The sequence below is a fragment of the Dipodomys merriami genome, unplaced genomic scaffold, assembly GCF_024711535.1.
Source record: "Dipodomys merriami isolate MVZ:Mamm:240054 unplaced genomic scaffold, mDipMer1.0.p SCAF_1, whole genome shotgun sequence".
NCBI classification, from domain to species: domain Eukaryota; kingdom Metazoa; phylum Chordata; class Mammalia; order Rodentia; family Heteromyidae; genus Dipodomys; species Dipodomys merriami.
This window is the reverse complement of record NW_027202270.1, coordinates 57,449,839-57,521,927: the sequence shown is the minus strand read 5'-3', so window position 1 is coordinate 57,521,927 and position 72,089 is coordinate 57,449,839. Positions and strand designations below refer to the sequence as shown.

The window sequence follows — 72,089 nt, the reverse complement described above, 5'->3', positions numbered from 1 at the left end:
ATGAGCAAAGTTCTCTTTCCTGGCCATATGTGGTCGGGATCAGGAAAACCCTGAGGAATAAAGTCACTAACAGCAATCTTTTTGAGCATAATGACTTTATTACACTTAAGGGTGGCTAGAGGGAATCAATCAATAAACAAAAATATCCTCTGTATATCACTTCTTTGCAAAATCTTTGCTAGAAGACAGAATAAACGGAGCTTTTAATAAATCATCCTCTTTTGATTAATAAGGAGATAAAATAAGGTATAAGAGGGCCATCTGGAAGGACATACAAACTGATAAGGAAGTATTGTACTGCCTCCCTCTTCAGCTCCCCACCTGTAAAAAAATCATTGCTCTAATTGACATGTCTATAAGACTTAGGTCATAGTTCAATTTACTAGTGGGAAATTCTGTCATTCTTTAAAAATAAATTCTTTGGGCTAGGGACATGGCTCAAGTCGTAGAGCATATGACTAGCAAACACCAACTCCTAAGTTCAAACTGCAGTACCACCAAAAATAAAATAGAACAGACATATTTATGCTGAAAAAGCATTTATTATCATTCATCTGATATTAAATGTTAACTAAACATCTATTACTTTATCTGACAATTACACCCAACTAACTATACTTTTTTATATTTTTTATTGTAAAAATGTTTTACAGAGGGGTTACAGTTTCATGAGCACATTTCCTATTGAGCATTGTTGCCTCCTCCTTTGTTTTCCCCCTACCATCCCTTCCCTCCTACCTCCACAACTAACCACCACTCCTGCCCAAGGTTGTAAAGTTTGTTTTCAACATAGTGTTTTGTACATCTCATTGTTACAATGGGTCAACCTGTATCCTTATTTAAGCATTTTGGGTTTTTTTTCCCTTTCCCTCCCCAAATTAGAGAAGTGAATATACAAGATGCAGGGCACCAACATCAAATACAGTGAAAACAGGAGTTATACTGTGGGGGAGGAACATACAAATCAACAAAAAAAAATCACATGGTACATTATAAACACGTTTGGAAAGCAGTATGGAGGTTCCTCAAAAGACTCCACATAGAGCTCCCCTATGACCCAGCAATACTATTTTTGGGCATTTACCCAAACAATCATGAACAAGGCCATACTAAGGTACCAGCACAACTATGTGCTGCACCATAGATAAGATATGGAAGCAACCCAGATGCCCCTCAGTAGATGAATGGATCAAGAAAATGTGATTGGTATATATATATATATATATATATATATATATATATATATATATATATATATATATATGTATATGTATATATATGGAATTCTATGCCTCCATCAGAAAGAATGATATTGCCCCATTTGTTAGGAAATGGAAAGACTTAAAAATAATTATATTAAGTGATGTAAGCCAGGCCCAAAGAAACATAGGTCCCATGGTTTCCCTTATTTGCAATGACTAGTACATGTGTAGGACAAGTAGAAAAGGTCAAAAGCTATGTACATATGACCATATAAGATTATGTTAAGAGAAATGAACCCTAAGATAGGGACACAAATATCTTTTTTCCTTCTTGCTATTGTTGCTAACTACACTTTTTTTCATCTTCTTTTTTTCTCCCTTTCTCCTTCCTTTTTCACCCCAGTATCTTTGTATTCCATCATAGCACCATTTAGAAGCCCAAAGATTGGAGCTAAAAAACATTTGAAACCACCACATTTCACTTCAAGAATAAACATAAACTCCAAATCATCTTTAAGCAGATCTTGACCTTTGGGCTGATCATAGAGGATTCCTTATTTGATTGATTTTGTTGGTCGTAGGGCTTGAACTCTGGGCCTGGGAGCTGTCCCTCAGCTCTTTAGCTCAAGGGTAGCGCTCTACCACTTGAGCCACAGCGCCACTTCTGGTTTTCTGGTGGTTTATTGGAGATAAGAGTTTCACAGACTTTCCTGCCTGGGCTGGCTTTGAACCGCAATCCTCAGACCTCATCCTCCTGGGTACCTAGGATTACAGGCGTGAGCCACCAGTGCCCAGCTTTATTAGGTTGTTTTTAAACATATCCGTTGTGTTCCATTTAATTGATGTTCCTAATTTTCCATACAGCTCCTTGGTCAAGAACTCTGAGGGGAGAAGAGGGGCCTGCTTTAATTCCCATAAGTTTAATTGATGCCTTATTCTTCAAATTGTCACAAATACCTGCTAATGGCTCAGCCACTCTGAAGAAGGGTTTGACAGTTTCTCGCAAAGTCACATGTGCACTTACATGATATGGCAGCTCACTTCTAGACAGTTCATTGTCATGGAAACCCATGTCCCACTAACACCTGTGTACAAATATCCATAGCACCTCTATTCTATCCATCATTGCCAGAAACTGCAAACAGCCCAAATATTTTTTGCCAGGCAATGAATGCACAGAGTTACTCTACCTATAAAAGGGAATAGAAACTGGGCAATAAGAAACAAAGTACTTTTTTCCCTCACTATCTACTTGGATTGATTCCAGGACTCTCCAGATAAAATGTCTGTGGGTGCTCAAGTCTTAAATAATGTCTATACTTACACAAGCGCTACACTGTACAGCTGTGGGAAACATTTATTAAATCACGATGATGAGTGGAAAGCATCTGTATGTCACAGATCTTTTGCGAAGGCCTAAAATTAACCTTTAATGAATATGGCCTCTTGTAATCCAAAAATCCAGTTCTAGGGTGGGACAAAGCAGACAGACACATGAAGGAAAAACAGTCTCTGAAAAAGACACCAAGGAATTGGGACATAAGCATTCATTTTTCTTTAGCAAGTTAGAATTCACAGAGACACAAAGATGAAGGCAGATTCAACATAGATTTTCACTGAAGCAACTATTCAGTCCTAGCAGGCTCTGCCAGCTGTCGGCTGTGAGAAATCCACAGCCGTGGCTCACTGGTTGCAAAGCTGGGAAAGGAGTCAGAACCGAAGCTTCATTGCCATAGGAACACTAACTTGTGCCTTTTCCTTTTCCTCATAAAACTGTACATGAGAACTGCTAATAAGTTTCACATTTCTTGGCTCTACAAGAGAAAAATCTTAAGATGTGCGTAACTTGGCAATATTCTTCAAGTTTGGAAGCTTGATCGAGTTCTCAGAGTATTCCTACAGGATGTACTCTTCTGATTCATAAAAGAGAGAAAGAGACAGAGAGACAGAGGCAAGATTATGAAAGAAAACCCACATAGATTCTAAACTTCATTTAAAAAATGCTCAGTTTGTTAATCATGATGAAAAAGAGAGCTACACTTCTACAGGTATCTATTGGATTTCTTTGTCATGCTTCATCCTTCGCATGTTGAATCATATCATGCCTAGTGATCCAGCTTTTCTTATATCTAGGTATTACAATAATCTGCTTTTATAGAGATGGCCAGTTGCATTGTTTTTGATGAAACCAATATATGTTATCTCATAACTTGCTAAAGATATTGTGCAAGGCATGAAGATTTTAAAAAAAGATAGAGGAATATTTGTCTTCAAAGACAGATTTCTTGTTCTTAAAGAAAACAAGAGGAGATCTGCAGAGGAGACAGTCTAGTCAGGAAAACATCCAACTCAAAATCAAGGAGGCAAATACATCCTGGAAACAGCCAGTCAAAATCTTATGCAGGATCAATTAACCCTATCAGGAAGGAGAGGCTGAAGGGAAGGAGGAAAGCTTCCCTGAGGCTGTGTCTGAGCTCTGTAGTGACCAAGCAAGAATCAATTGGATAGTAAGGGAAAGATTGTTCTTACCAGACATGAGAATTTATCATGATCATGACAAACAAGAAGCAATTCACAGATGTTTTCAACTAAAACAATGATCAGACACAGCCTTGATTACATGCAGATGTACGTAAAATAAATTCTAACTAAAATGGGTTTCTTAACAGATTCTCAGCAAGTGTCATCTTTCTTCTCTGTGTTGTAATACACAGAATATTGATTCTACAAACAGATATGGCTGAATCTATTTGAAGACATATCATCAGCAAAATAGTAAAATTGCAGTAATTTCACTAATTATCATTTATAAAAATACTACTTTACAGCCCTATGTATCAATTTTTTGTATTCTTTATTATTTCATTGAACGTGATTGTCACCAGGCATCAGAGGCTCAAGCCTCTAGCCTAGAAATTAGGAAAATTTAAGGAGATTTAGGGACATACTGGACTGTGAGCATGGCTTTCCCACAAACTCTGGGGAAGATTCGATGACTATGACCCGATGGCAAACAATAAAATAAAATATGCTAGAAATCACTAACAGCATATTTGATTAAAAACATAATAAAATGCTCTAATGTAAATAGCAATTAGTTAAAAAAATAAAAATTGATGTGCCTCATGATATCAAATGACACATATAGAGAATGGAAAAGTCATTATTCCAACAATTCTTTTTTTTCATTATTGTGAAAATATTGTACAGAGGGGTTACAATTACATGGGCAAGATAATGAGTACATTTCTTATCAAGCATTGTAGCTTCCTCCTTTATTTCCCCTTCCCATCCCTTCCCATCCTCCCCCCGCCCCCCCACCCAATCCTCCCCGCCCCCCCCACGTCCCCCCCCCCGCACCAAAGTTGTAAAGTTCATTTTCGACATAACGACTTGTACATCTCATTGTATTCCAACAATTCTTACTAGTTAATAAAAGCAAGTTGTTGTAAAGGGTTTAATTCCTAGCAAATTCCACATACACAGGCTTGAAGCAAGCTTTAAATACCTTTAACCAAAGAGGAAAAATATGCTTGTGAGTTGGAGATTCAATTATCTAATTATTACTAAATTTGCTAGAAAGAATTAGTCCCATTTTTACAATGATGAAGCCAAAATGGCAAAAGTTAGACGTGATTCCAGGATTTTCATTATATTATCTATTCAACAATCTCTAGCATATCTCTCCTCATGAATTAATATATTGCTTAAGAGTGCTCCCACTCCTGCAAGTATTAATGCTCCCTTAAGTTGAGTGCTATATTAAGTTAATATGAATTTGCAAAATTAGAGCTATTCAAAGAGTGTATACTAGTTTACTCACATTATGTGGCATCATTGAACAGTTCTAATATCCAATTTGGAGTAATTAGTTTTAATATTAAAACTATTTTCATAAATTTACATATAACTTTTCTACATGAAAACATAAAAATTCTATTTTTATAAGGTTTGCTTCTTTGGTTATAAAATGACTTCCAAATAGAAGTCAATATATTCATGCCAGTGCTTTTTTTAACCATCTGAATAAAGCAACATGGAAACTGAAGGATTTAGAGGTGCAGCCATTTAAAATACTTCTCTGTGCACAGGGTACACAATGCGATGCAACCATTCCCTTAGTGCCTCAGCCCACTGAAGAGAATTATGTGAAGTGCTTTGTGTGTCCTTTCTTTTTTGCACTCAGAAAGGAAAGATGTTCCAACATCAATTTTGAATCAGAATTACTACACACATTCTGTAGTTGCAAACGTGTTTTTTTAAGGAATTTCCAATCATACCACGGGAAGAACAAATCTATTCAAGAGGATCAAAAGTAATAATAACTCTTGCAAACAGGATTAAGAAAATATCTGTCAGTTTGTTCCTTCTGGCTAAAATAATACATAAAATAATTACAAGTTGTTATTAGGGTAAAATAATTTGGGATTTTTCAAAGAAAACAAACAATATTTAGTCGATAAATTAGACAAACTGCACAACTATCACTATGCAGAATGTATATTGGTAAGTTAGTTGCCAATAGATAGGCATTAAAATGTAACAAAACAAATGGTAAATTCATTCTCCATATATTTTGAATTCTAATGATGGGATTTGTAGTCTGGAAAGACTGAGAAGAAATGAGGCAGTAATTCACTTTCCTGATGAATTCCTTCCCTTTTACGTAGGCCAACATGACAAATTAAAATTGCTCAGCTTGATTTAGTCTATTTTACTGTTGACTTTCTTGTAGTAAATTCAGTTTGGGCTTTCTTCTCCCTTAAATGCATTCTTTCTAAGCTCACAGCGTTCTTTGCACATGACTTTATCATACTTTACCCCCACCCCCTCTCTTTAGTAGTTTATTTACCCATCTATCCCCCACTAAGCTGTACCTTCCTTAAAAGCAGAAATAAGCAAATCTTTCTTGACACTGTATCCCCATGGCCTAGGACTGTGCCTGGAGCATAGTATTTGCACAATAAATATTTGGTAAGGTAACAAAACAAACAACTCAAGGGGAAATAAAGTTCAAAGTAATATGAATTAATATTAACAACATTCCCTTTCCCTTTGTCTATATCCTTTCTCTCCATCTCTACCATGGTTCCCATTTTCTCCCCTTCCTTTTCTCTTTTTCTCCCTCACAAAATGTTGTATGTAATAACCATTACTCAAATGGTGAAGAAAAACAGAGCTAGTACATAGCTCACAGCATAGCATATTCTCCATAAATAATTTTTGAATAAAGGGAAAGGAGGAAGCCAAGGGTGGAGAAAGGAAAGGTCAGAAAATCTTTAGAGATACTATGTTTTTAATGTTTATTGCGTTGCTTTCCCCTGCTGCCCTCAATGCAATTCATTATCAAATTGGAGCAAAACATGTCTATTCACAGGACAATCATTATTAGTTTTTCGTTTGGATGGTAGGCAACCATTTCTATTGACATAAACAAAAACGTGCTTGACAATGTTGTATATCTTAAGTTTTTCCTTTATAACTAATTCTCTCACAATTTTCTGCAGATTAACCATTATTATAATGAAAAGACAGAAAGTTCGCATTGAGAAACATTAACAGTGTTGCTCTAGATTGCAGCCCATTTCTCTGACTAAGAATTAAATAATTGTGTTCATTGTCTATCCAGCTCTCAGTTTGTAGGGAAGTCAGTCCCAACATATGATGCATAAAGCCCCCCTGAGTGTTGGCAAAGTCAAAGTCACACCTGCTTACCCATCTACTTCAGGTAGGGGCAAAACAAACAGCATGTGGAATCTGCATTATGGGTTCAGTTTAATTCAGTCACTGTCCGAATATTTGTTTAACTCAATCGATGTCTGAATATTTGTTTCCTGAATGTTTGTTAAATATTTGCATGGGAGTACCAGGCCAATTAATGCATAAAACTAGTCGGACTTCAGAGTGACTTTAAGTATAATTAGGAAAGTAAAAAAGCATGATTTTTGGCTCTTTATATAAAAATTCTTTTCCATGTGGACAAAATAACAAGAAAGAGAGAATTTGAGGTACAGAATATAAGTGAAATTCCATAGGTTGTTATAAAAAATTATGTAGGCTAAACTGGACACATTTATTGAACAACTACATTTCTGTAATTTGATAAACTCTTTTTTTGCAACTGAAGTTGTTGCTTCCATTAAAATATGTTTGCAATTGTATAAGAGATACAATATTGGCCAATTTATTTTTGATGCCCTTTTTCAGAGAAGTTCGGTCCATGCAGGCAAAATTTTGCTTCTGAGAATTTTCACAGAATGCTTTAATTTACTAATTAAATTTGCACCTTGCCAAGTTCAGCAAAATATTTCAGTGAGCGTATGCCAATAGTTACTGTTCTTGTCACTGAGAAGTGGGTTCAGCTAGTTGTGATAATGTGCAGTGTGAGATGGACAACAGATTGCTTATATTTTCTGCATAATTGGCTTTAGAAAAAAGTGTAAGGTCATATAAGGTTTGGCACCAGATGTTTAAAACAGGTTGATGACACATTTCTTTTTAAAATGACATGAAGGAATAAACTAACATATTGTAAAATCTTACTGCATCCTCATAATAAAGAACAAACATTTCAAAGATGAAAAATCTTTTTTTATTTTATTGTAAAGATACTATACAGAGGGGTTACAGTTATATAACTAAGGTAATGAGTGGAACATTGTTACCCACTCTTTTTCTCCCACTATTCCTTCCCTTCCCCCGCCCCCCACCCCCCGCGGAAGTTGCAAAGTTCAGTTCATTTCTGACAGTGTTTTGTGAGGATTGTTGTGGCAATGAATCATCCTTGGTCCTTGTTTCAACATTTTGTTAGTCCCCTTCCATTTCCCAAATTAGATAAATGTATGTACAAGACACAGGGTGCCAGAATCACAGACAATGATTTCCAGAGATAAACCAATAGTAAAAGAAAAAAAATAATAAAAGAAAAAGAAAAAAACTAGATACAGCCAGGCACCGGTGGCTCACTCCTGTAATCCTAGCTACTCAGGAGGCTGAGATGTGAGGATTGTGGTTCAAAGTCCGGGCAAGAAAGTCAGTGAGACTTTTATCTCCAATTAATCACCAGAAAACTGGAAATGGTGTTGTAGCTCAAGCGGTAGAGTGCTCACCTTGAGGTGAAGAGCGCAGAGACAGCGCCCAAGCCACACCCAGAGTTCAAGCCCCACGACAAAAAAAAAAAAAAAAAAACTAAAGGTTCAGTACATTGGCAACAACAAGATCAACAACAACAACAACAAAAAGACCTGTTATTTCCATGTCATGGAATTCATTTCAATTAGCATCATTTTGTATAGTCATACATTCATAGCTATTAAGCTATTATGATTCTCTGCCAAGACTTTCCTGGACATATATTAATTATGTTTCTTTGGGTCTGGTTTACTTCACTTAATATGATTTTTTCCAAGTCTTTCCATTTCCTTATGAAAGTAGTGATGTCATTCTTTCCAATAGAAGCATAAAATTCCATGTGTATAAATATACCACATTTTCTTGATCCATTCATCTATTGAGGGGCATCTGAGTTGGTTCCATATTTTAGCTATGGTAAATAAGGCTGCAATAAATACAGTTGTGTTGGTAGCTTTAGTGTGACCTTGCTTTTGATCATTGGATAAGTGCAGAGGAGTGGGATTGCTGGATCATAGGGGAGTTCTATGTTTAGTCTTTTGAGGACCCCCCATACTGCTTTCCAGTGTTCTTACATTCCCACCAACAATGTAGTAGGGTTCCCTTTTGGCCACATCCCCACCAGCATGTATTATTAATTGTTTTCTTGATAATGGCCAAACTAATACATTTTAAAACCTTACTACATCCTTTTACAATAAAATAAAAATATTTCAAAGATGAAAAGTTGACAAAATTATTTACCAAGGAAATATAAAAGAACTTACAAGTTTGTTTTACTTACTAAGCATATCTAGAACCAGACCACAGAGTAGGTGGTTACCTACTAGATCGGACAAGGCCAAGACTAAGTAGGTTGTACCTGCTCCATCCACAAAGTATCTCCTTTGTCCTCATGTACAAGCAGATTAAATTTTCATTTAGAGATTCACTCATTTGTGCTAACCATTATCCTGTGTTTATAAAGTGCAAATAAGTGGAATAAAACTTTAAGCTACTACACAGATCATAAAAATCATAAGCCAGGCCCGGCGCTGGTGGCTCACGCCTGTAATCCTAGCTATTCAGGAGGCTGAGATCTGAGGATCACAGTTCAAAGCCATCCAGGGCAGGAAACTCTATGAGACTCTTATCTCCAATAAACCACTAGAAAACCAGAAGTGGTTCTGTGGCTCAAGCGGTAGAGCGCTTGCCTTGAGCTGAAGAGCACATGGACAGCACCCAAGCCCAGAGTTCAAGCCTCAGGACCAACCAAAAAAAAAATCATAAGCTACATGATTGGAAGCAACCCTTGAACCATCTCTTCCCACCTCTAATCTATAGACCTCTAATCTAACCACTGAAATATGAGGAGGCATGGAGCAAAGGTCATCTTCTTCATCATAGAGAGAACTCATAGTTCACTTAATTAATGTTGCCACTTGCATTGATCTACTGTAGAAAAAGACAGTTGTTGAAGATAAATAGAACCACTATGGTCCAACTATATCACTTAGACAAGACTTCATCTTCTCAGCTTTAGATTCTATTATAAGTCAAGGAAAAAACAAGGCTTGCCTTTAATGTTTCTTCAAGGTATGACCCTCAATGCACAAAGAGATCTATAAAATATTGTACATATGCACAATTGAATTTTTAGTAATTCATCAGAAAGAATGATATTGTATTCTTTATAAAGACATGGAAAGATCTGGAAAATCATACATGAAATAAGTAAGTCAGATCTAGAGATACAGAAGATGTTTTCCCCCATAGGTGGAAAATAGAATTTGCTTATAAACTTATACAGATCTATTAACTGAAATGTGATAGATTCAAGAGAGAGCTCAAAAATAGTGTAATTCCTTAGACAGGCAAAGTCAAAGCTCAACAAAGTAAATACCAGGAAACAGGTACGTGAAGTGAGTGAAGTGGGGTCAAGGGGACAGGATTAGAAGAAAGAAGAGAAGAGGAGGAAATGCAGGCAAGAAAGGTGAGAGAAGGGGGAAGGTGGGGGATGGGTGAGAATGCTGAAAGGGATGGCATTGATCAAGACGCATTATATTCATAAACTTCTATGTTAAATGGCAGCTCCCTTCTAAAACGATTCAAAGATAATAAAATACCTGAAAAAAAGAGAAAAGGAAGTGTGATTTTTTTGCCCTTTTATTTTTCTTTTTAAAAAAAGAATTTCTCAATAAGTCTAAAACATCCAGCACCACACTTAACATGAGAAAGGTCATGTTTTCGTTCAGAGCCAAACCAAGTAATCAACTGTATTTGATGAAAATTTATGGTAACACTTTCAAGGTACTGAATACAAACTCAGTTTTATTACTGGCTGAGTTTCTAACAACAACCCAGTCACATGATTACAGAAAACTACTAATGCATATATTGTGTGAAGGCAGAGACCCTTAATTTTGTTCATAACCAAGAACACTGCCCAGCACATCACAGGTGGGCAAACATACTTTTTGCATGAATGGGTGAATGAAAATCCTTCTATCTCTATACAAGAATGGACAAAAGGCTTTTAAAGAAAAGAAAAAGAATATTATAGTGGAGGGGGAAGAAGAATAAAAAGGGTAGCAATCATTTTTGTATCCCTACTGTGCCAAGTGTTTTACAGCACCTTGATTTTATTCCCCAGGGTACCTTCTGAGATAGCTTTCATCACCCCTATTCTACAATGAGGACACTCAGGCACTTAGATATTAGCAACTTCTCTATGGGATTAATTCTCGTTGTATTCTTTTTCCTGTATCATGTCCTCTCAGACTGCAAAAATAAAAGCCTAAGCCTAAATGTAGGGATAGAGTTGGAGAATCGCATAACAACTGTTTAGTTAAAGCAACTGGAGTCCAGAGGAGTGTCTCACATATACAACAGTGAGCATTCATACTGTGTTCAAATTCATTGGTTTTAACTGCAATGTATTTAGCAGGCTACTAAGGTCATAGCCAGGAATAATCACACGAAACAGCAAACATCTGACTAGACAACTCTACTCTTTCCCCTATTAGAATCCTCAGATAACTTCAAGTGTTCATTTCCATAGTTGTAGTTTAAATAGCTTCTGCACTACAATGGTTGCAAATTTCTGGAAAAGTCAAACAGTTAATTGAGTAAATGAATTGTGTTAGATAAGAAGCTACCTAGTGGCTCTACATTGGCAACCCCTAGTGTATCGCGTGGTTTGAGAGAAATGTTGAATAAGTTTGTGTGAGATGCATTGAGTGGGTAGATTAGAGGTTTACCTGAGCAAGTTGGAGAAAGTCACACTGAGCCCAGGAGAGAAATAAGCTAAACAGAACTGAATTAAAGCTTATTAGATCGATCAAACAGTATGCTAATAGGTAATCAGCTTCCCAAGTCACACTATCTAATGTGATTGAAACAGACATAGCTGACATCTGCAAATGGATTTTAGACACTTGATGTACAGACACAGACATGTGTGGACAGATCCAAACCAAACCAAACTACATCGAGCAAATGTTTAAGCCATGTTAATGTGATCTGTCCCAGAACCACAGACCTCAGTACTTGCAAAAGCACAAGCCAGTATGGTACAACTACCCTGATAACAAAACAGAGAAATATTATGATGTATGTATATGTGTGTGTGTGTGTGTGTGTGTGTGCGCACGCGCATGAGCGTGTGTGTGTGTGTGTGTGTGTGTGTGTGTGTGTGTGTGTATGTCATTATTTGTGGTTTAATATTATCACCAGGTCAACTACTAAAGGAGAAGTGAATGAAATAATAATAATAATTAAGAGAGATCAATGAACTTGGAAAATTGGAAATTGAAAATCAGCAAATAGCAGAATACAGTGCTTCACACCTGTAATCCTAGCTACATTGGAGGCTGAGATTGTTGGCATATAAATCCCAGGCCAGCCAAAGCATAAGAAGCTGCTGAGATACCTTCTCAATGAAGAGCTGTACATGGTAAGATTATTATCCTGGCTGTCAGGAAGTATGACAAAGATGGATTGTGCCCAGGCACATCCCTGATCAGGAGGTAAGATCATCTCAAAAATAACCAACAAAGCCAAGTTCCAGTAACTCTGGCCTGTAAGTATAGAATCTCAGATACTCAAGAGTTAAGATCTAAGCATCTGCCTAACCAGAATAAGGACCAGAGTTCAAACTCAAGTTCCATCAAGACAGCAAATGACATTTGACATACTTAATCAAAGCCCAGTCATCCTCTTACAACCTAAAAGGAGTTCTCTGATGGCTCAAAGGTTTCACTCAATAAGAAATTTGTAGAGTAATTCCTTACTCTATATCCCTCTATCTATTAAATAATAGCTTGAAAATATTAAAATGCAAACAAAAAGACATGAATAAAAACTTACTATTGGCATAATAAGACCACAAAACTGCTGGACACCAGTGGCTCACACCTATAATCATACCTCCCTAGGAGGCTGAGCTCTGAGGATCACCGTTCAAAGCCAGCCCAGGCAAGAAAGTCCATGGGCCTCTTATCTCCAATAAACTACTCACAAAAAGCCAGAAGTGATTCTGTGGCTCAAATGGTAGAGTGCTCACCTTGAGCAAAAGACGATGAGGGACAGTGGCCAGGCCCAGCTCCAGGACCAGAAAAAAATGTAAAAAATATAAATAAATAAAAATGAATAATAAAAAAGACCACAAAACTTCTGTGACTAAATTTCAATACTGGTTTCCATTCTTTGTGCTAAAATGCACCAATGGACTATCAAACTATCTTTTCTAAATAGTTTTGCTGAATTATAATTTGTGAATTGCAATCATTATATCTGGACAACTCAGTTATTTTTACTAAATCTATAGAATTCTGCAACTAACACAACAGTCCACCTTTAAAACATTTCTGTTATCCTAAAAAGATGCTTTGTACTCCTATTGCCAAATTCTGCAATTCTGCTCCCATGTTATATATGTGACAAACAACACTATATATATATATATATATATATATATATATATATATAATGTATGTATCAGCTTTTAGCTCCTTTGTATGGCAGAATAATATTTCATTCCTTTTTTTCTATTTGTTAGTGATGGACATGTGTATTGTTTTTAGTTTTGGTTCTTATGAACAATTCTCTTAACCAACATTTGCAGTTAAGGTCACATATGTGGATATATGTTTGCATCCCCTGCTATAGAAACTAGGGCTATTCCATCAGATGAATTTCTGTTTAACTTTTTTAAAAAAGAATTTTTGAAACTATGAAAGTGTTTTCCAAAATAGCCCTATATCACATTACATTCACACCAGTGATATATGAAGGTTCAAGTTTCTCTACATCTCACTAACATTTAACATTGTCTTTTCAACTGCACCCACTCTAGTGGTTATATAATGGTATCTTAGTATAACCATAATTTGCATTACATTACTGATGAATAATGGTTTTAAGCATCTTTTCATTTACTTATTGAACTTCTGAATCTATTCTTTATGTAATCATGTCAACATGCTGCCATTTTATGTAGTTATACATTTTTTAGTTCTTTAGGCATTCTTTGTGTAGTCTACATGCACATACTTTTGAAATACAGGCTTTGAAAGTATTTTCTGTTTTCAGTTTCTAAAGCTATCTTGGTTTTGTTTTAAGGTATTGAGGCTTCACCCCAGTGTCTTGTACAGGCTAGGTAAGCATTCTACCACTTGAGGTACACCTCAGTCCTAGAGGTATGTTTTGATGAGAAAGGTAAGTATTTTATTTTTGAGTTCTAATTTAACAGTTTTTCTTGTATAAATTCTATTCTTTAGTCATGCCTTAGAAATATTTGCCTAAACAAAAGTCACACAGATTTTCTTCTGTGTGGTTATTTAGAAGACACATTGTGTTAGGATGCATTTATGTCTATAATTCACTGATTATATGTATAATGGTTTTTTGTTTATGTATATGCATATGCCATGGGTCCAGAACAACTTGTTAAAAAGTGCTTTCTCCACACAGTCACCCTGACACTTATGAAAAAATCAGTGATCATAAATATGAGTTTGATATCTAGAACATCTATTCAATGCATGTGTGAATGTGTGTAGAAACCTAACAATTTATACATGAGAAATGTTTGGGAAATTTTTTTAAAGGAAAAAAGGTGCTTAAGGACATTTTGTGTTGTATCTTGACATGTGTATTGATAGTTAAAAAATTGAAGATTCCTGAAAACAAACAAACAAAATAGTTGAAACACCACTCTTAGACACTTATCTAAAGTATTCTGTCAAGATACTATAAAGAACCTGCAAATCAATGTTCATTGTGGCACTATTCACCATAGTGAAGTTATAGAAACAATCTAGATGCCTACTATAGATGAATGGATCAAAAAATATGCGATATATGAATTTTAAGATTTTTTTCTATTTTGGTAATGAATATCTTTGGAATATTGATAGGGATTTTGCTAAATGTGCAGTTTGCTTTTGATAATATAATCCTTTTCACAATATTAATCCTGCCAATTCATGACCATGGGAGTTCTTTAAGTCTTCTAGTGTCTTACTTAAAGGTATTTAACGACTTAATACTGTGGGCCTGGACTGAAGACAATGTTTACCATCACACACACACATACACACACACACACACACCTTGAGGATATTTGTCAAAGTTGGTGGATATTTTTGGTTGTCACACTGAGAAAGGCAAAAGATAGTACTAAGTATCTTACATTACAAAGAGCAGTTCTCATATCAAAAAATTAGCTACTCCAAGCCGGGCGCTGGTGGCTCACGCCTGTAATCCTAGCTACTCAGGAGGCTGAGATCTGAGGATCGCGGTTCAAAGCCAGCCCGGGCAGGAGAGACCGTGAGACTCCTATCTCCAATAAACCACCAGAAAACCGGAAGTGGCGCTGTAGCTCAAGTGGTAGAGCGCTCGCCTTGAGCTGAAGAGATGAGGGACAGCGCCCAGGCCCAGAGTTCAAGCCCCACGGCCGACAAAAAAAAAAAAAAATTAGCTACTCCAAATATTCAGAGTGGCAAGCTTGGCAAAAAAAAAAAAAAAAAAAAAAAAACATTACTTAAGAAAGCCAAAAGAGACTGGGGATTACTCAGTAATAAGATGCTTGTCTAATATTTTGGAGACCTAGCTTCCATCAACTTGAGCTGTGGCTCAAGTAGTAGAGCACTAGCCTTCAACCAAAAAGCTTAGAAACAGCCCCCAGGCCCTCAGTTCAAGCCTCATGACTAACAAAATGAAAGAAGGAGGAGGAGGGGGAGAAGGAGGAGGAGGAGGAGGTGGGGGGAGGAGGAGGAGGAAGAAAGGAAGGAAGGGAGGAAGGGAGGGAGTGAGGGAGAGAGGGAGGGAGGGAAGGAAATGTTAGGTCCAAAGAATTGAGATGAAGGAATTGTTATCAGAACCCAGAGGCATAAGGTGAAGAAGGAGCATGAGACAGGATTTTAGAGGAATTGCTTTTATATAATTTGAAGGATTCTCTTTAAGAAAAAGAATATAAAAAATAAAACCAGAAAAAAAGAATATAAAATTATAAACATGAAACTAAGCATTAAGATAAATATTCACAATTTAAAATTCAAAAATGTTCTTAAAATAACAAATACCAGCCACCTAATGAAAACAACAAAAGTAATATACTAGTTTATCAACTAACTAAAAGACACAGTTTTGAAATACCTATTATCTGATTCTGTACATTCTGATGATTTCTTCACATGGTAACTTTACTAGTTCCTAGAAAGAAAGATAATTCAATATATTTCTAAAATAATGGCTTTAAATTTGTTTAACTTTTTTTTCCTGTCCAATCCTGGGATTTAAACTTAGGGTTTAGGCTTTGTTGTTGAGCTGAGTTTGTCTAAGGCTAATGCTCTACCACTTGTCTCAGGAACTTTACTGCCTGGACTAGCTTCAAATTGTGATCTTCAGATTTCAGGCTCCTGAGTAGCTAGGATTACAGGCATAAGCTACCAGCACCTAGCTCAATAATAGTTTTTAAAATAACATATCATGACTTGACTCTTAATAGTGTTGATGCCATTGTATTAGTAAAGGTCTGTCACCACTGTGGCAGAGTGCCTTCTATTTTTTTAAAAACCTTACAGAACAAAATTATTTTGCTAAAGGTTTTAGTCCATCATGAAAGAAAAACCATGGTGAAGTTAAGATGTCCAACTTACAGCAACCAAGAAGTGGTACACAGAAGTTAAGGGGCAAGGACAAGAAACAACTCCCAGAGGCATGTGCCCAGTGACCCATTTCTCCCCATCAGCCTGTAACTTTGACACTTCTACCATCTCTGCTGAAATGTTGCATTAATCAATAGATTGAGCCATTTATTAGACCTGAAAATACTCATAGATACTCCCAGAGATGTGTTTTGCAACCTCCTGCGCATTTTTCAATCCAATTAAGTTGACAGTCATCACTGTCGTGTAATTTTTCTCTGCTTTCTTCTCAGATTTGGGAAAGTTTCCATTCAATTGCTCATGGGTACGTGAGACAGTTAGAAGACATTTCAGGTTTTCTTGTGTATTGACTGATATACTTTGAAGGGACAGTGATCACTAACCAATTTATCCTAGCTCTTCTCCTCATAGAATCTTACTGTGAATTTCATATTCTAGTCATTAATATCAGTAACTCATGAGAAAACACTAAAGAAGTTATATCTTCCTCTGACTTTTCTGTATAATTCATGTCCATTTTTTTCTGTTAGGTAGATAATCATGGCTCAAGTGGTAGAACTCTTACCTAGCAAATGCAAAACTCTGAGTTTAATCTCTAGTGTTGGCAAAAAAAATAATTTTTTAAGATTAGTAAGCAATTCAAACTCTTCATGCTTCCTACTCATAACTGATCACTTCTTCTAAACTATAGCTTTTGGCATAATTGGGAAAAATTGTTTTATCTCAACCAGAATCATTTATACTGATTATTGATTGAATCATTCAAATTATCACTTTGTTTTGATATTTTATTACTTTTATCGTCTGTTTTTATCAGACGATAAAAGAAAGCCTTTCTTAGTTACATCCTAATCAGAAGTTTCGAGATTCTCGCATTTTATTAAATGTAAAAACTTGCTGATCAATATGTTATTTCTCAGCTTTAGAGAATTTTTTCACTTTAACAAAACCATATGATTATGTAAACATATTATTTGCTCCCCTTTCTAATTCTTGGGAAAGAGTCTGTACTATTTGTGGGGATCTGAAGTATAAATTTAAGTCATCATAGAAATCCTCCATTAAATAAAGTCACTGAAAAATCTTCATCAAACAAGCAAGCAATTAGAGAAATAAATATATCAACCTTGTTTATGGCTAGTGATTCCCACTGGCCAATCTAAAGTCAGAGGACACTGAATGAAGCCGTCAATGAATTGGCTTTCTAAATCATGGAGCAGATCTATAAAATAAAACACAGAATAAGAAGTCCAGTTAGTTATACTTGAATTACTATTGTCCTCTAAATTTCCTATTTTATAATATTTATACCTTATTTGGGGCTTCTGTATTTACATTCATGAAGAAGAGAAAAGAAAGGACAATTGGCACTTGCTTATAAAAATCATTTCCTCAAAAACAGTGCTAGCCTAAGTATGCCTGAGAACACAGGCATAATCTTGGTTCAGCAAAGCATATTCATCCTATAATACATTCACATATCATAATCATTTTGAAAGCTTCAACACATGTCTTCTAATAGTGGCACTCTATATAATGAGATATGCAAATTAGAATGTTATAGAGAGTCTTAATTGCATTATATCATTCAGAGTTGTAAATGTTCAGCTAGTTACAGCCTACGTAGGGCAATCAGGAAAAGAAAAGAAAAAAAAAGAAATATTCTATTGGCTATTTGACCCCAAAAATGGAATAAACTTGCATTTCTAACGGGCATATTAATATGCTCCTCAGACATCTATTGTAACAGTGGGTTAACATAGTTGGCCTCCAGAGATGTATCAGAATTTCCTTATAGATGCTTTATGAACCCTGGCTTTAGTGTTTGGGGGTCTCCAGGAACAAGTTTGTATATTGTTTTAAAGCTCATAATAAACCTCTTGAGAATGGAAAAAAGAAAAAATTAAATCAAAGGTGGTTTTTCAGGTAAAATGTATGAGAGGAACTTAGCATATCTCCTACAGAGAAAATACATTTCCTTTCATACATTTTCCATGCAACTCAATAATTTCCATAATGTTATTTTCAAACTTCAAATTCTGATATGATTTGACAAGATATGAAAATAGAACCTGAGAATCTTTCTTCCCATCTGAAAATAAGCAGCTTCTTTCTTGTATTACCAACTTCTGTACAAGCAAGGAATCTCTAACAGAGTGTTCCATAAGGCCACAGACATACATAAATCCACACTCATCTTTTCATCTCTGTTGTGCATTACTCATAGTCCAACAGCAACAAAGTACTAAAATAAATGATATCGCTTCCTTACTTAAAAAGTACTATCTATCCTCTCTATAGCTACCCTCGTTGTCTTTTTCCACTCCCACATCAATCTTCTCTTCATCTAAAAATCACTACTATTTTCTCAAATAAGCTCCTCTATTTACTTCTACTATCAAAGCTCCATCATGACCCCGTTCACCACTATTCCTAGCCATGATAACAATAAACCACTGCTCTGAAGCAATGTTCTTTCTGAGATGCCTTTTCCTTCTTCACTTATGCATTTTCTCAGCTGCTCTGTCTGGAATAATTTGCTTTCAGTTCCACCCAGATCTTTTAGTCAGATTGAAATCAATGAAAAATCACAGGAAAATCACAATTTTACTTAAGATAATCCAATTCTACATTAGATCTTTGGGAAAACATTTTTTTACATCTTTAATCTATAGTAAGACTTACAGAATTTTATCATTATGTCCCATTAAATGCATTTGAAATGATCTGATCAGCTTTGTAAGACAGACATGTGTCATCCCATATTCTTGCCAATTTGATCATTATTCTTCTCTTCCTCAAATACACTCTGTAGTAAATTGCCTCATAAATTACATTAGAATTTCTCCCTAGTCATTTTATTTTGTTTGTTTGTTGTGGTTCACGCAACTTGAACTTATGGCCTGAGTGCTGTTCTTGGGCTCTTTGTTCAAGGCTAGCACTACTACTTGAGCCAGAGCACCACTCCCTCCAAAATCTTTCTCCCATTCCATTCCATTCCCTTTACTCACTCCCTATCACCAACATACTTACCAATTATGCCTAATTTCTTGTAGGAGCTGCTTTATAAATTGCTTCTAAAGAAATATTATAAACAGATAGTTTTGCTGTACCACTCTTTCAAAAATTTATGAATATTAAATAACTTTAAAATATTAGTTTAAGCTCTTCGGTTTATAAAACTTTTCAGATTTTTTTGGTCAGTAATAGGGCTAGAACTTGGTCTGGATGCTGTCCCTAAGCTCTTTTTGCTCAGGCTGGTGCTCTACCACTTTGAGCCAGAGCTCCACTTCCAGTTTGGGGATGGTTAATTGGAGATAACAATCTCACAGGACTTTTTTGCCTGCGCTGGCTTTGAACTGCAATCCTCAGATTTCAGCCTCCTGAGTAGCTATGATTGCAGACATGAACCAGTAGCACCCAGATCTTCACATTTTTTTTAATTTACCCCAGGTCTGGGTTGTCTTATATTTTCAACCATACTAAGACTGTCATGAGCAATCTCTATGAGTGTTATTTCAAAGTTTTAAAGTGGACTAAAATTAAAAAAATAATCTGCACATAGAATTAAGTTCAAAGATATAAATTCATTATCAGTAGAGATAGATGTAGCTTTATGGAATCAGAATTAAAAGGCATTTTCTGAATAGGTAATGTTTCTGATGAAGCAGATTTACAGAGAGACAATGTAAATTTGTAACAAGTACCTAGGTGAGATTCGTGAAAGTAAATGGGGATCACCCTTTGAGAGTAAATACCCAGGGAAAGATATTCTCCTTTCCTTGCTATCCTTACATATATAAGTATGTGTGAATCCATACACACACACACACACACACACACACACACACACACACACACACACACACACACACACACACACACACACACCAGTTTTCCATAAGGCCACATGTGTGTGTGTGTGTGTGTGTGTGTGTGTGTGTGTGTGTAAGTCTCAATTCCCACAAACTTGAGCCAATATGCAGCTTTCTCAGACATTAATCCCATATGAAACTCTTTCTCCTGGTACATCTCCATTGTCTGGCCTCTAACAGTGAGTTTTAAGAAGTGGAAAAAGGAGACTTAGTAAACATGGATTCTAATCCTACCTCCTTGAATCCTGCCTCACTTGGGAGATACCAGTTCTAAGACTTGAACTCAGGGCCTGTTACTGGCACTTGGTTTATCACTCAAGGCTGGCTCTCTACCTGTAGAGCTATACCTTCACTCCCAGCTTTTTGCAGGTTTGTTGGAAATGAGAGTCTCTTAGATTTGTCTGCCTAGGCTGGTTTTGAATTGGAATCCTCAGATCCCAGCCTTCTGGGTCGCTAGAATGACAAGCATGAGCCACAGGTGTCTAGATGGATAATCACATTTTCCACCTACCACTATTTTCAGTCAGTTTCTTTGTATTTTGATGCTATTCTTTATGGTGTTTTCTCTGCTTTCCATATCCATAAACCAGCATGGACTTCAAATACTGGTTCTGGTGAACCTTACACAGTTTTAGTCACAAGATTTCCAAGGTGAAAATGCCCTTAAGTGAAACCCTTTTACTTGAGCCGATGGGCAAAAATGGCATGTTTGGTAGATAATAAAAACTCAGAATTTATTTGTTTATTCCAATTCCACCTTCTCAGACAAAAGCTTTTTATTTAGGAAACAAATTGTGGATCTGGTGTGAGTTTGTACAGATAATAAAGAAAAGATTTGGGCGAAGGGGCCAGAGAAGCAGACAACACATAGAAATGTATATTTTAAATATCAATTCCATCATCACTTGGTTCATTATTACACCTTCATTTTTCTAAGTCTTAAAAGTCAGTGGCATAGAGTTGTGCTGAGGAAAAAAGGCTAATCTCCAAAGGTTACATACTGCATGGTTCCATTTATATAACATTTTTGAAATAACAGAATTATACATATGAAGAAGAGATTCGTGGTTGCCAAAAGCTAGAAAAGGGATGGTGATGGGAACATTGCTATTAAAGAATAGTACACAAATCCTGGGAATAACACAACAGTTCTCTGTTTTGACTGTAGTTATGATTCCACAAATCTACTCTAAGCCAATATAGCATGAGACAAACACATGTACAAATACACAAATGAATACATGCTGCTTCATTCACATGCTTGGCATACGGACTAGAATCATTAAGGCAGCTAGAATCTTACATGTATCTCTATATCAGCACACATCCTGTCTGTAAAGGCGCTAAGGCTCCTTTACAACATGGTTATCTAGTGTTAACTTCAAACATTTTTTTAATAACTACAACTCATCTTTTCTATGTGGCATAATACAAATACCACATTCACCTAGAGACACACACTTTTCTTTTTTCTATGTTTTTTAATCTTATTTTATTGTACAAAGGGGTTACAGTTACATGAGTAAGGTAATGAGTACACTTACTATGTTGTGCTTCTTAATAATAACATGTTCAACCCTACTGTTATTGTCTAAAAGTCTGCATCTACCTAAAATTTGCATGTTGAGATTTAATCCCAATAGTATTAAGAAGTAGTTTTCAAGATGTCATTAGGTCCAAATCCCTCAGGATTATGATTAGTGACATTATACAAGAAGTTTTATTTAGGGCCTTCCTGATCCCTACATTTGTTCACAATAAATGTGTATTGTTTAAAAATTACTCAGACTTAAGAGACTTTTATAGCAACATAAACACATTAAGACAGTTATTTTGCATTCAATAGCAAAACCAGTTCTGACAAATAATATTGTAGTATTACAGTACATATTTGAACAAAAGCAGGCAGGATCAACATGAGAGGTTCAGAATGTTCCTACTGAGAAGCAGTGGAATCACATTTAAACAGTAAGGGGAAGAGTTTCAGTGGTTTTTCAATTTCTTGTGTATGTGAGCTTAGCTACATGAGTAGGAACAAAAATTTGTTGTGTTTGCAGATGCAATATAAATATAAATAAATATAAATGTTGGGAAACTGGGTTTTCTAGAGTAGACACTACAGCAAATTACCTAAAGGACTGAGATGTCACTGGAACCAATTTCATACTTAAAGGATCCCCACCCTTGAGCTGGACCCTAGTGGAATGTCCATGCTTAAGCATATGAGGTTCTCCTCTTCCTCTTAAAAACTCACTAGTCTTATGGGCCATCACCTTAGTTCTTCTCACCATTTAAAAGATATGTAGAGTACTTAACAGCATAGGTGTTTAGTGTTTCCACAAGAAGTCCCCTATTTGCTTCAGAGGCATCTGTTAGAATATATGTCTCATCGCAAAGGAATGATAGACCTGATAGAAAATGTTAGGAACAACACTAGTTCTGCTGGGGAAAATCTGAAGGCAATTTCATTCTGGAATCTGTATAATATATTGGTTGAGAGAAGTAGCTTTGATGACCAGACAGCAGGGCTTAAATCTCAGCTTCAATATCTGCTAGTTGTGTGGCACTGAGCTTCATGTAAACTCTCTGAGCTTCGGTTTCCTCACCTATGAAGTGAAAAATATAAAAATGCCTTCTTCATGAAGATAGGTGGGTGGCACTTTGAGGCCAGCCTGGGGAGAAAGGTTTGGACATTACTGCTCAACTCATAACCGGGCACAGTGCCTAGTGCTTATCATCTCAAGATATGCCAAAGATGGAGATTGGATCGAGATTCCAGGCCAGTTTATGCAGAAAATTCCACAAGACTCCATCTCCACCAAGACCAGCTAGACAAGGTGGTACACACCTATGATCCCAGTAACAGGAAGCCTAAAGTAAACAGATCATGGCTCAAGTGGATACTCAGACAGGAAGTGAGACAGGAAGCTTGAGACATGGTTCAAGTAATGGAGCACTAGCCTAGTAAGTATGTGGCCTGATGTTCAAAGCCCCAGTACCGATAAAAAAAAAAAAAAAAAAGTTCAGTGCTGTTTTGATGTATAAATGAGTCAGTCCTTGTAAAGAACACATAGTAAGCAATGGTTACAGTAAATAATTATTCATTTTTAAATAAATCACTCCCCAAAGGATTTAAACAAGCAAACAATTAATATTGTATACATAAACCAATTTCATACTTGTAGCTATCATTTATAGAAACAGTAAATAAAGAAGCTCCCAAACAAGGAAAAGCCATTCTCATTCATAACTACTATCAAGTCAAATCATACCTTGATAAGTATACTGAGAAATCATAGGTATAAGTGAGAAAAAAGGCAAGAATTCAATGATTAATAAGCAGAATGTTGATTCCTGTTTTATTTTCTGTATTTCCCAAATGGTTTTAGTTTCTATATAAGCAATACCATATCTTTTTTGCCATTCAAATTTCCAGCTTTAGCATGTTTTCTAATATGACTAATATGTTTTCTAATATGACTGCTCAATACAGTTTTTAATAAATTAACACTGCAAGACAGACTTGTATAGCAGAGCAGAATTTACCAAACAATAAACTTACATTTGCCCCAGTAATTTCATTTATGAGTTGATTTTGAGCATGCTTATTTTCTATATAAAATATATATGACTGTAAAAGATGTTAGGCCAGCCCAATATAGAGAAGAGCCATGTCAAGTTCATGTTTATAAATGAGAAAAGTGTTGAACAACCTGAGAAGTCTCCACTCCCTAGAATTGCTTTAAAAACTTATCATTTTCATTTGTCCATAAAATAGTCTGTATCCTTTTCATTTTCTAACAGTGTGAAATACGTAATCCTCTCCTAGGGCTCCCATAACTCAATGTGCATGCCTTAATCCTGGTGCTTCTCATGATTCTGTGAATGCTCTATTAAACTAAGTAACTCTTTTCATTTTTCCTTTCTTTCTTCTTTTCTCCCTTTCTTCCTGTTTTTCTTCCCTCTTTCCAATTTTCCTTCTTTTCCTTTTCTCCTTCCTTCCTTCTTTTCTTCTTCCCTCTTAGTTTCCTTCTCATCTTTCTTCTTTCCTTCCATTCTTTTTTCCTTTCTTCTTCTTTATTCTTTCCTCCCTCTCCCCTCACCTCTTTCCTTCTTTTAGTCCTTAATTTCTTCTTTCTTCCTTCTTCCCTCCCTTCCTCCTTTCCTTCTTAAAATCTCAATAAGGCTTCAATCTCCTAAACTCAGACAACTCTGCCTCAATCTGAGTAGCTAATACTGATTGTAGGGTATGCCTCTGTGTCTGAGCTCAGTGTTTCATTTTTGTGTCCTCTGTGATACCTAGTACATAAAAGAGACAGAAGGACAAACAGGAGAGTGGAAAATGGACAAAGAGTATAATGGGGTAATGGATATGATCAACTTACTTTATGTACATATATTAAAATGTCTAATTTAAATCATTTTTGTTCGATTAATACGTGCTAATAAAAATAAAGTTTAAAAGATGAAACTTTATAAACATTGCCTAATTAACTCATTAATACCTTATGTGCCATATGAATTTCCCCTTTTAGTAAATTTGACAACTAAGAAAACTATCTTAACCTAGGTTATCACTTTCCAATAAGAAAGATAGTGAGTCTGAGCAAATGTATGCATGACTCCCACTGCCCCCAACATAATGTGAATACTGTCTCTGAGTTCTGCATGATCCCACACCAGCTTCAGTCCTTAGACTCATTTTTTACCATTCTCTGTCTCATAGTGTCTCTCAAGCTCTCAATGAGCTATATTTCACCAACTAGCTAACTTGAAATTCTTTGAAAGAATTAAACAGAAAAACTTTAAGTTTCTAGCTAACTGATTATTCAAGAGTAATTTTAAATAATAAAATCTTTATCTGTGGGAATCAATAAAAAAGAATGCAGATTATTCAATAAGGGCTTGAGTGTTGGCTCATTCCTGATTTTGACTGTTAAGTTCTAAGCCTGATATTATCTTGTCTTTGAATTGTAATTTATTTTGATTATATATTGATATCCCATTTTTTCTTTAGGAAACATTTATAACCTTGAAAAAGGTACACTAACAGTTACAAATATGTAATTTTAACAATAGGTATTGTGTTTGTTTTTACCATGAATTTTCAACAAAGCATAGACAGATTTGTGAGGAATTCAAAAACAAAATCTACCAAATGAAACAAAAGCTTGACTTCTGAGTTGTCAGGCATTTCAAACATTTCCATATTTTGAGACTCAGTAATATGTGACCTTGCTTTATCAAATTTCTTGTGTAAGTTGTGATTTACACACCTGTTAAAAGGAATATCTCCTCCAATTTTATTCAGGGGTCTTCTTATTGAGCAACCTTATTACCAGAACCATTTATTTATTTGTTTGTTCATTTGTTTCTAATGTAAGCTTTATTGTAAAGGTGATGTACAGAGGGGTTACGGTTACATGTCAGGTAATGAGTACATTTCTTTTTTAACAGTGTTACCTCTCTCTCATTTTCTCCCATTTTCCCCTCCTGACCCCTGCCCCCCAAGTTGTAAAGTTAATTTCCAAACTAGTGTCTAGTATCACTGTTGATTTGTTTCACCCTTTATCCCACATTTCTGTCACTCTCCTTCCTTCCCCAAATCATATAAACATATAAAAGACAAAGGGTACAGAAAACAAATACAGTGACATCAGGGAATACACCAAAGTGGGGGGAAAAAAGAAAGAAAGAACTGCAAAGTGTACAATAAAAAAAAAATACCTCTTTTCCATGGCCAACAGACACATGAGGAAATGTTCAACATCTCTGACCATAAAAGAAATGCAAATGAACACTACATTGAGATTCTATTTCACCAGTTAAAATGGCCATTATCAAGAAAACTAACAATAACAGATACTGGCCGGCCAGAATGTGGCCAAAAGGGAACTCTACTATACTATTGATGAGAATGTAAACTTGTTCAACCACTCTGGAAAGCAATATGGAGGTTCCTCAAAAGACTAAACATAGAGCTTCCTTATGACCCATCAGTTCCACTGCTGGCATTTACCCAAATGACCATAAACCAGCCCGCAATAAAGCCACCAGCACATACATGTTCATTGAAGCATTATTTACCATAGCCAAGATCTGGAATCAACCCAGATGCCCCTCAGCCAATGAATGGATCAAGAAAATATGAGATAGATAGATAGATAGATAGATAGATAGATAGATAGATAGATAGATAGATAGATAGATAGATAGATAGATAGATATGTATATATATGCATATATACACACAATGGAATTCTATGCTTCTATCAGAAAGAATGTTACTGCCCCATTCATAAGGAAATGGAAAGACATGAAATAATTATGTTAAGTGAAATAAGCCAGATCCAAATAAACATAGGCTGTATTGTTTCCCTCATATGTTTAGGCTGATATTCTTAGAAGAATACCACTATAGCTCAATAGGTATGTGCATATGACCATAGAAAATGGTGCTGTTTTTCATTTTTATTGTAAAGGTGCTGTACAGAGGGGTTACAGTTCCATATGTCAGGTTTTGAGTACATTCCGTTTTTAACAGTATCACCCATCAAGATCATTTAAGTAAGAAGGAACAAACTGTTATTACAGCAACACAAAATGAACCAAGTCTAGAAATAAAATAAGTATCAATTGAAGACTATATTTATTACCAGTAACCATAGAAAAGAAGATGGCAAGGAGAATATAAAACAAACTAAAGTTAAAAACAAGCTAAATAACAATATTAATAATAATAAAAATGAAACAAAGTAGGGGTTAGGGAAAGGGTAAATAAAAGAAAATAAAGGTTAATAAAAGAATAAATAGGAGAATTAATGAAGGGAAAGAAAAATTTATAAAACATATTCTTCACCATCTCCCCACCCATACTACTGTCAAGGTACTTCCAAGCTCTGTTTCCTACTTTTCTCTGTATAGTCTTTCTGTTTTTCCATGGCTTTTTGGCTAACCTGTCACCCTTTTTGTGATCCTTATTGTCCCTCTCTTTCTGCCTTTGGAGTATAGTCTGTCTATATTACCTAACTCTTCCTATTCTGAGAATCACACACAGAAAACTTCTAATCCTCAGTCTTAACTCTAGGAGCTCTTTTTTTTTTATAATTGACATATTAATTGTAAATATTTAGGGGCTACAGGATGGCGGTTTGATACACGTACACAAGACATAATTATCAAAGAAGGCTAATTAACATTTCCTGCTCCTATTCATTTGTCATTTCCTTGAGTTGCAAAGTTTCAAAATCTTCTATTTTTTTAACAAAACATGCAATAAATTCTTGTAAACTGTAGTGATCCTGCAGCAATATAGAGCAGCCTATTTCTCCTGCGTAACTGTGGTTTGCTACTTTGTCCAACCTTTCTCTGTCCCTGTCCCTTATATCTTTCTCTAGGGTAAATTACACTTTCTACTTCTACTAAATCAATTTTTAGCATATTTTTAAAACATAAGTTACTACTTACAAATCTACAAAGAAAGTGTTAAGCAACAAACCTCACCATTGTCAAAAACACCCACATCCACACCAACTTAAACAGTTAGTCCTTGGGGGAAAAACAATAAATGAAAGTTATTCACATATTTTAAAGAATCATCTTTTAAAACCTACTTTTTCTATAAATAAATACATTTTATATAAGCCAAATGTATACATAATGTAATTTAGCTACACTTGGCATCCTAAAAACACTTCGGAAAGTATTCACTAAAGCATTCACTAAATGTTATAATATTCTGTTGCTGTATCATAATATTGTATATGCTAAATATGCCCTTCCTAAAGTGGGTCTAAAAACAGTCATTTCTGAAATGTTTATCTAGAATATAAATGTGTTAATATACTACTGAGTAATGCAGTTAACTGCCTAGGGATTTTCATTCCACTACAGAAATTTATTTTTTTTTTAAATCCTTTCTTCCTTTTATTGGGGTATTCAAAATAGTTAGCATCTAACTATTAAATGATTTTTTTTCTTTTCAAATCTCTATTTCCATGACACATTTTTTTAAGTGAGGTGCTATCTTCAGCATCACCTCAAGGCAAGTAAAACAGGACTAGTCAAGAGAAAGATGGCCTTGTCAACCCGTGAGACCACTTAAAGGTTTATCAGTTTACAACTCAATAAACAAGTAAGTGCTTATCTTCTTAAGAAGGTATCAAATGTTAAGGGCCTCAAAAGCGAATCTAATTTACACAATAAACATTATAAACATTACCTGAGTTGTTACAGTTAAAGACATATTCTGGTTGCACCCAAGGAAATTCACATTTTGCACAATAACATAGTAAAGTTGGTAAGCTTTACACAACTCTTCATATGATCACATAAATCTGAACTTTCTTAATAAGATGCCTCATCCCCAACAGGACCTGCCTTATGTTTTCAAAAGGCATGTGAAAAGAAACCACAAACAGCAGAGTAAGAAAAGCACTTGTTTAATTACTTCAACAACCTGAGCTCAAAATAGTATAAATGAAATATAATATTTACTACACAAATTGAAAGGATGGAGTTGAGATCCCATATAAAATCATGAAAAGACAAAAAAATGAAGAATAAATGATTACTTTTACATAACAACTCAATCTTACTTGCCACAAGTCCTTAGCTATTAAATAAACTCAAATGATAAAAGCATTTTACAATTAGAAACTCTAGGTATTCCACTCTAGGTACTAGGTAATCCAAAATTCAACATTCCATTAAATAATCAGAAGAATTTTAAATGTTTGGAATAAGCTAATTATAAAACTTAAAATAATAAGTAATCCCTCTTTTATTCTCAGAGGTCTATTTAAATTCACAGATAGTTACTGCACGTTACTGCAGCTCTTGTTAGAAAATTTTTTCATTAGTCTTACAAGAAAAAGTCAATGATAACAGCTTTGTTTACTTTAATTAATTTTATTGCAAAAACAAGGTCATTTCCCTCCAAATTATTAGCGCAAAAACAAAAGCAAAGCAGTTTAATAATTATAAATGTTTACTTACACCATAGCCTACCTATATAATTTGTTCTCTATCACTTTTTAAGGAAAAGGTGATTCAACTAAATCACTAGTCTGAGGAGTCTGCAAAAACTAAAATGGATTAAAACCATTTACAAAATAAAAATAAATTATTGAAATCTTACAGTATTCTTTCTGCTTAATACATCTGCCAAGTAAATACAGTTCACTGAGGTAGAGCAATGCATCTTTTAAAACTTGATTATTTTAAAATAAGAAGAAAAAAGAAAAACATTTGAAAACTACTGCAGCACCATAAGAAGGTGTCATACAAATGCTTTGGCTTCTTGGAAAATGAATTAGGACATGAGTTTTTATATAAAACATATCTATTAGAAATTTTAAGATAGAACTAAACGAGTACAATTTATCACAAACTGCCACATGCTAGCTATAAACAATGATAATCACCTTAAAAAATAGACAGTTGGGCACTAGTGGCTCATATCTATAACCCTATATACTCAGGAGGCTGAGAACTGAGGACCGAGGCTCAAAGCCAGCCCAGACAGGAAAGGCTCTGAGACTTTCATCTCCAACTAACCACCAAAAAGCCAAAAGTGGATCTGTGGTTCAAGTAGGAGAGCATCAACTTTGAATGAAAAAGCTAAGGGACAGTGCCTGGGACCTCAGTTCATGTCCTAGGACTCACATACACACACACACACACACACACACACACACACACACACACACACAAGTAGTAAGATTTCCTTTTTTTCTCTCTTTTCAAATTCAGACTTTAATATATGCTCATAGTTTAATGAAAAATATCTTTATATACCACCAATATGATATCTCACTGCTAGAACTGTAAATTATAAATATAAGAAATACCAGTTTAAATAAAGAGAGTACAAGTCAGTGTTATCATGGATTCTTGTGCAGGATCCTATGAAGCAATCATTACCCTCAGCCTTCTGCAGAATGAACACCCTGAAAACTTACATATGTTGGCTCCTCAACAGTTTAACAACAAGCAGTTTCCAGTTGCATGGAGAATGGCAATCACACTCATAGGAATGAGATTCTCCTTCTGCATCTCTACCTCATGTGCTACAGCTGTCAGCACTGAAAAATCACTTTCCTCCTATAGCACACAAGGCAAGAGACTTAATGGGCCTCTAATTCACATGTACTTTTCTTACTATTAATGTTTTAATATAGCCTTCATTGCATTGAAAGAAATCTTCCTTCTGCTTGGCTTCTAGCAAGCTTTATGTCATCCATTCCCTCACATCGATGCTTATAAGCTCAAATGGCTACACTATTCTGTTTGCTCTTTTCTCTTCCAAGCTAAGCCATGATTTTTAGGGAGTCATGACAGAAAATGCAAAGCTAAAAATAACTTGAGAACATGAGTTTTGTGAGAGAAATATTTTGATAAAGGAAAACATCACAATCCACTTATTACATTGACAAACTAAGATTACCCTATTAGATATAGATAGATAGATAGATAGATAGATAGATAGATAGATAGATAGATAGATAGATAGATAGATAGATAGATAGATAGATAGATAGATAGACAGACAGATAGATAGATAGATAGAGATAGATAGATAGATAGATAGATAGATAGATAGATAGATAGATAGATAGATAGATAGATAGATAGATCAAGAGTAGATTCAATGCTACAAAGACCTTTAAAAGTAGGAATGGTCCTATTTTTAGGATAGTTTCATTTAAGATTCACTCTGACCATTATTTCAATGTGATATTTAATTTTGACTACATATAAAGTTTTTCACATTCTAAATTGAACTCAACTAGAGGTTTTCTGCCTTTTTCCTCCTTCTCATCTACAAGTTTTCCCAGTAGTAACCTTGCAGGTTGTCTCTTAACTTAAAAAAATATCCTGTTGACCTAGGTCTCCTTGGCGCAGGCCGAAATTTTCTTAATAGAGACCCGGAAACACAACAAATCAAAGAAAGGTTGGACAAATGGGACTGCATGAAGTTGCAGAGCTTCTGCATCGCAAAGGACATAGCTAGCAAGATCAATAGAAAGTCCACGGATTGGGAGAAGATCTTCAATAGCCATACAATGGACAAGGGTCTCATATCTAAAATATACTTGGAACTCAAAAAATTAAATCCCCCAACAACAAATCCTCAAAGAAACATCTGCCCAATAAATAAGTGGGCTAATGACTTAAAGAGAAACTTCTCGGAAGAAGAAAGAAGGATGGCCAATAGACATGAAGAAATGCTCAACCTCCCTAGCCATAAAAGAAATGCAAATTAAAAGAACATTGAGATACCACCTCACCCCAGTTAGAATGGCAAAAATCAAGAACTCTAATAACAACAGATGCTGGAGGGGATGTGGACAGAAGGGAACCTTATTTCATTGTTGGTGGGAGTGTAAACTTGTTCAACCACTTTGGAAAGTAGTATGGAGGTTCCTCAAAAGACTCCACATAGAGCTCCCCTATGACCCAGCAGTCCCACTTTTGGGCATTTACTCAAATGTTTACAAACAAGACCACACTAAAGATACCAGCACAACTATGTTTATTGCAGCATTATTTTCCATAGCTAAGATCTGGAACCAACCCAGATGCCCCTCAGTAGATGAATGGATCAAGAAAATGTGGTATATATACACAATAGAATTCTATGCGTCCATCAGAAAGAATGACATTGCCCCATTTGTTAGAAAATGGAAAGACTTGGAAAAAATTATATTAAGTGAAGTAAGCCAAGCCCAAAGAAACATAGGTCCCATGATTTCTCTTATTTGCAATATCTAGTATATGTATGAGTCAAGCAGAAAAGGTCTGATAAGGTGATGTTAGGAAAATGAACCCTAAGATATGTATTTTAAATGTTTTTTTCTTTCATGCATTTGTTTCTAACGCAATTATAAGATTATTTCTTTGTTGCTTTGTATGTCCCTCCCCCACAGTATAACCCCTGCTTTCACTGTATTTGATGTCGGTATAATTTGTGGAGGGGAAGGGGAAAAGCAAGTCGTTTAAATAAGGATACAGGTGGACCTGTTGCAACAATGAGAAGTAAGTACAAGTTGTCATGTCAAAAACGAACTTTACAACTTGCGGGGGGGGGGGGGGGGGATCAAGTAGGGGGGGAGGAAGGATGGGAAGGGATGGGAAGGGTAAACAAAGGAGGAGGCTACAACAATGCTTGATAAGAAATGTACTCACTGGGCTGGGAAGGTGGCTCAGTGGTAGAGTGCTTGCCTTGCATGCATGAGGCCCTGGGTTCGATTCCTCAGCATCACATAAGCAAACAGAAAAAAGCTGAAAGTGGCGCTGTGGCTCAAGTGGTAAAGCACTAGCCTTGAGCTGAAGAGCTGAGGGACAGCGCCCAGGCCCAGAGTTCAGGCCCCATAACCGGACCCAAAAAAAAAAAAAAAGAAAGAAATGTACTCACTATCTTGCCCATGTAATTGTAACTCCTCCGTACAGTATTTTCACAATAAAAAATAAATAAATAAATAAATAAATATCCTGTTGATCAACTCCTCTAAATCATTTCCACTATTTAATAAACAAGAGAGCAAATTGTTTTTTAAAGTCTGCCAAATTCCTCTGTGTTAATTTTTATGCCCTTACTCAAAAGTTTTTGCCACATTGGAACTAAACAATTCATCTTCTACCTTGGTATTTACACTCTCCAAATAATCACACATGATTTTTTGTCTCTCCTACTGCTGTTCATCTTCTTTGGATAAGCAATACATAATTGGTTCTTTTAATCTTTACTCATAAGTCAAGTGCCCCAGCCCCTTCACCATTCTTGCTGTGTTTCTCTGAAATCTGTCTAATTTGCTCTCTGGACCTGAGAAGTCTAGGACTTAATACAAGATTCTTGTATTGCCTCACCAATGCTTCCTACAGAAAAATGATTATCACCTCAACTCGTCTGTTGTTGAGAAGTCCCCAGGCTTAAAATTGTATAAGATATTTTGTTATAATCTTACAGAGACTATTTCCAACTAATTTTTCTCTGACCTCCATGCAAACTATTAGCATTTTACAAATATGCCTTTTGCACCCACATTCTGTGTTTCAAATTTGTTATGCTGAGATGTACTTCCTGTATTTACTCTCATCTCTCTGGGCTGAAATGTGCTTTAGTTTTCTCCATGTATCCTGACCTCTCTTTGTGCCACTGTATTCCTCCAGTCTCACCAAGTTCTCCATTCAGTACCATTTGTGAGTATAATTAGTATGATCTTTACCCATTATAAGGGATATTAATAATAAGGTTAAATAAAAACCCTGTAACAGCATGCACACTGAATTACTCCACACAGTCAGCTTATTGCCAGATAACAGAAGATTTTATTTATGGTCTTTCAACCAGTTTTCAGCACTGTGACAGTGCCTGTGTTAATCAGAATAAGATTTCAAGTAAGATTTTGTGAGACTATCACAGGCTTCATGTGCCTTTTGGTCCCCAGTTTTGTAATTTGATCATAGCAAGTTTGACTGTTGTGGTGCAGTCTTCAATTTGGGGAGTTACTGTCATTAGCAAGAGTGAAAAAAAAAAGATTAGGCTATTTGTAGTACTGGAAGACTGATTTCTCTAAGTGAAAATCATAGGAACTGAGACTTTTAAAAATAATAAACATTCATTGTAAAATCATATACACTTAATAATATGCCTCGTTTCCATATTTATGATCCTGTTTTACTAAGTTATCATCAAAATTTATGAATATGTCTACATAATGCAAGTATTTGTATTCAGTTGCAGAAAAAGGAAAAATGCTTATTTACAGCTTCCTGTTTATAGTACCCTGCCTTTCCCACTGAACACTGCTCCTTACAATCTAATGAATGATGTATTTCTCACCCACACCAACTTTCCTATCATCATCAAATTCCATAACTATTTTACATTATGCTACACTGGAATACTTATTTTGAATACATGTTAAAGGGAAATTAACTCAAGGGAAGACAAGCACTTGATTTTCTTTTCCTTGCATTTTTTCAGTTAAGTACAGACAAGAAACGTAATGAATGAATCAACAGTACATATTTTGATGAAAGCAGTGTTGAGCATACAAAACACTGCACATTCAAGAAAAGCCTTGCATTTTTCTAACTCATAACACAGAAAATGAGACACAATATTGTTAGTGTCAGACTATAATCATTCATATTGCTCTACAAATCAAAATAATATCTTTAAAAGAACAGCACTGTGATTTTTTAAAGCACTGTACGATTCGTGTTACAGTTTTATGCTATTTTGTATGAATGAAATTTTGCTTAGGAATATTGTCAGATGGGATAGGAAAGGCATGCAGGCTTTGTTAGTCAAGAAGAGAACCCAGAAGGATATTCTTAGAGAGTACATACAAGTCAGTCTCTTGATAACATTTGAATTGCAAGAAGCGACAGTAAACTTACAGTATTCCAGTCAAACCCAGAACCACAATTGCTGTGTGTGTTGTGGAGATGAGCTTTCCCCCCCCCCCCCAGGGACAGAGTACAAAAGAAAGAGCATATAAGCTGGGCACCCGTGGCTCACGCCTATAATCCTAGCTACTCAGAAGGCTGAGATCTGAGGATCACAGTTCAAAACCAGCCCAGGCAGGAAAATCTGTAACATTCTTATCTCCAATAAACCACTAGAAAACCGGAAGTGGTGCTGTGGCTCAAGTGGTAGAATACTTGCTTTGAGCTGAAGAGGGCAGGGACAGGGCCCAGGCCCCACAACCGACAAAAAAAAAAAAAAAAAGAAGAAAAAAAAGCATATAAAACTTCCGCTTCAGAGGAAAATCAGTCCTGACACCCTGGACAGAGAATGTTGCCCCTGTGTCCTCCACCTGGAGCTAGAGGGTTGTTCTGACAATGTGACAAGTGAAAATTAAAAACAAAAGAAATATCTGGGACAAAAAAATGTCAAAGCCAAAGAGTCAGTTGTAGTCTTCGAATAGCATCCAAAGAGAGCCCTATTCAGAGCAATATGGATTTTAAAAGAAGAAAAAAAAATTAACAATATGTTTATTCAGAATTACAAAACTGGTCAGCTAAATCCATCACTAGACAAGCTTGAATAGACTTTAGAACTGACTTTGTATGGCATTAGGGTTTATTGAACAAGATAGCAGTGGCTTTCCAATCAAAGTTGTTGTCTTTTTCAATGTTGAACAGACAAATGCCTGTTCTTTCAGTAGCATCATACTCATAAATTTGAAAAACATGTCCCCAATGATGAGTTTTAAGCTTAAAAAGGTGGGGGGGGAGGTGAGGTTCGATCTGGAGAACTACTGTAGAAGAAAGTAGATGACCACAGGATCAAACTTATCTGTTCAGTGAATGCTTTTTAAATCTCTGGTTCTACATTTATTTAGGTGTATCCTTTCTTATCTCAAGGCCACATGGATTTCTTAGTTTAAGAGGTAGTTCCCCACCAGAGATCCTTTTACCCTTTCCAAAAGTGAATACAGAACATTTTAAAACTACTCAGACGTATTTCAAAACCACTACTCATTACATCAGAACCTCCTTGGCTTCTGAAAAACACTCCTAACTTTTGCTCTCTTTCTTTTCTACTCATTCAGAACTACTGCAAGACTGAGATAGTTGACCAGATATCAAATACATTTTTATAATAGATTGCTGCTTTACAATCAAGCTGCCTCTCTGTATAAAGTCCCCTTTCTCCTACTCATGCCATGAAAAAACAGTAACAACTTAACGCACTAAAATGTTATTTGCATAAATAATGAACAAGTCACTCAAACAGTAAGCAGAATTGTGGACCCCAAATATGAACATGAAAGCTATATTTTTGTAAGAATATATGCACTATTGGGGGGAAAACGTAAGACAGACAGAGCAGTACACCATACATAAAATGTCAAACATGTCAAAACACTCATGAATATCAACATCTCCTACCACACACCACCACCAACTTTAAAGGTTATTTAGGGCTAACACATCTGCAAGTGCAGATTTTACAGCAGCAGACTTTATTTTTCTCAGATATATTAAAAATAAGTCACTGATGTGTCAAATGTTTTCGATGTTGTTTCCACACATGTAGCCCACGTAGAAAATTCTGCCCAGAACCTCAGCTACACAGAACCTATAATCCTAGCATGGAAGAAATTCATTATGAATTTCTAGAAGCTTGTTTTTTTTTTAACTGTATCAATTCAGTATGCAGAGAGGATAATTGGGCAGAAGATCAAGAAAGCAAATGTAACCATTTTCGTTCCTTAAAACGAAAAACACCTCTGAGAGTCTTCATATTTCAACTTTTCAGCATTCATTTCAGAAAGGCACCTTCAGAACACGTCACACAGTCATACAGTATCCTTGTCTTTAAGCCACCGAGGGTGAATTATTTTTCAATAACTTCAGACAAGTAAGTTTTAGTAAAAAAAATTAAATTAAAAAAAATTACACATGCAGAACATAGTTATCCTATTCCTGGACCTCTCAGATAAGTGGAGCTTAAATTAAATGTCACAGATGAACAAAATCCATTGTATAAGCAAACAGCTGACCTAAATCCACTATATTTTGTTTGCCAAGTACGTACATTCTAATAAATTTTGTGATATATAATAAGCTTATTTTTGCCACCTTTTGACCACAGCAAGTTAGATGTAGTCAATCTTCCAAAGAAATATTATTTTCTGCTTGACTTTAAAAAAAATCTATCCCTTTTGGTGGTAGATTTTGATAGCAGCTTTTAAGAAAACAATGGACATTGTAGATCACACATATGGGGGCAGTAGAAGAAAGAGTAAATGGTTCATGCATAGTCCCTTTTTTCCCATTTGCACTAAGTGGTCTTCTCAGAGTGGTGAATACAACAAAGTAAGTTACTGATGTGCAGTTTGGTTTTCCTAACAGGAAGTCTAGAAGTTGACTGAAAATCAAATGGGAAACAAATAATTCAGAGTGGAAAAAATCCTCTTTTGTATCTTTTATTTTACTTTCTCAGTGATATAAATTGTATGCAATATTCACTTGCATTCTTATTTGGGAGGCACATTAACTCTATGAAAAATAATTTTTAAAATCCTTCTTTAAAATTTCAGGGAAAATACTATGCTGTTATCACTACCCCTTGGTGATTTCATGTCATTCTTCCTCTCTATTGGACTGAAATGCTCTGAAACCACAGCCTCACCCCTGAACAAATAAGAAAAGTCTTACTTGTTTCCTACAGAATCAATGGAAAGAGATTTCAATTCTTCTAGGCCAGGCAGTGCCAAAAGCATGGCAACTGGGATTGCATGTCCTGCTTCTAACTCAAATCCCATGTACTTACAGACCAAAATATTTTATGATATCTTTGAGCCTTATCTCCTCATTTATAAAATGAAAATAATAGCAGGATGTCAGTCATGGGAGCTGAAAGAATTGTATCACATGAGATCTGACTTTGCAACAAGTGGTAGAACCAGCTACTGTGATGGAGAACCTCAGAAGCCACGGAAGAAGCCCTCCACCCCTGGTCCTGAGTCTTTGATGGAGTCAGTGTCATTCCTGCTTGGAGATGGCATCTCTTCTCTGGACATAAGCTCTTGTGCTAGAATGCACAAGGAAAAATGCAGCTTTACATGCCAGCAATTCTATTCCTTCTGATTTCTTTATCACAAAGCCTGAAACCTCTATATGATTCCCGGTAACCCAAGGCTTCTTTGACTGAGAGTTATGTTCTTTTTGAATAGTCCCTACTGTGACTACTATACTCAACTTGCATCTAATATCTGCCCTCCTATTCTCCCGCCCCAACACGCTTCATGTATCTTTGTTTATTCACTCTATTCATATCACCTTTTTTTCTCCCTTTAAACTCATCCATACTATTTTTGGTGCCCTGACATCTGTGTTTCTAGATATTTTTGCCTTCAATTTTTTTGACTTTATAAGTCTTCTTAAATGCCTTTTCATCTTCTCCCTTTACCTGGTTATTTACAGCATGCTTATCACTACCCATCCTACCTTTACCCATTTCTTACAAAAGGTTTTGGTTTCTTCCCTGTATTTGCCCCATCCTATGAATGGCCAGGCTTGCCATGAGGTGAAAGGACCCAGAGACATCCCTCCTTTGACCTTCTCTCTAGCTTTCATATTTGCTGTTCACTTTCTTTCCAAATACATGTTGTTGAGGCACACGAAAGAGGTGCTTGTCTAAAGGCCATTTTCCTGATTGATGATCAGTTGGTTCCTAAACAGAGAAAAAGAGATGCTGAAGCAGACAGATGAAAGAAAGGGAATAGTTACTAAACACACTGCTGAGATTCCTTATCATTTCCCATCACTAAAGACAGCTGGATCACATACCATACAGTGTGGTCCATCAACAGTGGCTGCCAAACTGTTTACTGGTCAAAATTTAGAACTATTCCTAAGACCTACTCATATATATATGCACGTGTATGTATATGTATATGTGTACATGTATATATGTGTATATATGGGTATTGTCTGTATACATGTACATGTGTGTATATGTGTGTGCATATATAAGTTGTACATTGTGGCCCACGGAAAGTTTTGTCAAGCAATGTTTAGACTTGCCATCCTTTTCCTACCATATAAAGCACTGATCATTTCTATACTATTACTCTTATATCTCACTGATGTAAAACAGTATATAATAACTTCGGGAAACATTGTAGGATCCTCAGTTTCAAAGGGGGAAAATGGATGACCAACCTAAACTTTGTTGCTAAGGGATCCTCCTTCTTCCCAATGTTACAGTTTAATCTGAGGTTGTCAGAACTATCCTCTTTCAAACTTTCAGAGCTGGGCAATCTGTGCAGGTTCCAGCCTTGCGGAAGTCCCTCTCGACCTGCAAAGTTCTCACAGTCAGAACAGACTCTCAGTTACATTGCACTGCCTAAAGGAACTGTGTAGCAGAAATCTGGGCACTATATAGCCGCTAGGACCAGTGGAATGAAATCCTCCTTTATTATCTAAGCCCACGATTCGATGGCTTAGCTGGACAAAGAAGAAACGCGGAGTAACGCGTTGAAGCAGATCTCTCCTCAGATCCGAACAGCCCACTCAGGGCTTTGTCCAGTTTAGCTGAGTGCACCACACAGGCCCAGCGAAGCCAAGAAGAAGACAGTGAGCCGCTCGCGGGCAGCCTCTGCCAGAGAGGAAGGAACGTGCCCCACCGAAGGGAGACAGGTGTACCGGCTGCCCCAGGTCCCTTGAGGGACGCGCAGCACTGAACTGGTTACTGACCACTTGTCTCCTCCGATCACTCCAGCACCCCGGCCTAAGACTGCTTGCACGTGTTGCACCCGAAAGCCGAGCGGGCTGGCGCGGCGGCATCTCCCTTCCGCGCACAGGGTCGTGGGCGAGCGCGCGGAGCAGGCGCACGGCTCGGGGGTGTGGGTTCCTCGCTCGACCTCCCCGGGGTGCGCGCAGCGCCTCCACCCCGCCCCGCCCCTTTGTGCGGCCCACCAACTCCCCGAGGACAGTTTTCACCCGTGCGGTGCTGCAGGGCGCCCTCCCGCCTCCCAATCAACGCTCGGATAGACCCGAGCCTGACCCTCCGATCGTTGGGTGCTGGGAGAAGCCCAGCGCGCGTTTAGCCGCTCCCACTCGCTTCGGACGTGCCAAACTTCACCGAGCCTCAACTAGTAGAGAGCTGGTCGTTGAGTCGGCCCTAAGCGGAGGTTGAACCTCGGGGAAAGGCGCGGGGAGCAGCTGGGGAGGGAGGTGGGAAGAGGGACGCGGATTCTGCAGTAGTTACTCCCGAACTCTCTCCCTCGACCGAGTACCCGTGCAAACTTGTAATCTGCAAACTCAGTCTGCCAAAACACAGTGAACCCAGCATCAGCGTTTGTGCCTCCGCCTTCTCTCGGGCTGGACCCCGGATATAGGTCCACTTCAGATATTTAAGGGTCTCAACCGTGGACCAAATCCAGAAAAGAGGGGGCCGGTTGAGAAGGCTTGGCCAGGGGAGTGAACCGTCAGCACCCGGCTCTCGAGAGTTCTCTCCCCAGCCCCAGGGACCAAGAATGCCACCCACCTCCCGGAGTCTGAAGATTGGGATGGGGCTCTGCTTCCCAGCTCACCCGCCGCTCCAGGAAGAGCCCTCTGATCCGAAGTAGGATTTTTCCTAAGGAAAAGCACAAACTTGGAAGAAAGTCTTTGTGAACTCAGCAGCCGCTTCCCCATTGTGCTCAGGAAACATACCATACCGAGTGAGAATGACTTCAAAGAACACACAGCTTAGGTAGTAAAAAATACCTAGCCACCACAACCCTATTTGGGCTTCTATTCAAATTTAAAAGAGTAAAAAGCAGATCTCCATGCGCCTGTTTTATTATTAAAAATGAGTTAAGAAAATGATGACCTACTTGGAATTCATATTTTGGTTTATCAATAAAGTTACCAAGTAGCGTCTCGAGCCCATCCCTGCGAAGCGTGAATGCTCTGGGTGAAGTTCTGTCAAATTCACCCATCTAAGGAAGAACCTCTGCAGAACACGTTGCAGCCAGCTGCGCCTTTTTTTAGAGCAGTGACTGAAAGGTGGGGGGGGAGGGAACGACTGAAAATCGGTTGGGACCCCCAACAGCGTGCCTACTCGGTGAACCACAACACCAAGTCACCTCTCCGCCTTTGGGGTGCTGGAAAAGTTTGGATGCCTTTATATTTATAAAACTCTCCAGTGCGCCCAGGAACTAATAGTTCACACATCCAGGGCTATTGCAGACAGGTGTATAGTAGGGGGTAAGTAATTCTTACAGCCGCCTTTGAAGGAGAAGATGTTAAAGACACTTTTTCCTACATCTCTATTCAACCGTTTCAATAATAATAAAGTTTTAGAAATCTTTTGAGTCTAGATACCCTCACTTCTGCTGTATCCTTGTGGGAAGCTGTTTCCTTTTTTTTGCTGCGCTTTCAGAAGCAATTCGTCTCGAGACAGGCTTTTCTCCCACCGAGGTAGGCTAGGCGGGACCCGAGAGACCCTCAGCGTTGAAATTCGCAGACATCTCCGAGCTGCCGCGTGGCAGAAAGGAAAAGAAACGGATGTGCGCGCGCGGAACGAGGCAGGAGCTGGTGGCGTGAAGATGCTCTTCAAGTCCTACAGCTAGACGTGCTAGGGTGTTGCTACTCCCTAGAAGGCCTGGCGACATGCAAATACATCCTTTACGGAAGTGGTCTGTGATCAAAATATTACGAAGAAAGAAAACTTTTGCCTTCGCAAACCTGTGTCGTAAACCTTCAATTTATTTCTACAGCGAGGAAGCCTAGATGTAAAATACAATTCGATAGATAACTGGATATTAGCAGTGACGAACGGACACCGGCAAAGCCAAGAGATGCTCCAGGCTGTGAAACTGAACCTTCATCGGACAGACATTCTGAAATTGGCAAGAATGTCTGTGTGTCTTTCTTGAGCGACCTCTACTCAAAGAACTAGTGGCTAGAGGATTTGTGAAGAATATTTTTAGGGGAGAGGATACCCAAACTAAACCACACACACACACACACACACACACACACACACACACACACACAGGTTGTGGTTTCCATAAGCCTGTCATTGCGGGGATAGTAGACACTGTGCATCTCTTGTATTAGAATCCAGACATAATATTCTCATTCTCTCTCTTACACAACACACACACACACACACACTCACACACACAAAGACACACACAATTTACACACTGTCTTTCCCCAAAAGTGGACTGTCCCAGAAAGGCCTATGGGACCCAAAGACGCTGGGGTTACCCAGACAGCAGAAGAGAGGAATGGAGCAAATAGCCTAACTCATGGGTGCTTTGAATTAAGGACACCACCACAAATTCAGGGCCATCTCTGGCTATGCCTGAAACAATACATTTCCCATTGTTGAAGCTCAAAAGGCCAGAGACAGAGAAGTGTGACATGGAGATCCCTTTTGATCTTTCTAAAGAAGTTCCATGCAATGTCTGGCTTTGACGTTCTAATGTGTCTGCATATTTTCCTGGGCTTTACTTTTAGGGCTGACAAGGAAGGTTCTCAGATGCTAAAACCTGTAAAGATACAGGAAAAGTGCCAGGGATGGTCTTTACACAACTCACCACTCCTGTGCAGGCTAGGAGTTGAAATAGAATAAGCATCTGCCCCCTGAAAAACTTCACAACTGGAAGTAGCAGGTTCTTGACACTTGAAAGCCTGAAACTACATCATCCCTCACTCTTCTCACTCTAAATTCTCCAGAGGTGCACTACCCCCATGGGCCTCCGGGCCAGGCACCTCTGCTTCTGTGAGGGATAGCTAGTATCAGAGTTGGGTTCTGGATTCGACTCTCCAGGACTTGGTGTCCAAACATACTGGTTTCCTGGGCTGCAGACATCTGGAGATGGATGATATTGACCCCTCTGCAGACTCCCATCATTGCTACAGAGCTTTCTCTTTCTTCTTACTGGTTTATGACTCTGACTGGGTATGAGATGTGAAAATAAAATAAAACAACAAGCCGCATCTTTTCAAGAAAGCCAATAAATTGGACAATTTCGTTATTAGTCTATCTCGTAAATGGTCAGCTTCTTTTGCCCTTCAGTTTCCCAGAGGAAAACATGTCTGGTAAAATCATCATCATCATCATCATCATCATCATCATCATCATCATCATCATCATCATCATCATCATCACCTTAAAAGTACCAAGGAGACCTGCTTTGTCTTTTTATTTTTTCTCAACCCTCAAAAACAATTCTTTTTCAAAGAAAGGGGGGGCAAGGCAAAGGCAAAACCACAATCTGAGAACTCTCCTGGCAATTTACCGTTCTAACTCGCATTTTAAAAACAATAATGCTCTTTGTAAATTTCAGTGACCCAAAGGCCATCGATAATTCAACGGGGTCACCCAATGAGATCATCCTGGTCTCAGTGAATTCGAAGGTTAGCCTAAGGCTACACTTACCTACCAATAACGTGGCTGGGAGGGAGTTCAGCTCCTTAATCCACTCTACGACTTAACAGCTATCAATTCCCTTATTTGCCGAATGTTGGTGCTAAATAGAGGCCCTGCATTTGTAACTTACTTACACCAGATGCAAGGCCCGACAAATATACATCATCACTACTTGTTGTAGAAAAAGAGAAGTTTTAATAAATGTCTCTACTGAATTCTATGCCAAAGACTGACCCAAGGCTCAAAGTACCTGAATCTCTTCTCTCTTTTACCAGGACTTGTCTTAGCAATTATATGCAGAGAAATTGGGAAATTAAAGATAAAATACCAGACTTTTCAAATCTGAGTTGACTTTCTTTTGAGACTTAAAAAAAGATACTTCCCAAACACTACCCAAGACAAGAACTTAAAATAATTTCTCACTTGTAGAAGTTCAAAACCTTTTTGGTCTCTTACACTTGTCTTTTGAAGGCTATACTTACAAAATTCAAAGAATGAGATGTTATAAATTGACTAATAAATGTAAGTTGCTAGACTGGAATATTCTAGTTAAGGGGAAAAAATACTGAATTCTCTAAATAATCAGTTCAGTTACCCTGTTCCTTTAGTCAGAATAGATCTAGACTGTCAGTTTGAAACTGAAATGTCACAAAGTGACTTATCCCAAATCAACCTCCAACTCTGCCTATTGTTGTTAGTCATATTTATCCTGACCCAGGAAGAAGACAAAGTTCTGTTGATTTACATGGTTTATTGTTGTAAACATTAAAATTGTCTTTCTCAAAGAAAGAATTTATCGGGAAAAAAAATCAGCATCTCTACCTGTCAAACACCATAGAAAAAAAGGCAGTGACTCATGTCATGTGCCATACTAGAAATATACAAAGAAAAATACTACAGGATATGGCAATATTAAAATTCTTATTCAAACATAAAATAATATATTAACTGACAATTTTAGACATTAAAAAACAACAACAAAATTCAAAGTGCTCAGTAATTTCCAGGGAGTTATGTATATTATAAGCACTCTGGAAACAGTCAAAAGCTGCTGCATGCAAGTTCTGTTTAGCTTTAGACAACAAAATAATCAAGATATAAACTTTCTTTTATCAACATCAACGATACATACAACACTTACAAACAAGGAATGTCGGACGGTGTTACAAACACTATGTGTCCCTTTTCTCAGGATTTTCTGATGTATTAATACTTGTGCCCACCTATTTTACAATTGAGAAAATGTTTAAGCTCAGATAACTACCAATCTTTATAAAATCTAACAGACTACATAGTGTCTGAAATACTATTTATATAATATAGACATTACTGAAGTAGCAAGTGCCTATAACATTTTCAGCCTAAAATCAACATGCTTGTCCCTTTTTATTTATTTATTTTTTGCAAACACACTTATTTTTTTAGAATTTGTAATATTTATTCATAAATAGGCACAAAATAATTTAAAAAGCCAAACTGCATTGGGTAAATTTACAAGCCTTTGCCTTCTTCAACTCATGCCACCCACGCAACATTTAGTTTTACTATATATTACAGCTTTCTGTACAGCAGAAAACTTTGAAGTCGTGTTAAGGGCAATACTTGTACGTCCCCTTAAGACTGTGTGTATGTATGTGTATGTGTGCATATGTTACATTTGTCAACTGCAACAACCAAGCATGGCCAGACATTTCCCAGCATACATTAGCAATCTTCCTTCTGAACAATCAACTGATTTTTAACTGATAATAAAAAGTTTATACCACTGTTTTGTGTGTAGTCCATGTTCTAAATCCAGGATTCCCCGGAGCCAAAATGCCCTTTCAGGTTCTGCCTGCAGGTTAGGAAATAGCAACAGTTTTTGTTTGTTTGTTTGTTTGTTTTCTTTAGGGAACAGGGGTCTGGGATTTTACAGAAAGAGGAAACAACACGCTGAGACAGCTCAGGGGGCTATCTCTGCCCATGTGACTAGCCCCCCCCTTCTGGACCGGTTTTTTGTTTGTTTGTTTGTTTCTTTTTGTTTTTGTTTTTAGAGTTTTCTTTTCCAGTTCCTTTGAAGTGCATGAGAGAAGATCTTAGAAAGGTAAAGTGTCCAGGAAAAGTTTGTCAATTATTGCTGGAGGTGGTACCAAGTCTTCCAATTTCAGGTAGAAAATGCGCTGTAGCCCCTGTGTGCAAAGGGTACGGAGTTCTGGAAGCTTCCCCAACAGTTTGGACAGATAGTTGGGGCGGTTCAAGCCCCCATTATTGAAAGTCACGTGGTCTTTAAGACAATTTACAATTTTGTTTTGCAGCTCTTCCACTCTCTTGGGTTCCTTGAGCCCATGTCTCTCTGCAGAAAACATAATCAGAAACAAAAGAAAAGCGCACAAGGCATTAGCAAAATGACAGGAGGGTCTGTGACAAGGGAGAGCCAGAACCAATCCCCTGGGCAGTTCTGGTAGGGAAGTGCCATGCACCTGTAATACTGACCTGTGACCATAGCCAGGGCAGCAATGCAGGAGAAGGCAGAAATGTCGATGTTCATATTCTGCAAGTTGGAGGAGAATTCAACAATGGAATCAATCCATTCCCCAAAGCCACGCACGCATTGCAACCTGTGCAAGACCACCCCATTGCAAAAGATGAGTTTACCCTCCACTGGGTTGGACCTGCAATTAATACCAAAGAGAGAGGGGAGAAAAAGAGAGAGAGAAAAGCTAAACAACTAATTACTTGAAGAGCAATAAATGAGGGATTTAAGAGGCACCTAATTACTGAAGAGTTAATAAAATGTAGACCAGTGGACCTTGAAAGGCTTTAATTTCATAACAATCAAGAACACCCTCTATCCCACCTGCATTCCATTCATCCAAGGCTTCTGGAATACACACACTCCTTCTCTTCTCCCTTGTGTGTGTGTGTGTGTGTGTGTGTGTGTGTGTGTGTGTGTGTGTGTGTGTGTGTGTGTGTGTTGCAGGTTCCCCCATCACCACCACCACCGCTGCCACCTTCTCTATTCCTTTACTTTCTTAATACCTTCCCCAGCCTCCCGGAATTGCTTCCTTCCCTTATTACCTGTAAGCTAATCGCAGGACAAACAGTTCTAAGAAAGCTGATTCAAAAAGCAGGTCCTGGTCAGCTTTGGGCAAATCAGCAAAGCCAGGGATCTTCTCTGCCCAGCCCCTGATGATCTCCATGGAGCCAGTCAGGAGATCATAGAATTGCTGTATATGCTGGGTGTCATCTCCACTCATCTGATAGTCAGGGTTCGCCTGGAACTGGAATTTCATTTTAAAAAGCACTTAATGAGGTTCTCTAAAATATATAACCCGTGAAATTGCTAACCCCGTTTCTAGTAGGGGAGCCAGGTTTTTATAACAATTAAACCTCTCTCTGACCAGTAAGGAAATTAGATGTTCCGGGGCAATTAATTCAATTAGGGACGGTGCTATGAGGTCGCTGCTTTAAATATGTAAATTACCATTTCCATACAGACTAAATACTATGCCATCCAGCCCTGGGAAACGTTCATTCTTATCTCCACAAAACAATTGGCATGTTAGTATTCAGACTAGTCCCAGAGTGGATCTTGTGCTGAGGTGGCCTTTGTAAAGCTTAATAATATTGCAGTCGCTTCTAGGTTTGCCCAACATACTTCCTCCAATTAAAGCTTGCATATTTTTTTCACAGCTGGAGCAAAAGAGGAATTTGACCACTAGATCAACAACCCATGTCGCCATTCCTTACCCTTCTCTCTTCGTTCCCTGGCCCCAGGCAGGTCCCCATACCCTTCACCTTGCACAGTGGCAGGAGGGTAAGGACTACAAGTACTCTGAGGAGGGTGGGGAGCAAAGTTGGAAAGGAGAAGATTTTGCTCAGCCTCCGGTTTTGTCCTATGAGGCATTGGGATACATTCCCAGAGATTCTACTGCTCTGGCATGCCTCCTTCCTCCTTCCTCAGCCTTACCCCGGGGTCTAAACGTGGAGCTTACACTTCCTGTCCGTGTCCCGTGGCACTGCCCAGAGCTGTGAGACCTATAGCCTGGCTTGCCTCCGGTACCCCTTGGGTCTAGGGGCTGGTGCTGGGTGTGGGGAGGGATCCTGCCCATCTCTTGGTTTATCCACATGATACCCCCCACCAGCTTCTTACCCTGGAATAGTCCAGGCTGGTCATAGCCGGGTTGGAGTCGACATGGGCCCTGACGAGGGCACTGATCAGACTCACCGGAGGTGAGGGGGGAGAGGGGTCCTGTGGGCTCTTCGGTTTCGAGGGTAAACGACCTCTCCGGCCTTTTAAACTGTCCGTGCGAACCACTGCAAAGGGAACAGGCCAGTTAGCACCGCTCCTGGGAGCTCGGGGTCCAGCTGCGGCCTGCGTTCCTCCCCCGGGAAGGTCGCCGCCGTGGGGAGCCAGGGCCGGGCGCGGGCGGCTCAGAGCCCTTCTGCTCGTAAAGCCTTTACTGAAGAGAAGTATTAAAGATGGGGGTTATTTTATGTCTTCCTCCGGCTGAGTCGCGGAGTTAAAGGCGACCAGGGCCTGGTCGGCTTTCCGAGGATGTGGGGCTGGAGGGGGAGGAGGGGGTTGACCAAATAGCTGGTGGGGGGCCAGACCCGGATGGGGGGACCCGATACACACCGGTCTCCGGGAAATTGGGTTTGGGGTACAAATAGCCAGTGGGTTTTCCAGGGCAAAGACTGAGGAGGAACCGTGGCTTGCCCCGACCTACCTTCTTTGACCATCCCAACAGCCAGGCACTTCTGAAATCGGCAGTACTGACAACGATTCCGGCGCCGTTTATCCACTGGGCAGTTTTTATTTGCTAAGCACACGTATTTCGCGTTCTTTTGCACCGTGCGCTGCAAAAGGAGACAATGTAGGCCGAAAATGATTATTTTCTTCCTTAAAAGTCCAGCAACCCGGACTAGACCCAGAGGCTTGAATCTACACTCCCCTCCCCACAAACACACACAAACACACAATTCTCTTTTTTTTTATTTTTTTTCCTTTTTCTTTTCCTTCCTATTTCTTTTTCTTTTTTTCCTCCCCCAGGGCATTTAACAGAAGAAAATTGATAGCGTTAACATTTGAGCTAACCTTGCCGCTCCTTGCTGTGTTTTATATGCCAAGAGAAGGAGAAGGAGACGCTCAGTAAATACAAATCCGTGGGCATTCATATTATTTACATTCCTTGGAGACCTTCTCTATTTAAAATGATAAGATTATTCAATCAGGATGGCGAAATAAAGAGATCACTTAATTTGACCATAGGGAATTCTGTTCCACTTGGTTAGCTCAGACACGGTTCTCTGTCCTAGCCAATTTCAATCTGAACAGGGAAGACAGCTCCTAGCACATGCAAATCACCCTCTTCCAACTCTGCCTTCAACAACTTTGGGCGGGGGGCCGCCGGGTCGGCTACTGCTGGGGAAATGCGACCTCCTGTCTCCCAGTCCTCCGGATTTCTTTGCTCAGACACCCCGATGCCCCCTCCGAAGCCCTTTAGGAGGCTGCAGGACAGACACCCTGGGCTGACCCGGGGGGGGGGGGGACTTGGGCGGTCGGGGGGCGAGGTGAGGCTGGGCTGCGGGCTGTTAGGCGTGTGCAGACTCCAGGGTGCCGGGAGCTGAGGGGGTGGGATGGGGGTGGAGAAGGTTCCCCTACCTGCCACCGCTGCTCCCCACCCGTGCTCACCTTAAAGAAACCTTTGCAGCCTTCACAAGTGCGCACACCATAGTGCTGGCAGGCTGCGTTGTCACCGCACACGGCACACAGCCCCTCGTTGGAAGGGGAGCCCCGGGACGGCGGTGAGGGCACCTGCGTGTCGAGCAGCTGCGACGCGTGCCCGATCTGCAGCCCCGGGAAGCCCATGGACGCGGGCTTGCGAATGGGGTTGGGCACAGCGAAAGTCTGCCCATCCACGACGTGGTGGCTGCCCGCGGGTTCTGGGTTCATGGGCACGTGCAGGGGCCCGTCGAAGCGCATCTGGCAGCTAGACACAGGAGTGCCAGGGGGCGACTGCTTAAAGGAGAAGAGTGAGAGGCGGGAAACCGGCGTTTTCCTCTGCTCGATCATGTGCGTAGTGGCCACGTAGTTCTGGTGGAAGTTGTGAAGAGAGCCTGGATCATCCCACATGGGGCTGTGCTGCACCTGGAAGCCCGGGGTGGTGGGTGTCGGGGGTGAGGAGGGCTTGTAGTAAACCGACCCGGAGTGCGGCATCATCTCCTCGGACTGAGGGGGCAGGTGGCTGTGTTGCTGGTAGTTGTGCATCGGAATATCTTCTACCTTAATGGAGGACTGCTGTCCGGACAGGGGCATTTGGTACAAGCAAGGTGGCTTGACGTCGTAGCCTGTGCTGTAGTTGTCCATAAAGGTACTGAAGCTGGGGAGAGAAGTGGTGGCAGTGATTTCAGTGTTGGTGAGGTCCATGCTAAACTTGACAAACTCTGGAGTTAAGAAATCGGAGCTGTATTCTCCCGAAGAGTGGTAACTGTAGCTCTGAGAAGCGGGGCTGGCTCCTTGAGGCGAGGACCCATACTGCGCCTGAACACAAGGCATGGCTGGAAATGAAACAGGGTGATATACACTCAGCCTGGTCAACTGAACACTTTCTCCCGGGCTCGGGTACACCTGGGGCTACACCGGCAGCCCGTGGCGGTCACAGAGAGGGTAGGGTGCGCGACAGGAAGGGAGAATGGTGGGGAGCTGCGGAGCAACTAGCGCAATGACTGATGACTGAAATGTCCGATCAGATAATGACCCAGAGCTTGAAAGCTATTGAGGGTCTACAGCCCCGGGTAACCGCCCCCCTCCCCAGCCCTCACACCTTTTTACAGCCGATTCCCCTTGGACGAGCCACTTCTCTGAAGCTCGGATACCACCAAGCTTTCTAGAAACCGCAACCCCAAAATGAAGTTGAATTGCATAATGAGAAAGTTGTCCTGTAAGCCTGAAGTGACAGGGTTGGCCTGGGTGGATCACGTTGCCCCTCGTCTGGATATTTAGGGAAGTCGTGGAAGGTAATGAATGAAAGAAAGTTCACTAACCTTCAGCCGAGTTACTGGCGTTTTCGAGGAAATTTAAGGTGGACAGTGTCGTAATTCAATGAAGGATAAAGTTTCCAAGATTTTTAGAAAAGCTGTGGGGAGTCCAGCCAGTTAGATCTCCTCCCTGAAATACAGACACAGGAAGTGTCAGGGTGTCTTTCGGACAGAAATTTGGCTGGGCAGGCCTTTTGGAAATGAGTGTGCAGCAGTTTTAAAAGTGTGAAAAGACATGCCATAGAAACAACAGATAAAAATCATCCATTGCCCTGTGCAAATCCCTCTAGAGAAGGCATCATGAAGCAAAGATTTCATGAACTCACTTTAAACTTAAGATCTAATGAATTGGCTCCTTTGCTAGAGTGTTAGTGGGAGGGGGAGTCATTTCTACTTTATTTTGAATGTGAATGTGAAAACTGGAGCTTAAGAGAAAGTACAACACTAAAACCTCCACATGTTTTCCCCTTGTGGTCAAATGGACTTTTCTTTTTGGAAAGGGGAAGAAAGTTAGCAGAAGTCAAGAGCATAAATTGAGAAAACAGATACCTTCCCCCCTCCCCTTATAAAATGTTGGCAAGGCCTAGGTAACCATGAAGCCAATTAAGAGTGGAAGAACCTGGGGTTCTTAATTTCTTTTGACACCACACTGAGATGGAAGATACTAGTGAGTTGGTGCTCTCCTTCTCCAGAAAACTGAGCTTTCAACATCTTTAATTGCCAAGGGCTGGTGAAAGGGCGCCTACTTTTCCAGGAGCATCTTAGGTCAATTGTTGAGGAAGGGGAAAACTGCTTGTACAGTATTGTCACCAATGTTAAAAGTGCTTTCCAACACAGCAAGTTGAACACCTTCTCTATAATGCCTGTCACAATCTGTCTATTTGAAAGAACAAGGCATTCTTGTGTCCTAGAAATTCTCAGTTGTTCTCACTTGGAAGGAATTCCCCAGCATAGGCAATCTTATTGCTAATGATAAAGCAAGCCTAACATCTACTCCTTCTTGTGCTTTTTCTCCCTTCTCCCATATTCTTGCTTCAAGGGGGTGGGAAGGCGGAGAGAAGAAGGTTAAGCAGAGAAAATTAGAAAGAAGACTTGACATCCCCCTTCCCCCACAGCCTTTGGAAATATGCCTGTGCTGGTGCTGGATATTAGCTCCCTGGTACTTTCTCAGTTTCATAACTGTAGTCTTTACGTGTTCATATTCTCTCTCTCTCTCTCTCTCTCTCTCTCTCTCTCTCTCTCTCTCTCTCTCTCTCTCTCTCTCTCTCTCTCTCTCTCTCTCTCTCTCTCTCTCTCTCTCTCTCTCTCTCACACACACACACACACACACACACACCACGGACAGCATGTCAAAACCAGAAATTTCAGGCAACTTAGTAACAGGACAGTACTCCACCACCCTTACTCAACAATACCCGGGGAAACATCCGCATGCTGGTCAGCCGAAGCGACACAGTTCCCAAGCAACGCATAAACTGAAGAAACTTTCTCCCTGTTGTTTTACGAACAGCTTCCCTCCCATAGTCGGGACTTGGAATCTCGGTGCCCACAGGCCACAAGCAATTCCACACCAAGAGCAAACTTTGCGCACATTTCCGCGGACAAGTCCACAGTTTCCCAAACTACGGAATCTCCTTTCCAAGTCCCCCAATGAGAAGCCGGAAACCTCTGCTGGGAGCCATCTCCCCCACAATGCCAAAACTGGAGTACGATCAAATGCGCCCGGTCACTAACTGCGCGCGCGCCCACTCCCCATTCTCAAGCCCCACTCGCGCTCCTAGTCTCTGGTGCCCACTTCAAGAGAAGCTGTTCCCCATGGATGGGGGCAAAAAAGGAGACGTGCAAAAAGAATAAAAAAGAACGCAAGCTGCACGATCTGCACCTACTCACTTAGGAGTTCTCCGCGTCTCCCTTCATTCATTCAACTCTGCTGAAGTGTTCTTTCCTCCGGGAGCCCGGGGTCCGGGGAAGTGGGTGGGCCAGCCCTGGTGCGGGGGGAGCTGCGTCGCCGAGAGCGGGGTAGGAGCCGAGAGAGGCAGCCGGCTGGGCAGGCTGGAAGGACCGCGGAGCCGTGCGCGGATCCGTCGGGCGGACTGGCCCTGGCCGCCAATGTGCCTTTGTTTATGTGGCTCGCGCTGCCGCTGCCAACATGCACCTAAAGTGTGCGCGTCAGCGCGCGTCAGCGGCCCGCCGCCCAATCGCCGCGCCGCCGCACTCGCCGGACTCCTGGCCGCCGCTCGCTTTGGTATATTTCCGACCTGACGTCACGAGCAGGGCTGATTTTAAGGTGGGAACCGTTCTGGGTTCACCTTGGTAGCTGGCATGGGTGCTTTTATTTTTTTTTTCTTTCCGAAAGAAGTGTGATCTCTCCATCCCTAGGTCTTCGAGGGCGGTGGGCCCGCTGCACTTTACTCTCCCCCCCCTCGCCCCAACGCCCAACCCTCACCGCCTCTCCGCCACTGGCACGTGGGGGTGGGTGGAAGGTGCAACAAAAGCCGGAGCGGAAGGGACGGAGGGCGTGGGCCAGGTAGCCCGCACCTGGAGCCGCAGGGGATGCCTAGCAGCACCTTAAGATCATCCACCCACCCTTGTCTCTCTCTCACACACACACACACGCCTTAGCGGAAGTGCATACTGATGTCCCACGACACAAGATGCTCAGAAGACCCCAGCAGTTAGATGGGATTTCCATAGCCTGGTGCAACCCCTTTTCTCTTTTTTCTATTCTTCCTGCCCCCCTCCCCCCCCCGCCGCCGCCACCACCACACACTGTCCGTGTTATAATGGGGCCGGGTTTTTTTCTTTCCCCTTCTTTTCTCGCAGTGCCCACGCTCGAAAGAGGACACGTAGAAGGCTGAGGAAGGGAGCAAGTAGACAGTGACGGAACGTTTCTGGGACTCCAGAACTCAGAAGAGGCCTGCCTGCTTTTCTCCTGCAGACAATGCCGCCACCCGCTAGGCAACAGGTGCGCCTTCTGCATGCAGAAAGGTGCTCGCCCCCCACCTCCCGCCCGCTCTCCCCCTCCGCGCCCTTCCCCAGTGCCCTCTAAGCCCGAGTTTGGGGGGGGAATGAACGGACTTTCCTCTGCTACACAAGAGCTATTCTAGCCCATAGACGCTACCGAGGGGAAAATACGAGACCAGCGGAGGGGAGTTGGGGGGGGGGGGGGACCGGAGAGAGGGTCTCGGCAAAACGTGAGGTGTGCGCCCTTGCTGGAGAGGAGGGGGAGTCCGGCTGGGCTGCGGGCGCGCGCCCCGCTCCGCGTTCCTCCGTGTCTCCGCTCACTCGGCTCTGCCAGACCATCCGCCAGCCCTGCCGGAGGCGCAAAGCCGTTTCCAGCAAAGGAAACGCTAAGCTTCTCTGCCGGGCGAGCTCTTCTCCAGGTCCCCGGGCCGCCACGGGACAGGGCTGGAAAAGGCTGGGAGGGAGGGAGGGAGAGAAAGAGTTGAGCGCCCCCCCCCCCTTTCCTCTTGTGCCTGCAGAAAGCGGTCCATCCACCCCCTCCTCCTTCCGCGTGGCTGACTTCCAAGCTGCCGGGCCCCTTAGCAACTCGCCCCCCTCTGGGTGATCTCAGCTCGGGTCAAAAGGATCTGAGAAGTCTCGGGGCTCCGGGGCTCCGTATTCCAACACTGCGCCTTGGCCAGGGCGGGAGAGGCTTCGCCACTAGATGCCCTGCGGCTACCTAGAGAAGCCTCGGGCTCTTCGGCACGGCCGCCTCGGGGCGGGGGTGGGGGAAAAGCTTTGTGGCCACCTTAAGTTTCCCCCAGATGTGGCCAGCAGCCGTGCGCGCAGCGGCCGCCACAGCCCAGCAGTGCCCGAGTGAGTGGGCGCGAGCAAAATAAAACCAGGAAGTGTGTCGGGGGCGGTGTTGTCGTGGCGGGGGAGGGTGTGTGAGTAGGGGGGACGAGAAGGGAGGGAAGGGTGAAGACTAGTTTATTAGTTTGAGCTCGGTAGCGTCAGCGCCCCGTGGGCAGAAGCGCTTCCACGCGAACGAAAGGGAAAAAGTGAGAGTTGGGAGAGCAGTGGAGAAGGAAGGGGGTGGGGGTGGCGGTGACGCAGGGGCGCCGGCATTGACGCACCGGCCCGGCTGGGCCCAAAATAGCAGCAACTCCAGCTCAGAGGCGCCCTCCCGGGTTCCCTTCCCCTTCCGCGCGCGCGAGCGGGGCGAGGCCAGGGGGAGCTCTCCTTTATCCCCGCGGTGGGCCAGGTTCCCAACAGCTATTTTCAGACAGTCGGAAACTGAAGATTGGCCACGCTGGGGTGGCAGATATTATTTTTTAATACAGTTCTAGGAGAGCCAGGGCTGAGAAAACTTGAAGGTTGTAACCACAAGCCTGCAAACACAAGCGTTCACATCTAAGTAGAAACAGGGTTCTGCCTCTAGCTTTCCCAGTAAAAACGCATTCCATTCAGGCTGGAGTCTGAGAACAGTATGAACATTCCCCTACCAAAGAGAAGTAAAGTGTCCCAGAGTTCTGAATGTAAGGTACATGGAGACTGTATTACGATGGCTTTTTCCCTTCTTCACTAACAGCAACAACCTGTAGGGTGTGGCTTCTTGCTTAAGAATCTTTGCCCAAGTCTTAATGCATCCAATAGCCAGAGGCAGTTTTCACAGCAGCTAGTGGAAATGGAGTTATTACGTATCACATTAAAATGAGAGGAGGGGGATTTTCTTTTGCTTTCCATCTGTACGTTTTGCCTCTCTTCACCTTCTTACCCTGGTTCCTGGGAAGCATTACTCTTTCTTAGGAAAATACACCGGATGTACGAGTAATGAACTTGTTTAAACTAGTTCTTGCATGAACTACTTCTTGGGTTGGAGTCTGGGGTAGGGTTCAGATAAAGGGGGTGCAACACACCGATCAGAAATTGTAAAAAAAAAAAAAAAAAAAAAAAAAGGGCCATGCTCTAAATCTCAAACTGCTGTTTATCCCCACTAGAATCTGAAGCGTCCAAGTCTCTGGACACCGCCAGTCTGTAATTGACTGATCCGTCAGTAGGGGGCCTGGCTCCACAGTAGTGGAGAGAATTTCTCTCACGTGTGCGCGCGCGCGCGCGCGCACACACACACACACACACACACACACACACACACACACACACACACACAAATTAGCTATTTACTATTTAGGCTAAGCTGAAGGAGAGAATGTTGCAGGCCCAAATATTCATATTCTGCTGTGATTCATAAACGACAAATCTTTCATTCTTTTCTATTTTCTCCGAAAGGGAAACAGTTCGACATGTGGGATTGGGTTCACAATAGATTTTTCTTTATTTCCTCCTGCCGGTGTTTAAGTTACTGTTAGGTCACGGCAGGGGGGAGGGGGTGGGGCGTGTGGGGAGGGGAAAGCAAGAGAGGAACCAAGAGGGTAATAAAATCCCTCATTTTATCACCAAGCAGTTCGAACTGGCATATAGTTTGGAAAAAATGAAAGCATGTTTTAAAATCCTATGATTACATGTTTAAATAAATTACAGTTTAGAAGAGGATTCCTGTGGGTGTATTTGCTAGTATATAAGAGAATGCTTTTGTGCATAGAGGTTTAATTACACATATAATGGAATCAAAATGTAGAACTGAACAACCTTTCAGAAAAACGTTAAAACGATGCTTTAGGCTAAAAGAAACGGAAATTCTGCATTTACATGACTGCAACCCTTCTGCATTCTTACACAGAACTAGTTCAAATAAAGCATTTTGTAACTCAATTAAAATGACAATAATGGTTTTTTCAGGACCCAGCATCTGATATAACTTTACATTATTGCCATGTATAAACATGTAAAGTTACCCCCACAATAAAGGTCTATTTTCTTGACAATTTAAACTATGTGGGAGCAAAAGTCTACAAGGAGCTCGTCTTTGGAATTCTACTAAATTATATATTCTTACTATTAAGAAGTGCAATTGTATGACCTCTAAAAACATTTAGGAAGGTAATGTAGCCATATTATCTTTTATGATATTAACACATATTAAGTAGAACATATTGGCACATGTATAGAAAATGTACTTTCATTAAAATCAATATAAATACACACATCACATCTAAACCCAAGTATTTTATTTTATGCATAGATAAGCAGATTATACTTAATAAAATTGAGCTTTTGGTATAATTTAGAAGGCAAACATGGATGTAATCCCATAGGATTTTCTATTTTAATGCATGGGAAGGAAGCCTCTAGGGATTTATTTCACTATACTCTTCAAATGAATTCAGAGTAGACATTACAATACAGGCACAGTGATACCTATAATACCTTAGGAGCAGAGGTATCTTTAAGGTATTTCATTTAAAAATTGCTTAGTGGCACTTATTGTAAATATCAAAGTAAAATATGCATCTTAAATTACATTTGAACAAACTTTCATTCACAGCATTCATTGCCATCCAGGCAGAGTTATATCAGTGCTAGAAGAAAGAAATTGTCACTTAAAAAATAAAATCCATTTCTCAAAATGCAATCTAAATTTTAATACTGATTTTCTTTGTGGTTGTTTGGCTTTTGCAATTTGATTTGCATTGGTAGGGTATGATTCAGTTAATATTAACTTGTTAACAATTAAAACTAAATCATTCCCTTCCCTCAGAATGCATAGAGAACAAGTCAAATAAATGCTTCCTTGATAGTCTAATTTGGGGTAGTTATGGCTTTTACTCAGTCCATTTTTTTCCACTAAAAACTCTCTAACGCATGGACTTCAAAATGTTCTTAGTTTGATTCACAACTCAGTTCTAGAAATGTGTTAAGATGTACAGAAGTAAACAGCACTTTTTTTCTAAAAGTATCTACTTACAAATTAAAATTATAAAACTGAACATATGGTAAAGCCTCATGCCACTCAAAAAAGTATTTTGCATAATAATCTTTCATCTTTTCTGTAATACTTGACTCACACTCATGGTGGCTAGCGCCTAAATATTTACTTTAAAAATATAACTACTTAATGTCTGCTAAAGTAACAATTCTTATTCATTAGGTAAAGAAGGATAACTTTGGTTTTAAATTTCATTGCTAATTTTAGTAATCATGGGAGACATTAAAATAGAGTATGTCTTAAACACATTTTAACGTTTCTGAAAATAAGTAGCTATGCATTCATATCAAATACACTTAAATTCTAGTAGTAGCTAATAACATTAATAACACCAACAGTATTATAACTGCATTTAAATAGATAAAATGTAAATACTTTGCAGTTCCCATATGTAAATCACAGCAGGCTCGTTTTGTTCTACTTTTAATGATTTGAAAAAGCATTTTTAATTTTTCTATCTCAAACCACTTGGTGGATAAGCATTTCTCACTTTAATGAAAAAGGAAAATAAAGGACTGACATATTAAAACAAAGACATGTATGCCCTTTTCCTCATCATAATTTATAATTACAGAGCTTACAATTTTAACACTACAAAAGTAACTTATAGCAAGGGCCCTTATAGTGATAAGTAATAAATCTAATTACCATATCCTTTGAATAGATGTAATATAAATTTCATTGCTCACTTAAAAGTTCTAAAGTTAACAGCATAAACTTGAAGTTGAGTAATTAAGTAATCCTTATATAGACACTTATTAAAGTATTTATACATATTATCTTAAATCTACATCTATCATTTTGCCAATTAAAATTAGGACTTTAATTGCAATTAAGTAATTTAATTGCCAATTGAACAGCAAAATTGCTAAGTGACTAATTTTAATGCCTATTTTAATTACCAATCATGACTGGGGAGGGAGCTAATCAAGTTACATCAAGCAGTACCAGAGTAATGATGTGAAAAAAAAAGTAGAACAAACATTCAAGGCTACATGCTTTAAAAAAAGAAACATAAATTAAATAAATGCAAACACAATCTTATAAATGTGTAAAAATACTGTATTTCAATATCTGAATACAGACTATGAAAGAGAACAGATTAATTAAAGAGCCCCTGTCAATCTTCAGTCAAAAAGTATGGACAACCAAAGTCAAAATTTTATGTAGTATTTACATGGCAATCACACTAACCAAGATAAAACAAAGATGCATATAGCTGAGAATAAAAGACAGTTTCCTGCTTGGCTGGTTAAATATTTACAGATTGACAGTTTAAAAAAATTTCTCAAATGAAATGCTTACAAAAGAGAGAAACAAGTTTTCACTGCAACAACATGGGTTGTGAATTTGGAAAACAAACAGGGCAAGTGCAATAGGCCTACCCCTTCCCTGTGGGTCCCCTCAACCCTATTCACTTGAATGGAACCATCTATTAGAGGCCTAGTGACTATCCATGACTTGTCCCATGCTGCCTTGAGAAAAACAATCTAGCCTAGCATACACATTACAGAATTGTAAAAATAAGAAACCAGATAGGATTATGACACAATTAAAATTACTAAAGATGGGGGAACTATATGTATTCCTAGGTGTTTTTTTATTTATCATTTTCAGTAAGAACCCACATGACAGCTCAAGACAGGCCCTCAACCAGCAAGCAACAGAAACACTGGTTTAAAAACAAAAAAAATCTCCTTGGCCCACACAAACATGCTTTCAAAAGTTTTCTTATTCGGATTCTCTGATGAGCAATATGGAAGGTCAATAATGAAAGAAGCAGGTAGAGTTGCTTTCTTAAAAAAATCCAAAGTTATTCCCTCATAGTAACAATTCTAGCACTTTCAGCCTATGGGGTTCTCTTTAGCAGCCAGTCACATAATTTTGAGCAAGAATGCCCATCCATTAAATCTTGTCTTTTTTTAAAAGTTATCTTGTAAGGTACATGTCTTGGCTGTGTTGCCACTTGATATACCAACATATATACTTTATGTGTACAAGGGGTCTGAAATCATCTATGAAACATATGTAATGATGCAACTTGAGAAATAGCCAACAGTGCTACTTGGCATTCGATGTACTAATGGACCTGAATTCTGAAATGAAGCACAGCAGGACTTTTGGGTTGGCTTTTAAAGGAAGAGCACGTTAATAATCCTTGTGCTTGACAAAAGGCTGCATGCAGTATCTGCACATGACAATAACAGCTTTATAAGGCAAGTTCTGTGTGAATGACTAGAGAACATCCTGGCTGACTATTCACAAGTCATGGAGATTATTGACGAGCTCACACCTGATCTTGGTTAAAACTCATGCAGTATGAATGCTGCAGGACAAAATAAAGCCTCAGATCCTAAAGGATTACCTAAAACAACCCCAGAAAGAGCTGGTCATAACATAGGTATATCTTAAGTTGGTCTATATGAGAATTTTGACTATACACACACACAAAGTATCTTACTTGTAATAATTACAATAAAACAATTTGAGTGGTAGGTAACAGATCACCAGCCATTACAAAGGGGGAGGAGAGGAATATCTTGTCATTTCAAAAGCATTCTGAAAAGACATGATATATAAACCTTCAAAACATTAAAGTATTTAAATGTGTATGACTAAAAGGAAATACACTTTTAGACTGTTCATGTCTACTTTATGTATTTTTCTAGTCTGTAATCTATTGGTTCACATGAATTCATGCCACTTACATATTGTTGAAGACAAATTTTTTTTTAAATAGTAGTTTGGGAAAAAGTGAGACTGACTGGAACATATTGTAAATGTGTAGAAATGTAACAATAAAAATCTCCCTCTATATACTAAGTAAACTAATTTTTAGAAGTTATAGACAGCAGTGGCTTACCTCTGGCTCAGAGATAACCTTAATATGTAAAAAGTAAACATGCTTTTTAAGAAAATATTATTTTACTTTTGTGCCCTTAAGTTTATATCTTTATTATGATCTGAATTGTCGAATAAAAATTAAGAGATACGGTTAAAAAATAGTAATGTTTATAATATGAGGTTAGAGGGAATCAACTAAAATATTTTATTACGGGCCAGAATATTTAAAAATAAGACTTGGGAAACATTCTAGATCATTCTAATAGGACCCAAGCAACAACTTCAGGAAATAACTACCTACAAGTACCATCACAGGCAAAACTCTGGTTAAGATTCACAGTAAATGCATGGTTGTGATGGATAGAAACTGAATTACTGAGAAAGTCCTTAAGGTTTCCTGGATGTCATATTTCTTAGAACGATTTTCCTTAAGCTCATTTCCAAAGTTTAGGAAGAGTTAACCTTTTTAGTGGATTTAGGCGTTATACTGAAACAACTCCTGAAAAAACTATTTTTCCCTAGGCGTCTGTTGATTTTTCTACGTTTAAAAGTATGGTGTTCCTAAAGATCGCTAACTTTCATTAACTACCTCTGAAAGGCAGTTCTCGTTTTCCATACCTCATCGATTAGTCAGTTGATTGGCAATTTCCAAGACAACAGCTTTGTTAAACTTCATAAATATTGCATGTTGGCTGTTGGAAGGGGTAGGAGGAAGGCAATGCAAACAGACTTTACAGTCAGGCTGATTTGACAGGGCTCCTCAAACGACACATAGGTGTTAAAGAATTTGAAATGTAGCTCCGTAACTCAATTTATACCACAGAAATTGTGAGATGCTATCTTCCTGTTGTTATAACGTATCAGGTCAAGGGATATAAATTGTACCAGGTAATTCATTTTGCTGTTCAGAGAGTCATTAAGTTCCTCCCAGAATATATGTGATTGATATCCCTGGGGGTGAAAGGCTAAAGGAACCATATGGCAACATGTTGCATTCCGTATGCTATCTGCCCATCCGTGCTTAAGCTGCCATTAGCAACATCTGTACCTTACGGAAATCCAGCTGCGCCGACGACGGCTGACGGAATTGTACTTGGGGGAGGAAATCTAGCTTAACGCCATTAACTTGAGACTTAGGAGTCTATCTACCAGGACGAATGGAAGCTTTCACAATTAGACGAGACGACACAAATGCTTTATTAAAGTTTAATTTTGAACTCCCAATTAGCGAAAGTGCAGTACAAATCGATTGCAATTTCCTAGAAGGCTCAGCAAGTACTCTGCCTGTCTGCCCTGCCACGTGCCAGGGGCCCCCAGAGCCAGCCTCCCCGGCTCTCGGCAGCGGAAAGGGGGTGGTTCAGAGCCGGGTCTCCCCGTCCCAGGAAGTCCCTACAATTCTTGCTAGCCCCTCCTTTCGCCGGGCGGGGGCTTCCACCGGGGGTGGAACCCCCCGGAGGTGGCGGGAAGGTGGGGAGGATGGGGAGAGCGGGGCGGAGGGCCGCTCCCCAGAGTGGGGATGGGGGGGGGGAGGCAGAGAGAGGAGGGAGTGGATGGGGAGGGGCGGAAGGAGGGAGAGGGGCGGCCTGGGGGAGTCTCTATTTGGGGGATCTCTCGGGAGGAGCCTTATCTACTCAGTCACGCAGAAGTTTCTTTCGCTCTGGGCGCTACAAAACCAGATTGGCTTCCAGCGCGCGGGGACAGGACGGAGGAGTTGGGGGTGGGGGCAGAGGAGACCCCGAAGGGCTGCCCAGGCGTCCTCACCCGCCCTGGCCCCAAACAAAGCACCCCCCCGACTCTCGATCTAGGATACGTTACCTGCCTGGCGCTCCCGGCCCCTCGGTCACCGTATCCCCCGCTGGGCGCGCCCCGTGCGGGTCCCGCTCCCCGGGGCGCGCAAAGTGGTCGCCCCCTGGCTGGGTAGATCGCCCTCTTTTTCACACTGGGGGTGAAAGGGTAGCGAGGGAAGCGCGGGAATGGGGAAGCAGAGGCTGGGGCCAGAGGAACTTACAGAGAAAATAAAAGAGGATGGGGGACTGGGTGGAGTGGGGGGGGGTGAGTCCGCGGGGCCCGGCCGGGGGACGGAAGAGGCCGGTTACCTTTCGGGGGGTCGTGGCCAAGAGCGAGGGGGGTCAGGCAGCGACCGCCCGCCCCCCTCCCCCGGCCCCTGGCGGCGGCCGCAGCTGCTAACACAGAAGCCCATTGTCGCCGCCGCCCGGCGCGCAGCCCCGCGGACTCGGCCCCGCGGCCAAGCGCGTCAGCCGGGCCGGGCTCCGTGACGCGCGCGCAGCACGCCCTATAAATAACCCGCCGCCGGGAGGCTCGGGCGGCTTTCCAGTGACGCCGGGCCGGGCGCGGGAGGAGGAGGAGGGCGAAGGAAACAATAAACCCCCCCGCCCGCCTCCGAGCCTCCCTCTGCCCGGCCTCCCCCCTCGGCGCTCCCCCTCCGCTCACCCGGGAATCCCAGCCCCGGAGGAGCGCCGCGAGCCCGGCCAACCTCAGTCCATCCATCCCGCCCCGAACCCTGGATCCCCACACCCGTCCCTTGGGGCTGTAGATGGCTGGTCGGCACTTGCGAGTGGCGAGGAGTTTAGCCAAGCGCACCCAGTGCACCTCCCATGTTCATTAAGACACCCCTGTCTTTTCCGCCTCCCCACATCCAGCCTCGCACTGGTGCAGCTGATGTTGTAGCATCAAGTTCTCAAGGAAAAACAAAAGCAAAACTCAGGAATCTTAAACGTTAGCACTATTCTTTGTTGTTGTTGTTGAAAGACAAGAGGCCCACTTTGCTATTCCAATGGAGCAGGGAATTGTATAAAGGCCCCAAGAAAGGTCCCAGAACTCGTGCAGCCAGTCCCAATGAGTTTTGCATGACGTGTATGGGTCGAAGCACAGGGTATTTTAAATCTCTAAAAGTCTAGAATCTTTCGGCATCTAAGGCTGCAGTCAAGGCTGATTCTGAAAAGGCACTTTTTCTACGGGTAAATAGTTTCTTGCAGACTTACTTTCAAGGCTAATGTCCTGCATCTCCGTCATATACCCTTACCCCCCCCATCTGTCTCTCCGTCTCTCTCTGTCTCTCTTGTCTCTCTGTCTCTGTCTCTCTGTTTCTCTTTCTCTCTCACACACACACACTCACACACACTGTCCATTCCTCGTCTTATCCCTTACTAAGGTACGACTGGAGGTACAAGCTCGTTCAACATGGCTCAGACATATGAATAGGTTTTCTGAGGTGCTGAAATATAGAGAACTTACAGATAACGAGCAAAGTGTTAAGTGACTGGGCATGGATGGAGAGAGCTAAAAGAACTGAGGAGATTATTCTGGGTTCACAATCAGGTAAAATGGTATAATGGAAGGTGCACTGGATTGGGAGTTGGAAGACGAGAAATTTGAGGGTTTTTTTCCTTCTTAGGTTGAATTTTTATTTTTAGAATTATTATTATTCACTAGTTGTGCAAAGGGCCTACAATTATATGTCAGGTCATGAATACAGTGTTTCTTGGTCAATGTCACATCTTCCTTCATTCCAGAAATGGACTTTTTATTTTTTGTTGTATTTTTCTGTGGCCACTTGCAGAAATCACAGTGTCTCTTTGCTTACTTTTTGCATCTTTACGATGAAGGACAAAGGACAAAGGACTCCTTTTACAATAACATACTAGAAAAAAAAGGTATCTTTGCATTGAGAAGGAAAATTTCATGAAACTAATGTAAACACAGTGTTTCCTATGAAAGTGTAACAAATGTAGAAATTTTGTCTTCTAATTTTTACAATGAATTTTAAAAATGTTTTTTATTGTGAAAATACTCTACAGAGGGGTTACAGTTACATGAGCAAATAATTTTTTTAGTAAACATTTTTACAAATCTTGTTCCTTCCCCTCCCCACAAAGAAAATACATTAGGGCCTCTCCAGGAAATTAATGAATTGGGGTATGCTGTTAAAACTATGGTAAGATCCCGCTTTCACTTTATTTGATGTCAGTATAACATGTGGAGGAGATGGGGACAAACAAGTCGTTTAAGGATTCAGGTGGACCTGTTGCAACAAGGAGAACTACAAAATATCATGTCAAAGCAAGTTTTACAATGTCGGTGTGTGGGGGGGAGGGGGGTATGATTGGGTGGGGGGGAGGGGGGAGGCTGGGAAGGGAGGTGAAGGGTAAACAAAGGAGGAGGCTGCAATGCTTGGTAAGAAATGTACGCATTATCCTGCCAATGTAATTGTAACCCCTCTGTACAGTATGTTCTCAAATAAAATAAAATAAAATAAAATAAAATAAAAATCTATGGTAAGATGAAAGAACATTATTGCCTCATTTCTATGGCAGACATATTTACATTCTGGTGATCTCACAGATCCTTTCCAACACTGCCTTTCCATATGAGAAATGGATGATGATTATAAAGGTACTGGTGAATGATGATTATAAAGGTACTGGGACCACTTTTATTTTTCAATTTTGTTCCTATTTCTGGTTTCCGGGGTCTTTACTAGGAAACTTTTCAGTTGAGAGGTACTAAATCTCTATGAGTGGCAGTGCTCAGAGCCAAGGCTGTCTTCTGGTTGACCTGCAGTAGACAATCAGAAGAGGCCTCATTGTCCTGTCTCCAGGTTGGTGAAGAGAGAAAACATAAAAGTGGCAGAAGCAACTAGAGAGCCAAATATTTGCTTCACATAGACACCACCAAAGTGTGATCACAACTAGAAGTTAACTGGTATTTTTTTTTTCTAGTTCCCAAAGCACATCTGTCTCTTTTCCCCATAACATGTTGGAAGTCTCTTATTTAACTCTGCCTTAAGGTCCTTTCTTATAATCCCTATGGGAAAAAAATTAATCTTTCACTGTCTCTTTCATGAAATATCTAGTGTCTCACACAGCTTTAAAGTAAAACTCTTTACTTTTTATTTTACTTTTCTATTCCTTCTAACATGTTGTCTTCGAATTCTCCATTAGCACTATCCTAAAAACGTTAACAGAATGGAAAAGGCATATCCTGGCTAAGTTCGAAATAGAAGGAATTCTAGAGAGTTGTATGGCTTATATCTTTTTTTTTTTGGGGGGGGGGGTCCGGTTGTGGGGCCTGAACTCTGGACCTGGGCACTGTCCCTCAGCTTTTCAGCTCAAGGCTAGCACTCTACCACTTAAGCCACAGTGCCACTTCTGGCTTTTTTTCTTTTTGCTTATATGGTGCTGAGGAATCGAACCCAGGGCCTCAGGTATGCAAGGCAAGCACTCTACCACTGAGCCACCTTCCCAGCCCATAGAGTTGTAGGGCTTGTATCTTAAATATCCACCAAAAATTTGTGTTGAAGTCTTGCTCCCCAGTGCACCAATGTTCATCGATGAAGCTGATTAGGTCATGAGGGCTCTGAGCACATCAATAGATGAATCCATGGATAAGTTCATAATCTGATGAGCTATTGGATAGATAGTGATGGAAATGCAAGAGGTAGAGCCTAGGTACAGAGAGCAGGACCTTGGGGATGAGCTATGCCATTGGCTATACCTTGCCCTCTCCCAATTCCTGCCTCTGCTTGCTGGCCACTTGATGTGCCTATGGCTACCACCACATGTTTTTGTCATCTTGTCACCATGGTGTTCTGTCTCACACAGATCCAAATCAATGGGACCAGCTGAACTTACACTAGACCCTTGCAACCTGCGAGCCAAAATAACTATTTTTCTCCTTTAAGTTTTTTACTCTCAAGTATGCTATTATAGCAGTGGAACTAACACAGAGAAAGGTAAAAGCTTTCTTCTAGGACCAATAGAAATAGAATGAAATAATTAATTTCCTAGAAACAAAATACAATTCATACTGAAATTTGTGACATGGATGGAAGAATGAAAAATCTTTTTATTTGGATCTCCTTGATAACATAAAGCTTGTTACAATTTCCCTAATCTAGTGGAAGTTTTAGAATGTGGACATTTCCCAAAAGACTCTACCTGAGGTTAAATCCACCAGAAGGCTCGTTTACAGCAACAGTATTGAAAAATTTATTAGAGAAACTACTGTGCACGCTTGCCTTATTACTCAGTTAATCCTGATCTATATTTAGAGAGAGTGGTGCCTGCCAGGGTGAGGCTTCACAGGAATGAGCACAAATATTTGCCCTATCGTGCGCAGTATAGTTTTGGTGATTGAAATGAAAATTCATTTTGGAAAATATCACCGAAGTTACAGCACAAGCAAATCTTAGCAACCTTCAAATGGATAAATAGAAGGTTAACATGAAAAGTGATGAAGCTTCTTAGTATTCCAAATGAAAGAAAAGAGGCAAACCAGTTATATAGAGTTAGGAACTTTCTTCAATTAAAAGGCCAACAAATTCAAGCAGGCCATGTTCTTAAAAATAAAGTTGACCAAATTCAGCACCATGACAGGATGCCCAACATCAGGTTCCCATAAGGACAGATATACATAATTGATTCTCCTCATATGGGTATACTGACTTTAATAGTTAATCTATCACCCATCCCATTGAGAGATTCCATTCCAAACAATGTTGTTACAGTATGAATAAGCTATCAACATCAAACCACAATTTTTGAACTATGAACATCTGAAGATGCTTTTTGAGGGTTCAGAGTTCTAGGCTTGTTTGCCCCTAGGTCCACTCCCTTGAGTGCTTCTTTCCTCTCTGGTATATCGCACAGGGTTGCCCAAATCTCAAAACTGTATTTCTACAGCTTTCTTATGAGCACATGTCAATGGAATTTGACCAATTGGAAATATGAGCTGAAAAGTGGTAAATTAGAAGATGGGAAAAGCCAGTGTATTCTCCACTTCAAATGACCACTGACCCTGAGCACCGTTATTCCTCCAGCTTAGCAGCCACAGTGTTTCATCCTGTTAGAAATCACAAAGGAACCTTTCTGGTTTCTCAACTTTTGTGTTACTTGCTTACAAATTACTTCAGTTAAATTCTCCCTGTGTTGGACACTTAGAGCAGTTTCTATTTTCCTCTTTGGATCCCGAACGCACACTTCCCACTGGCAGGTGTTATTGGATGGCATACACGGAAAATCCGAATGTTCTTTGAATTTCTTCTGCTAGAAATTCCTTTTTTAAATGTGCTTTTTGGAAGTACTAATACATAGTTCATCCTCAAAAGTAGAAAGAGGTTTGTAATCCTAGCTATTCAGTAGGCTGTAATTTGAGGTTTGTGTTTCAAAACCACACTGGGCAAGAGAGGAAAAAGCAGAAAGAAACAATACATTTTTTTCTTAACATATTATATCGATACTGGTGTTTGTTATGCTTGTTAGGCAAGTTCTCTACCACTTAAACCATACCTCTAGCCTAAATTCTTTCTCTCTTCCTTCCTTTCTTTCTTTTGTGTAATTGTTGGGACTTGAACTCAGAGACTAGGTTCTGTCCCTTAGCTTTTCAAGGCTAGCACTTGACCACTTGAGCTACAGATCTACTTCCAGTTCTTGTTGGTTACTTGGAGATAACAGTCTCACAGACTTTCTGCCTAGCTGGCTTTGAACTACAATCCTCAGATCTCAGTCTCCTGAATAGCTAAGATTGCCACTGTTGCCTGGTGCCCACAAAGCCTAATACATTTTTTGTATTTGTTTTTGTTTTTGAACTCAGGGGCTGTGTGCTATTCCTGAGCATTTTTGCTCAAGGCTAGAGCTCTACCTCTTGAGTCACAGCTCCACTACCTGCTTTGGGTAGTTTATTAGATTTAAGCGTCTCATGGGCTTTCCTGAGCGGGCTATGCCTAATACATTCTTCTTCTTCTTTTTTAACCTAGTTCTAGGGCTTGAACTCTAGGCCTGAGCACTGTCCCTGAGCTCCTTTTGCTCAAGGCTACCACTTGAGCCACAGCTTCAGTTCTGCCTTTTTCTATGATTAAATGGAGATAAGAGGCTCATGGTCTTCTTGCCTGGGCTGGCTAGGATCATAGGCATGAGCCACCAGTGCTCAGCTTACATCTCCCTCCCTCCCTCCTTTCCTTCTTTCCTTCCTCCTCCCTCCCTTCCTTCCTTCCTTTCCTCTTCCTCCTCCTCCTCCTCCTCCTCCTCCTCCTCCTCCTCCTCCTCCTCCTCCTCCTCCTCCTCCTCCTCCTCCTCCTCCTCCTCCTCCTCCTCTTCCTCATCCTCCTCCACTTCCTCCTCTTTCTCCTTTTTTGTTGGTCATGGTTTGAACTCAAGTTCTGGGGGCTGTCCTTGAGGTCTTTTGCTTAAAGCTAGCCATAGAACTACTTCTGGTTTTTGAGTGCTTCATTGGAGATAAGAGTCCCATGGGACTTTTCTGCCCAGGAAGGCTTCAAGCCACAATCCTCAGATCTCAGCCTCCTGATTACCTATGATTATAGACATGAGCCACGCATGCCCAGCTCTGGCTTATATTCTTAAAAATCACTTTTCAAAAAAAAAACCCATCAATTTCCACAGCATGATTAAAAATTACAAACATAAAATATATGCCCTTACTGTGCATTAGTCAGAACAGGGCAAATACTTAGCTGAGATTGAGACATAAATTCTATGCTAATAAGAAGGGTAGTTAGCATGTCATATCTGTCAAGGGCTTAATTTACATTACACATCTTCTGTGAGGCCCACTCAGTCACCAGCTTGTTTGCCAATGATCTCCACCTCCACAAATCTTAAAAGAGAGAGAGAGGAAGAAAAGAACTTCCTGCATTGCTAATCTGAAATGTCTTCCTGTATGAGAATCCTTAGGATAGTATTTTGAGATCTAAATTATGCCTATGTTTTCTTCTTCCCATATTTTTGGCTACTGTTTCTCTCTCCTTTCCCCAGACCTAGGAGAAAATCTCCTTCTTGGTGTTCATTGTTCCAGGAAGAAGCAATATTACAACAAATAAAAATTGTCAATGAATATTTCTTTGTTTTGTAAAATCCCAAATTCTCAGGGGGAAAGAGCTCCAAGAAACTTCAAAGGGAAAAAAAAGGATTCCCCTGAAACTAGAAACAAGAGCTTAGTGATTATTCAAATATAAGCCAAGAGAGAAACTGAGAATGATTTGGGCTTTCTGGTGGAGAGACAATTACCTAAGAGATGATTCTTGAAAGAGTTGCCCAAGGAAAGAGAGGCCTAGGCTAGACTTGGCAAAGAAATCCCATGAGGTCATGATTTTAGCATCCAGGTGTGTTATGAGAGATGAATCATCACACAAGTTCTTCATAGACCTCACTCATTCATAGTAGAGATTATACTAGCTCTTTTTCCATTAACCAGTTTATACCTCAGGTAGCCAAATGACTAGTCAAGACTAGTATAGGAACCAGCAGAAGGAATGTCTCTGTTTTCGGCATTTGAACATGGTAAATCACAAACTTCTACCTCAAGACAAAAGTCCCTTGGAGAATAGGGTGAACAGAGGAAAAGCAGATCCAAGAGAGAAAGGAGGAAGAACAGGGTGCAAAGATTTGAGTTTGAGTCAAGCTACTCCTGCAGTATACCTATCATGAGACTCTAAAGGAAGCTCAGTAAATGTGCTCATTTATTTAGCTGAAGATAAGTTGAAGCTGAATTTTCTATTGTTTGAATTGTAAAAATCCCTAATACTTAACACTTCCATTCATTATCAGTTCAAAGTCTTATAATCCGGGGACACGGTGAGTACAGAACTTTACTGCTGTCCAATATCAGTGCATGAACACAATGCTGAGGTATTATGCTTATTGCTACAGGACAGGGGAAAAGGAGATTTAATGTTGTACTTGTTTTGTGTCAAAATCAAATGGAGATGCCCATTTTTATTTTTGGTTAAACTTCTAGACTAGATAAGATTTTTTTTTTGCCATAGAGATAGTAAACCTTCCTATCATCCTATCTAAAGCTCAATAGGCATATAACATCTTTCTTCTCAGTATATTTCTAGTATATATTTGCTGCAACCCGACTCCAGCCTCCAGTTCTCAATTAAAGTAGTCCCCCATTGCCCATGCTTCTTACATGAGCACCTGCAGTAGCTCTCTTATTAGGCTGCAGTGAACTCTCCTCCATGGTGTACCCTTCAAGACCCAACACAAAGGCTTAGCGCCGTTGAAATCTTCCTACTAACACTACCCTACTTCTATACATCCACCCATAAACTCTAAAATGTATTGATGTCACACTTTGCACATGTTTCTATTGCGGCCTGTATCTAGGGGGTAATTGTAGTTTTGATGGTGGTTGTTTATTTCTTTAGCTCTCCTACAACCATTCTATGAGCCCTCTATGAGGGTAGGAAGACTCCCCAATTCATCTTGAAATTTCAAAGGCCTGATCATTGATCAATAGTTACTTCTTACAAGTTCTAATCAATAATTTAATAAATTAAATGAAGGTAGAAGAGTTCATATATTGATATGTGAGGGGTGACAGTTTCTAGGGCTTGAACTCTGGGCCTATGCACTATCCTTAAGTGTTTTGGCTAAAGGCTAGTGCTAACAGACTTGTGTGCCTGTGATGGCTTTGTACCATGATCCTCAGATCTCAGCATCCTGAGCCACCTGGATCCTGACACTATTTTCCTTCTTAGTTGAAGCTGAAGACCTCCTTTTTAATCCCTGAATTGTATTTCCTATGCATGTCTGATTAATTCTTAGACCTGTCCAATACTTATTATTATTTAATCAAAACATCCATTCAAACAGTAAATAAATTCAGAACCAAGGTTTGTTCACCCATAATTCATACATGTACATACACATGTTCATCTTCTCATTCCTTAATAATCCCAGAATTTCAGCATCTTTGTCCAGGAAGAAGGCTACTGTCACTTTAATGGATGCTGTTCCTTGTAAACCCATAAGAACATGGGCCTGCTTCAAGGCAGGACAAGAAAGTAGAAGTTAGTAATAACTGCATGAAAATATATCCAGTTATCTATATTTAGGATAGCTCAGCACAGATTGTAGTATAGCTGGAGAAATTTTTCTCCTTGTTAATATGAATTGTCTTTGATAATAATTTGCTCTTAAGATAGATGTGTTGCTAAATCTATTGGTTTTATCAAGAAGAATGAGATAGAACAGAGAATAGTGGCATACCAGTAATCCCAACACTGAGGAGGCTTAGGCAGGAAGAACATGAGTTAGAGATTATCCTAGACTACAAAGTAAGACTTTGGCTGAAGAAGAAGGAGGAGGAAGTGGCAAATCTTCACTACCAAAGTTCTCCAGACACTGTGCTATAGGAGTCTTTTGGTAGTTTTATTTTATTTATTTTATTTAATTTTTATTTTTTGTCAGTTGTGGGGCTTGAACTCTGGGCCTGGGTGCTGTCCCTCAGTCTTTTAGCTCAAGGCGAGCACTCTACACTTGAGCACCACTCCAGATTTTCTGGTGGTTGATTGGAGATAAGAGTCTCATGGACTTTCCTGCCAATGCTGGCTTTAAAGCGTGATCCTCAGATCTCCTTCTCCTGCGTTACTAGGATTACAGGCGTGAGCCAGTGCAGGTATCTGCCCAGTGCAGATACCTGCGCTCCCATGTTTAAGGAAACACTATTTATAATAAACATGACATGAAATCTGCTTAGGATGGCTGAAGGAAATATGTCTTTGTATAACTAGTTAATGGTATTATTAAAAAATAAAAATAAAAAACACTGAGCATTATTCAGTCACAAAAAAGAGCAAAATCCCATCATTTGCAGAATAATTTAGGTGGAGAACTTTGTGCTAATTGAAGTAAGTCAAACACAGAAAAACAAGTAGCATATTTTTCTCTCATATGCAGTGACTGAACATAAAAGATGGCCTACAAGTAGAAAAGGGCCTATTAGGAACTGGGGAGGGGACAGGGGAAAAAAAGGAGGAGAGAAGGAAAAGACGGAATAGAAATGTACATAATGCTGATAAATGCGTGTATGGAAATGTCACAGTGTGTGCTAATTTGTGCTGCTGAGACAGAATCAAATATAAAAACCCAGAAGACTTCTTTGCCAATGGTACCAGAGCTTCTTGCCAATTTTACCTTTACACGGCACCCCCTCCACCAAAATGTGGCTGTTTCTTCCTCTTGCTTTAACTTTCCTCATTGTTTCCCTGGATTTTGCAACAGTAGCCTATGTAGCCTCCTATTACCAGGATAGAAGGTGGCTCTGGTCTACTTGTATTGCACTGACTCATATACTTCCCCAGGGCGATCCCAAAGCCATCTG

General features: G+C 39.9%; 1 protein-coding gene across 7 annotated transcripts; it reads right to left on the bottom strand.

Annotated features, from left to right (window-relative positions):
• Positions 1 to 44,665: 44,665 nt before the first annotated feature.
• On the bottom strand, positions 44,666 to 62,078 carry Nr4a2 (nuclear receptor subfamily 4 group A member 2). Of its 7 annotated transcripts, none has more exons than XM_070023012.1 (8): positions 62,042 to 62,078; positions 50,279 to 50,402; positions 48,927 to 49,792; positions 47,962 to 48,091; positions 47,385 to 47,548; positions 46,310 to 46,512; positions 45,725 to 45,903; positions 44,666 to 45,584 (listed from the first exon to the last, which is right to left on the bottom strand). In XM_070023012.1, the coding sequence occupies exons 3-8, from the start codon at positions 49,788 to 49,790 to the stop codon at positions 45,328 to 45,330; spliced, it is 1,797 nt and encodes a 598-aa protein (XP_069879113.1). In that variant the 5' UTR covers positions 49,791 to 49,792; positions 50,279 to 50,402; positions 62,042 to 62,078; the 3' UTR covers positions 44,666 to 45,327. The 7 variants fall into 7 exon arrangements, with proteins under 7 accessions (XP_069879113.1, XP_069879086.1, XP_069879105.1 ...); XM_070022985.1 differs by lacking the exon at positions 62,042 to 62,078 and adding an exon at positions 61,761 to 61,960; XM_070023004.1 differs by lacking the exon at positions 62,042 to 62,078 and adding an exon at positions 52,155 to 52,389.
• Between the last annotated feature and the right edge of the window lie 10,011 nt (positions 62,079 to 72,089).

Bases quoted from the DNA above. Each gene is read 5' to 3' on its own strand.
- Nr4a2 (XM_070023012.1), bottom strand. From the start codon at position 49,790: ATGCCTTGTGTTCAGGCGCAGTATGGGTCCTCGCCTCAAGGAGCCAGC. The intron at 45,904-46,309 runs GTAATAAGGGAA...TATTAATTGCAG, and splicing joins GTCCTGCGATTAGCTTACAG to GTCCAACCCAGTGGAGGGTA. The intron at 45,585-45,724 runs GTCAGTATTACA...TGTTTTCTGCAG, and splicing joins TGCCCTGGCTATGGTCACAG to AGAGACATGGGCTCAAGGAA.